The sequence below is a fragment of the Danio rerio genome, chromosome 8 (assembly GCF_052040795.2).
Source record: "Danio rerio strain M-AB ecotype USA chromosome 8, GRCz13ab, whole genome shotgun sequence".
Lineage (NCBI taxonomy): Eukaryota > Metazoa > Chordata > Actinopteri > Cypriniformes > Danionidae > Danio > Danio rerio.
The window spans coordinates 10,652,395-10,724,483 of NC_141028.1; the positions used below are offsets into that span (position 1 = coordinate 10,652,395).

The 72,089-nt window shown below is 36.8% G+C and overlaps 2 protein-coding genes across 6 annotated transcripts in view; both read left to right on the forward strand.

The window, feature by feature from the left end:
• Positions 1 to 3,474: 3,474 nt before the first annotated feature.
• On the forward strand, positions 3,475 to 57,553 carry si:ch211-180f4.1. Its single transcript, NM_001386705.1, is given in 2 exon segments — positions 3,475 to 3,739; positions 50,971 to 57,553. A coding segment is annotated over 1 exon segment (2,235 nt). The 5' UTR covers positions 3,475 to 3,739; positions 50,971 to 51,064; the 3' UTR covers positions 53,300 to 57,553.
• Positions 57,554 to 61,228: 3,675 nt separating this feature from the next.
• Positions 61,229 to 72,089, forward strand: part of otud5a (OTU deubiquitinase 5a) — a 61,028-nt gene continuing 50,167 nt past the window's right edge. For 2 of the 5 annotated variants that reach the window (XM_087263390.1, XM_087263392.1), the window contains exons 1-2: positions 61,229 to 62,030; positions 67,176 to 67,269. In XM_087263390.1, the coding sequence (XP_087119516.1) occupies positions 61,443 to 62,030; positions 67,176 to 67,269 (682 nt within the window). In that variant the 5' untranslated portion in view covers positions 61,229 to 61,442. 5 annotated transcript variants of the gene reach the window in all.

The following is a 72,089-nucleotide window of genomic DNA, read 5'->3' on the forward strand; positions in this document are numbered from 1 at the left end:
CTGTAGTTAGAAATGAAGTTTTTCTCCTCCAAGGGCTTATAACGCTTGGGTTTAGGGAAGGAGGAGGAGGAGGGTGGCTGGGTCGGCCGATTGGCCGCCCAGTCAATAGTTTAGACCAGGGGTCACCAATCTTGGTCCTGGAGGATATAGCTCCAACTTGCCTCAACATACCTGCCTGGGTGTCTCAAGTATACCTAGTTAGACCTTGATTAGCTTGTTCAGGCGCATTTAATTAGGGTTGGAGCTAAAATCTCCAGTACACCGGCCCTCTAGGAACAAGTTTTTTGACCATGGTTTAGACATTAAGTCAGTCGGACAATATATATATTCAGAAAATATGGTCAAAAGTCTGGAAAAATATATTCCGAAATAAAATAAAAATAATTATACTTTAATCTGCATTATAAGAAAACAACAGTTTGATAGTGTTTGCTGTATTTTCGATCAAATCAATAGATTAGAAAAGGCTTCCTTTAAAAAACAAAGTATTTTCTAAAACTACTATAGAAAGAAATATACTGTTGTATTTTTTTATATATACTAATAATAATAATAACAATATATAATCAATTTATTAATGCCAACACATTTTCAGGCAGTTGTTTTTTCATTGCATATAATTGAACCAACAAATTACCTCAGCGATGACATAATGCAGTATAACCAGCACTAATGACTTAACAATGACATCATCGCATGCTTTAATATGCTTTACAAGCAGTCATTTCTCAGAGAGGAAAGATGACTTTTTCTTATGTAATAATTCTAGAAACATGATCATCTGAAGCCATTAGTCACCCTTGGTTTTGTTGCGCATTTCAAGCTGTTTTGATGGCATTCGTAAAGCACTGATGAACAGCAGTGTCATAAAATGGTCAAAACTCATCCGCAGAAATGAGACCTCCTGCGAAACGTTCATTAAAACAAAAGCTGGTGGTTCTAATCTTTTATTTTGCAGTCTTATAAAGACTCAGTGGTAAAATGAGAGCATGATTGATTAAATTGTTATTGGCTGATGAAGAGACAAGACACGTCCTGAAATGCTGTATTCTATAGGGAGACTTCTGTTTTAATTATGAGAACAATATAAATAAGAACTAAAAGTTGCCTCTCAAAACTAAGATGTTTGAAACACATTTCAGCATACACTGTTAGCAGAATTGCAGTTTTAATAGGGTAAGTAGAAAGATTTTCCTTAATGTATCAAACAATCATAGTAAAATAGTCTGGAATGATTCAATATATATATATATATATATATATATATATATATATATATATATATATATATATATATATATATATATATATATATATATATATATAATATTGTTAGAAAATTTTTTGATAAAATATATAAAACTTTAGTCCCCTATACATGCCTTTTATTGGCTGTTAAAATATGAAAAAGATCAAAATGCTTGGTTTCAAAAGCCACAGAAAATAAAAACAAAATATATATATTGGTGGAAAATGTACAACTAATCTAGACTTTATAGAAAATAAAATAAAAATAATTTACAAAGATGATCAAACATAAAGTAATACAAATTTGGAGTTAAAGTTGACCATTAAAAAGCATGAAATGAATGTAAAAGCATACAGTACATTGTTAGGACTGCGTTGTTTTGTGTTTCTGTGTGTTTGATTTATTCTAGATTTGGGCGTGCCTTCAGCGCACCTGATGCTGGTCAGCGTCCTCATTTAAACCCCGGCAGAGAGTTTGTCGGGGCCGCTGTCCATTCACTTGGCAGTAGGCCAGAGCTGTGCTCCAATTTGGGCATTATGCTTTGTTTCGCATTCATACACTGACAACATTTACTACATCCATTTACTTTCTTTTTACACTGATTGAACATACTGATACTGATGTTTTTGATTATATTATTTCAGTTGTGTTAAATAAATCTTCTTTTTGATTACACTTCGCCCTGTCAAGAAAAATATGTATTTATAAAATAAAACAGATTATTATAAAGATAAAATAAAAAAAAATTGGTTATTAAAAAAAAAATGTAAAAATCTAAATAAAAATATCTAAATAAAAACTGAATATTATAAATATAATGAATATATTCATTATATAATATTATAAAAGGGAAAATAGTAACAATTGATAAAATATATAAAAAAATAAATTTATTACATAAAATATTAAATAAATCAAATAAGATATATAAATAAATACAGATTATTATAAATATTAAACAATCTATTATGTAAGTCTTAATGATATGATATTATAAAAAGGAAAATAGTAACAAGTAATTTGTTTATACATTCATTCATTCATTTTCAGCTTAGTCTCTTTTTAATCAGGGGTTGCCACAGCAGAATGAATCGCCAACTTATCCAGCATATGTTTTACGCAGCTGATGTGCTTCCTTTATATATAGTTGAAGTCAGAATTATTAGCCTCATTTGATTTTTTTCTTCTTTTTAAAAATATTTTCCAAATGATGTTTAACAGAGCAAGGAAATTTTCACAGTATGTCTGATAATATTTTTTCTTCTGCAGAAGTCTTATTTGTTTTTAAAAAATTTTAACACCATTTTAAGGTCAAAATTATTAGCTCCTTTAAGCTAATTTTTTTCAATATTCTACAAAACAAACCATCCTTAATATAATAACTTGCCTAATTACCCTAACCTGCCTAGGTAACCTAATTAACCTAGTTAAGCCTTTAAATTTCACTTTAAGCTGTATAGAAGTGTCTTGAAAAATATCTAGTAAAATATTCTGTACTGTCATCATGGCAAAGATAAAATAAATCAGTTATTAGAAATAAGTTATTAAAACTATTATGCTTACAAATGTATTGCATTTTTTTCCCTCCATTAAACAGAAAATGAAAAGAATAATAATAATAAACGGGAGGGGGGGTAATAATTCTGACTTCAAATTATATATATATTTTAAACATTTAAAAAATATTATGAAAGTCAATTTTATATTTTACAAGGCATAAAGTAACAAGTGATAAACATATAACGTAAAATAACATTAAATGAATCAGTTAAAGAAAATATATTATAATATATAAAATCTATTAGGATTTTTTTTATTATATACTATTATAAAAGGGGGAAAAGCATTACAATATAAAAACAGATCTAAATACAACGTTATTGGCTAAAGAACGTGTTCACTGCTATGATTTTCCCACAAGTCGTTAAAATCAAATGTGTTACACGCTAAGCGCTTTTTAAAAAAAGAGAAGCTGGTTTGTTTGCCTTTGCCTGGTCTGTAGAGGATAAAGGTGATTTCTGACCTCATGCTTTTGTCTTGTTCATCAGAAAAATGAGCCTGTATGAGGAGCTGCCGCAGGAGCGCTCGACCTGGACTCCACCATTACATCATCGCTGTGGGATAAAACCAAGCCCCTCCTCCTGCCTTTCGTTGGCTGAGCGACCTGGCCCGGCGTTCCTATTGGTGAATAGCGGCATGAGGGGAATCTTCTAGGGGGCGTGGTCTCAGCGTGTAAGGGCGCTTCAAATACACTGTAAAAGATGCATAAGGGAGCGATGCTGATGCTGGTGATGCGAGAATAATTTCACACCGGAGACGAGCTTTTCCAACGGACAGCACGAAGATGACAATGGACCTCATATTTAGGATTTAATTAGCTATATTATAAGCAGCAGCAATCTACCGCTGAAGCGACCGTGTGCGACGTGATAAGTAGAGAAATAGGTGAGAGGGAGATCCTGGATCGGATCCATCCGACAGTCGCTGGAGGTAAGGGCGTTTCTGAGAGCATCTCTGAGGCTTTTCTGGATCCAGTTGTGGAAGTTAAAAACTGAATTATTAGAGGGTTTATAACCGCTTTTGAATGTGCTGTGTTTGTTAAGAGTTGTAAGGCTGTGCTCCAATAAGTTTCTTTTCTTTTTTTGGCGGTTTGCTCGAGCTTCCATCGAGGTGATCATCAGTTTTGTCTTAAAGGGATAGTTCACACACAAAAATGAAACATTACTCACTATTTACTCACCCTTACGTGGTTACAAAGCTTTATCAGCTTCTTTATTCTGTTAGATGCAAAATATGGTATTTTTAAAAAGAGGTGAATGCAAGGACTTCTATAGTCGGAAAAACACTTACTATGGAAGTCAATGGTTACCCGTTTTCTTGAAATATATTTTTTTGTGTTCATCAGAATAAAGAAAGTCAAACAGGTTTGTAACTAGTGAAGGATGAGTAAATGATGGCAGAATTTTCAGTTTTGGGTTAGCTATTTTTTTAACTTGTTTTTGGAGATCTTGAGACACCATGGGACGCTTCGGGAGAGATGTAGAAACACTGCAAATAAGGTTATTATATTGTTGTTTATGATTTATTTGCTGTGATTTGACTTACTCATCCTTCACTTGTCACAAACCTGATAAGTTTCTTTCTTCTGTGGAATACAAAATGCGATTTTTTTTTTAATGGCTTAAAATCATTTACTTCCGTAGTTGGAAAAACACTTACTATGGAAGTCAATAGTTACCGGTTTTCTTTTTTCTTTGAAATATATTCTTTTGTGTTCATCAAAATAAAGAAAGTCAAACAGGTTTGTAACTAGTGAAGGATGAGTAAATGATGGCGGAATTTTCAGTTTTTAGTTAACTATACCTTTTTTGGAGACTTTAAAGAATTGTAGAAAGCTTCACGAGAAATGAACATATTTAGAAACACTAGAAATGAGGTTTGATGATTTGTATGTTGTTGTTTATGATTTATTTGCTGTCATTTGGGTCATTTTAAATGGTTTTTACATTGTACACAGCAAATACTCATTTTCTGTACATTTATGGAGCTGAGTGCATATTATTAGCATAGGAAATACATTTATTTATAGGAATATGACTAAGTAAATATGACATATTATAGTAAAAATGACCCTGGTTTAAGTATTAAGTGTAGACTATATGTTTGTTTAAAGCTCCTTAAAGGGATAGTTCACTTTAAATGAAATTCTGTCATCATTTGATTTACTCATCCGTCACTTGGCACAAACCTGATTGAGTTTCTTCATTCTGTTGAACACAAAATAAGATTTAAAAAAGAGCGGTGAAAGCAATGACGTCTATAGGAGTTTCCCCGGGTTCGTTTTGCACCATAGTAATCTGCACCATAGTAAGGCACCTTGTAAGTAGTCATCTCTTAAGAGCAATTACTATCGGTTAAGTAGCTACTATAGCAAGGGCGTTCTCGAAATCTGCCAGAGCTCAAACTCCCCTTTCGCCTTGCAAACAGGAGGGAGCCCCGGGCTCAAGGATCTTATGAGCTCAGGGCTCTCTACCAGGACAGCATGCCAAACAAGCTTCATAAACAATCATCAGCTAATTGTGAACTCTTGAATGGAGCTAAATGCATATTATTAGTATAGGAAATACAATATTTATTTATAGTAATATTTAAAATATGACACTGGTTTAAGTATTAAGTGTAGATTATATGTTTGTTTAAAGCTTTTTAAAGGGGTAGTTCACCTAAAAATGCAAATTCTGTCATCATTTGATTTACTCATCCTTTACTTGACACAAACCTGATGAGTTTTTCTTCTTCTGCTGAACACAAAATACGATATTTTGAAGGATATTGGAAACTGGTAACCACTGACTTCCTTAATGTTAGTTTTTTCTAGTGGTTACCAGTTTCTAACATTCTTCGAAATGTCTTATTTTGTGTTCAACAGAAGAAAGAAACTCTTTGGAACCACATAAGGGAAAATAAAAAGTGAGTAAGTTTATTTTGGGTTGAACTACCCCTTTAACCTTTGTGACCTTTTAAAGAACCAAGATGAAGCCATTACACAATTTTTTTATGATTTATTTGTCAATGTGTTAACAGCCTGTAACAAAACTTTAACAACATGCCAGACCTTCTCCTATATGTGCCTAGGCTGGACATAGAGAGTTTGCAAACAGATTTTTATATGGAGGAAACAGAACATTTTTTGCAAGGAAATCAAAATGATTTGACATTTACATACTCATCAGAGCTTCTGTTCTGTTCTTTGACACGTGAAACAAATGCTAGTAATATTCAGGATAATGCAGAAAAGACTGTTCTTTACTATAATGCCAATGCAAAAAAACGATATTCTTCAAAGCCAGATTTATTTTTGTCTATGGCAATGGTTTTCTAGCTGCCCTGTGACCCAAAGTTTCCCATGGTCACTGGGCCACAATCAATTACGTATATGTGTAATACACACATGTATGTATTTTTAGGAAATTCATTCATTCATTTATTTTCTTTTCAGTTTAGTCTCTTTATTTATCTAGGGTCGCCACAGCGGAATAAACCGCCAACTTATCCAACATATTCTTTTCGCAGTGGATTTTTTAGGGTTTTTTTTTTCTTTTAGAAAAATGTAATAAACCAGCTGAAAGTTCTTAGTTGCTCTTTACGATTAGACTTTAGTATAATTTTTGTTTTACTTTGTAAATAACTGATGTCACTTTTAATATTACATTGTAAAAGTGACTTTTTAAAAATATTAAACGTATATTTTGTCATTTAGGGACATAGCAAAGTTTCCATGTTTTCAGACATCCTGGTAGGTCACTAAGGTCTTCTGATCAGTTCATTCTTCGGTACCAAGGTCCCGGTGTAAGCGAAGTGGGGATCAGGCTTTTGCTGTTATCGCCCCAAAACTCCGGAACCGGCTTTCAGCCCACATCCGACACACTCCAACTCGATCTGTTTTTAAAAAGCTTTTGAAACTCTATCTTTGTTCTTTAGCATTTCAGCCTTTTTAATGTTGAGGGGTTTGCATTATGTTTTAGTTGTTATGTATGTGATGTAGGTTTTATTTTATTTAGTAAATTAGTATTGATTGTGTTCAAGGGCGAAGCAGTGACGCAGTAGGTAGTGCTGTCGCCTCACAGCAAGGAGGTCGCCGGTTCAAACCTCGGCTCAGTTTCTGTGTGGAGTTTGCATGTGCTCCCTGCGTTCGCGTGGGTTTCCTCCAGTTGCTCCTGTTTCCCCCACAGTCCAAAGACCTGCTGTACAGGTGAATTGGGTAGGCTAAATTGTCAGCAGTGTATGAATGTGTGTGTGGATGTTTCCCAGAGATGGGCTGGAAGGGCATCCGCTGCGTAAAAACGTGCTAGATAAGTTGGCGGTTTATTCTGCTGTGGTGACCCCGGATTAATAAAGGGACTAAGCCGACAAGAAAATGAATTAATGATTGTGTTCAGCACTTTGGGTAATATTGGGTTGTAAAAAATGTGCTATATAAATTAACCAAAAAAAAAAAAACATTTGATTTGCTGACCAGTTCTCATTTTCGGAAAAGAAACAGCTCTAAATGACAATATTCCTTATGTTAAATTTGAAAAAAAAAAAAAAAAAAAAAAAAAAAAAATATATATATATATATATATATATATATATATATATATATATATATATATATATATATATATATACACATAATTAAATACAATTATTTATTATTAAAGTGCGTAACCAAAACATAATTTCTTATACCTGAATACCTTTTAAATCATTTAAATAATAAAAACACACATATTTGCTAAATGTTTTGATAAACGTTGATTAGACTCCACAAATCATGAGTGTTTTGAAATGTGGCTCGTAGTCAATTACAATACCGATTGGACATTGGAGATCCTGACAATTACGGATGCCCCAAAATGATGTCCTACTATACATAAACCACATCTAGCAGGTGCATCAGTAGCTTTAGAAAACATCTAAAAAAGCTCTGCATCACAAAAAACAATCACATTCAGACTCTCTTTTATGTCGCATGTACAAAAGTGAGAGCGTTAACAAACAAAAAAAGAGCTGCAGTTCACTTATTGGCCACCGGTGTCACTAATGCCAAGTGTTTCTAAATTTAAATCATAGTTACCGCTTTTAAATAATGTTTGGCCCGAGAATGTAACAACATGTTATAATTTCATAAAAGGCACGTCTGCAATAATAATTTGGAGGCAGAATCTATGACCCCGTTTTGGCAGATGTTTTCTTGTCGAACTGCACTGATAGTTGTGTTTGCATGCGTCGAGCAAAACTGCGCTGTTTAATTATAGCTGCTCTAAATAAAAGCGCGCAGAAGAGCTCTGAAGTAGCGAATGTCCCGGGGGAGCGGGAGTGAATGTAGCAGAGACGGCGCACCAACCCTTAACACTCGTAATGGATGCTTACATCCTCAGTTCATGTGATCTCACACTCCATTTGACTACTAAGTGCGGATTCATTTCCTTGGGCTTCCTCCGCCGTTTCTTTAATGATCAAATCCTGGAGTGAGATTTTATTGCCAGGTCTTTGTTCAGCAGAGTGACAGCAGTTGGCCTGCTATGGTGGACAATTACTTTAAGTGCTTTTTTTTTATTGTGCATTTACCTTTATGATGTTTTCAATGTAAGTATAATTATCATAACATACGTTTTAAACTTTTTTTTATTGCTTACTATGCAAAAAAACCCACAGTAATGCATTATAATATTTAACTAGATCTATATTTGTAGTATTTGAGATATTACTAATAAACAGAGAGGGAAAAGTACACACATCCTTTACTTAAGTAGAAGTACAGATACTCACGTTCAAAATGACTCTGGTAAAAGTAAGTACTGACTACACTTTTGTACTTCAGTAAAAGATTTTAACAGATAAACAGATTTTAAAATGTACAAAAGTAAAAAAGTAATAAGTATTCGGTTCAATCACAGTCAAAAAACATGCGGTATAGGTGAATAATAGTTAACTAAATTAGCAATAGTGTATAAGTGTGTGTGTAAAGTTGAATGTTTATGGGTGTTTCCCAGTACTGGGTTGCAGCTGGAAGGGTATCCGCTGTGTAAAACTTATGCTGGAAAATTTGGCGGTTCATTCTAAAGCATTTAAACAACATGTTTTTGAACTGGAACGTGTCTCTCTTGTTTACCTGTGAATCGATCGAACTAAAGGTGTCTTATTACTCTGTAAACAGGGTAGCATCAGTCATGTTAAATTCGCACACTCTCTCTCACATCTGCGTAGTCATCCTAGCCATGCTAGCATGCGCAATGATAAGAAATAATATAGATCGTGCCACCAAACACATGAAAACGAATGTAACGACCATGGTTTTAAAAATGTAAGCAGTAGAAAGTACAGATATTTGTGTAAAAATGTAAGAAGTAAAAGTAAACAGTTGTCAAAAAAATAAGTACTGGAGTAAAGTACTGATACCTGAAAAATCTACTAGTATTTGTACTCCGTTACTTCCCATCTCTGCTAATAAGGCTAAATAGCATACTTATTTCTGTCATAAACACTCTTGGGAATTTTTATGGTAATAAATATGTATATGGCAATGTTGATGTATTTGGTGTTGGAGTTATAGATCTGCTACGCTGATGCTGCTTTGAATATTATGGCAGAGCAAGTACCAAGACCTGCTACTGCCAGTATATACACAGACATGCCGCCTGAGAATATGACACGCTGCTGCTGCAAGCATAATATACATGTAACCACTGTAGCAGATCTAAACACAGGTGGAGCTGGGGTTGAGGAGGGTCTCGGAAAACACATCTACAGTTTCATAGCAGAAATTTCACTTATATTTAATGTAAATGTATATTTTATATTTATATTTGATTTATAAATATAAAGAAACCTATACGTAATATATTTACATATATGTGGAAAAAACACTACACTCGCACACATATTTATATAAATATTGCTGTACAGAATAGTTTTAAATGTTTAAAAACTTTTAGAAATGTAAAAAATATAGTTTTAGAATATTTATTTTAAAGAAGGGTTTAATATTAATGATATAATGTTTAATTAGATCTATATTTGTGATATATAAGATATTGTAAACACCACTAATAACATACTTACTTATATTTCATATTGCTGTTTTCATTTTTTACACTTTTAAGTATGTTATGTTATATTATATTATATTATATTATATTATATTATATTATATTATATTATATTATATTATATTATATTATATTACATTATATTATATTATATTATATTATATTATATTATATTATATTATAGTATATTAATTATGTTATATTTTATTTTTATATTAGATTAATTATGTTATATTATATTTTTATATTATATTATATTATATTATATTATATTATATTATATTATATGATATTATATTATATTATATTATATTGTACTATATTATATTATATTATATTATTTATATTACTTATATTATTTTATATTATATTATATTATACTATATTATAATATTTTATATTATATTACATTATACTATATTATACTATATTATATTATATTATATTATATTATATTATATTATATTATATTAAATATATTAAATATATTAATTATATTATTTTATATTTTACTATATTATAATATTTTATAATATTTTATAGTATTTTATATTATATTATATTATATTATATTATATTATATTATATTATATTATATTATATTATATTATATTAATTATATTATATTAATTATATTATATTATATTATATTATATTATATTATATTATATTATATTATATTATATTATATTATATTATATTATATTATATTATATTATGGCAACGCAGTAGGTAGTGCTGTCGCCTCACAGAAAAAAAGGTCGCTAGTTCGAGCCTTGGCTGGATTAGTTAGTGTTTCTGTGTGGAGTTTGCATGTTCTCCCTGCTTTTGCGTGGGTTTCCTCCAGGTCCTCCGGTTTCCCCCACAGTCCAAAAACATGTGGTAGAGTTGAATTGGGTAGGCTAAAATGTCCGTATGGTATGAGTGTGAATGAGTGTGTATGGATGTTTCCCAAAAATGGGTTGCGGCTGGATGGGCATCCGCTGTGATGATCTCTTGATCATGTCTACATGACTAAATGCATTGAGTTGCTGCCATGTGATTAGCTGATTAGAAATTTGTGTTAACGAGCAGTTGGACAGGTGTATTTAATAAAGTGGCCGGTGAGTAGATATAGGAGGCTGTTATTGAATATGCTAATGTGCGCTGCTGAGCTGGTGTGTGTTGAATGCGTGTGTTTTAAAGTGTCCCTCCTCCTCCAGATCCTGCTGAATGTGGGCTGTGTTTCTCCAGCCTGAGTGCTGGAAGAGCTTTGCATAATGCACTGAAGAGTTTTGGGCTCACAGAAGCGCCTCTGCATTAGTTTTGGAGAGTTCACTCAGAGCCAGAGACACGTCAGGTCTTCTGTGGCCCAGAACAAATGAAACATGAAAACTCTTGGCCGTGTCCTTGAGCGAGCCCTTCTGTCCCCTGAGAGACACTTTTAGCTTTATCTCTCTCCGCTGCTGCGCATCTCTGTCCACATTTGGCTTTATCTTTGTCTCACATTCACTCTGTTCCTCTTGTCCGGTCGAGGCCTTATCTTTATCTTCTTCATGATCTGAAATCATTCTCACTTTCACAGAGCACCAAACACTCAATCACAGGAAGAGGAAGGGGAGAGAGCAGCCTGGTTTGGGGGAAATTCTGAATTGAAAAATGTTTACTTCTGATGAGGGAGAATCTGATTTTTTTTTGTATTTCAATTGTCCAACAGTTTCAAAAATGTACACACAGTTTAAGTCAGAATTATTCGCCCTTCTGTGAACTTTTCTTTTTCAAATATATCCCAAACAATGATTAACAGAGCAAGGCATTCATTCATTCATTCATTTTCTTCATTTGGTATAATATTTTTATTCCCGAGAAAGTCTTATTTGTTTTATTTTGGCTAGAATAAAAGCATTTAAAATGTTTTAAAACCATTTTAAGGTCAATATTATTAGCCCCCTTAAGCAATATTTTTTTAGATGGTCTACAGAAAAAACTATTGTTAAACAAGGGGCCAGTTTCAGAAAGGAGGATAAGTGAAAACTCAGAGTATTTTAACCCTGAAATGAGAGGAACTCTGAGTTTTCCATTTCAAAATGGCAGGTTTGTCAAACTGGAGAAAGCAGGGTATGTCGAGCCTGTTTCTGAAAGAGAGGTGACTTTAACTCAGAGTCAGTTACTGTGGTAACTTACTCTGTGAACCTAACCTGGTCAAGAGCAGGTTTTATTTTCTAAACTCTGAGTTTCAGTTGTTCTCCTCCTCTTTTTTTAAAGACGAAGTGGTATTTCTCGCCTTAGGCTTATGTTTCCACCCACCTATTTTAATGCTTATTTTGAAGATGCGCATAAAAATGATTGATGGAAACGTCATGATGCACGTAACTTTTGAAAATATATGCTTAAAAAACATGCACATAACTGAGTAGGAGAAACTTTATATTCGATAAGAAAAGATGCGCGTAAACTGTGATGGAAACACTTTTACTGAACAAATTCCAATATGTGCATTAAAAACAGCTTTGTTATAAGAGATGATGATGAAAATGTGTGTGAAACCAGCAGGCTGAGCACATTATCAATCATCCTTAATGTTGTTTTGGTCATTCTAAAACGCCTTAACTGTTTCAGTATTATTGTATATTATTAATTACTTCCAGAGTGTGAAGAGCGTCTGTTTGTGTGACGATTTTGCGATTTTGTTGTCTTTGACTCGTTGAATGGAAGCGCTGCTTTACTCACACATATTTTATACGTTATTCCAGTTTTGCACATAAATTTAATAAATAATTTTAAATGGAAATAGCTATTGCTTACATTTCAGTCACACAAAGAACAAAGTCACGTACGAGAATGGCTTGTCCTTTTTTAATAAATAATTAGTGACTTTGCTTAATTTTCCTAACTTGCCCTATTAATGTATAGTTAAGCCTATAATATAATGTAATGTAATATAATATAATATCATATCATGTCATGTCATGTCATATCATGTCATGTCATATCATATCATATCATATCATGTAATATAATATAATATAATTGTCAGGGTTCGGTGAGGGGAAAAAGGGGAAAAAGGAGCGAGGACTCAAGTGCAGGAATAATGGGAATTTATTAAATAATAAAAATAAAATAAAATGCAAAATAAACTACCCCGAGGGGGAAAACATTAACAAAACAAATACATACACAAACAAACTTCACTGGGCTGGATGGTCAGGAACAGGACTGGAAACATGACAAGGGTTCAAACAACAACAAGTGATGACGAACTGGCACAGGACAGCAAATGTGAGGGGTATATAAACTGTAGAAAATTAACACACAAACAGGTGAACACAATTAACTAATAATGAGGACATTAACAAGGAGGGTGGGACAAGACAATAGACGGGAGAGCGCATGACACAGAGAGACAACACAAGCCATGCGCTCACTTAACAGGACAAGAACATGCAGCCAATGAGAGAACTCATTAACCGCATGTTCATGACAACAAACACAACACTGAAGCACACGACAAAAGCACGTGACCACAATGTAAACACCGAGCCACGTGCTTTGACAAGAGACGCAAGACACGAGCACACGATAGATAAACACCTTACCGTGCGCTCACACATAAGCAACGCGCATGCTTCATCTCAGCGCCAACCAAAACTGAAACCAACTAGACGGAGGCGCCGAGAATAAAGCAGCGCGCTGCTGACAGAACAAACACAAACACTAGTACAAGAGCGCGTCTGAGGGACGCAGAGCGTGCGCGGCCACATGAAGCGGCAGCGCGCACACTCTGCGTACACCCATGACGGCGCGCGCGCATACAGAGACAGAAACAGGACCAGACATGGAGTAGTGTCAGAGCTCTGCCACCAAAACAAGAATTTACAAGACCAAAGTGGCAGAACCCTGACAATAATGTAATATAATATAATTAAATATAATGTAATAAAATATATAATTAAATATAATGTAATTAAATATAATGTAATAAAATATAATGTAATAAAATATAATATAATTAAATATAATGTAATATAATATAATATGATATATTTTTATTTAAATTGATCTAATTCAATGTCAAATTCTTCATTTTTATTAACTTACTGAAAACGATTATTAGCTGTACAGCTCCCTTCACATTGTTTTCGGATAATAAACTCACAGCCAACAAACAAGAATTGCGCAAATGAATAAGTCAGTCAGTCAATCAGATTTAAAAAATATAAAGCATTTTGTCAAAAATGTTCTCTAAAAATAATTAAAATGTATATTTATGAATGTAATTTATTGTGTACTTTTTTTGACAAATTTTAAAACAACTACTGAAATTGAAATAACTTGTATGCTACGTGCATGACAGTATTTGTGCCAAAAAACAAAACAAAGCATAAGCACTCCCTTCCATTTACATTCTACATTTAGATACTGAAATGATGATTCTGCCACTGAATCGGTGGACTTATTTGTTTCGTGCCTCCAGCCTGGCATTGCTTGTGTTTGTTTTATAGCCCTGAAATATCAGCAGAAATGTACTTTACTCTTTCATTACACATTTAAAGAGTGACTCATAAGTCTATTTTCTTCACTCAGCCCACTCTTCCAGCAACAGATTCACGTCCCTTTATTTTGTATGTGAGCGTGTGTATATATAGTGAGTGTGGATAAGTTACTGTCTATTTTGGGTCTTTATATTTAATGCTAAGTATTGGTTTCATCCAGCAGCCAGCTAGGGCAGTAACTCAGTGAACTCTCCAATTGCATTTATTAGCATCAAAAAAAGAGAAAGCTTTGAATTTAAAGTGTTTTTCTATCTCAAAACTGCTTACGCTGGTGTTTCTTTGATTCAGTGTGCATCCAGTTTAATCTGAGCGCTGCATTTGCTCCTGTACACATTTCTTGCTTTTATTTAGCACTCTTTAGCTTTGAATGCTATAATAATGACATGTATAGTGTCACTGTCAGTGTAAACGCATTGTTATGATGCTTGTTAAATCTTGTCTGTCTCATTTCTGTCCCATTAGCCATATTAAACTGTTTACTTCATTTACCTTTCAACATCACATCAGAGGTAGACATACATTCATTCATTCATTTTCTTGTCAGCTTAGTCCCTTTATTAATCCGGGATCGCCACAGCAGAATGAACCGCCAACTTATCCAGCAAGTTTTTACGCAGCGGATGCCCTTCCAGCCGCAACCCATCTCTGGGAAACATCCACACACACACTCATACACTACGGACAATTTAGCCTACCCAATTCACCTGTACCACATGTCTTTGGACTGTGGGGGAAACCAGAGCACCCGGAGGAAACCCACACGAAGGCAGGGAGAACATGCAAACTCCACAAAGAAATGCCAACTGAGCCAAGGTTCAAACCAGCGACCCAGCGACCTTCTTGCTGTTAGGCGACAGCACTACCTCCTGCGCCACTGCCTAGCCCATTTTTCCCCAATATTTCTCAAATCATGTTTAACAGAGAAAGGAAATTTTCACAGTATTTCCTATAATGTTTTTTTCTTCTGGAGAAAGTCTCATTAGTTTTTTTTCCGGCTAGAACAAAAGCAGTTTTTAATTTTTTAAACACCATTTTAAGGTTAATATTATTAGCCCTCTTAAGCTTTATTTTTATTTTTTTTCAATTTCATCATTATACAATGATGTGCCTAATTACCCTAACTTAACCTACACAAGTTTAGCCTTTAAATGTCACTTTAAAGGTTCACGAAACCCTTGAGTACGTCGGTTTGTCATTATTATTCACAACCCAAGCTCATTCTGGAAACGTAGCCCCGCGGACGTTTCTGGAGACCGCGATTTACGTGGCCGGAAGTACGTAAAGGCCGCATTTGGTTTTTTTCGAGCGAACGCTGCGGGGCGGTGTGGCGCCGCTCCGCCCCTCCTCTTCGGGCTCGCCGGCCGACGGCTCGCCTCCGAGTGAAGGGCTTTCCCGACGCAATCAGTTTGTCCGCCTAGCTCACAGCGTTGCGTCGGCGGAGCAGAGGCCTAGGAGGAGGAGCCGGAGCCGGCCGCGGTGGACGACGATCAGGATCGAGTCCGGGGAACAGCGGGTTCCGGAAATCAGGTAAGATTGAAAACAGAATCCGGAAAATAAGGGCGAGAACGCGGCGGGATCCGAAAACGCGGTCGAAAACGAAGACGAGGGCTTTTGCTTTTTTTTTTTCTTTTTTTTTTCCGATCCGGCGGCTTTTCGCGCGAGAACGGCGCGGGCGCGAACGTCGCGCGCTCCTGAGAGGCGCCTGCCCGAGACGCGAAAAAGCGCGCACAGCGGCCTCTCGCGGATCACCGAAAACAAAAAAACGCTCGAATACGTACCTCCCGGGACGTAAATCGCGGTCCGCAGAAACGTCCGCAGGGCTACGTTTCCACAATGAGCCCGGGTTTATTATTCATAGCGGAGTTTTCTTATCCTATGAGAAGAGCCGGCTTCTTAATTATTCATGACTGCATGTGCTTTCCTAAGACAAGGCAGACCTGCCAGTGCCAAGCTGTGAGACACGAGCCCACGGCTCACAGTGTTTAACTGTTCATGAAGGGTCGTATGTGTTTGTTTCCATGATCCACGGGATTTGTTGCATTTTTTTCCTCGCGATGCTGTCAGGGTCGATACAGCAAAGCTGTTTGTGTGCAGCAAGCATTTTTGTCGGGAGAGCAGCACGAGAATTGGAGAATGGCGGACGTTGTCTTTTAGGTTTGTCTTTTTCAGGAGTTCGTTCACATTCAGACACATCACTGTGCTGCTGTGTTTGCCTAAATCCTCTAGATTACCAACAGGGCCAATGGTTAAAATAGTCAGGGCAAGAGACCTGCTGCACTGAGTCTGCATTTAGGCCTAAGGATTGAGGGAAAAGTCCTCATTGTGTTTATATAAACACAATTATCTTTATTATGATATAAATTGGGGTTATCTGTATATTGAATTACGAATAACAAATGTAGCAGAACATTAAATTACTGTTTATTTCTTTGTATTTTAACTTTGTAAACTATAAAATCATGCATCTCCTCTCGGTTTGTGTCTCATTTTGTGAGCCGACTGACAACAGTTGTTCGCTCCCCTCCTTCTCCCCTGATGGCCACGCCCGCTCCTCCCCTTTGCTCGTGGAGCTCCACGCCCATTATGATGCATCTTTTGAAAAAATTCTGAGGTAGACCTGAACCGAAAGTTGGGGGTGTCATGACCCTTTAAACTGTATAGAAGTGTCTTGAAAAATATCAAGTCAAATATTATGTACTATCATCATGGCAAAGATAAAATAAATCAGTTATTAGGAATGAGTTATTAAAGCTATTATGTTTACAAATGTGTTGAATAAATCTTCTCTCCGTTAAACAGAAATTGGGGAAAGATAATATATGGGGGACTAATAATTCTCGATATTTAATAATTCAATGTATCTTAATGCGCAGCAATGATATCTTCGGCACTTCAAAATACAGTGAATAATTATTTATTATTTAAAAATTTATAGTGCTTTAGATTTAGATTTCCATTTAATAACAGCACCAAGTGCTTGAAGAGTTATTTATTTATTTTAATAGTTCAAACAAGAACATTTTCACATGTTAATCTGGCCGACTACATGCTGAATTATTGATTAAAAGGTCTGTGAGTATTTACTAGGCTTTTGTTCTAATAATTAACATTAGTTTATTCAACAAACATGTTATAAAATAAGCTTTTCAAATTTTGGGCAATGTTCATTTCTTAGTTAACGGCTAATAATGCAGTAAAACAACAGTCATAATCTGTTTACAAGTCATTACAGTTTATTAAGTGGAGGTGATAATTAATAAAATACTGTTGTGTTTTTAAACTAATACTATCAAATTAGGGTGGTACAGTGGCTCAGTGGTTAACACTGTCACCTCACAGCAAGAAGGTCGCTGGTTTGAGTCCCGACTGGGCCAGTTGGCATTTCTGTGTAGAGTTTGCATTTTCTCCTAGTGTTGGCGTGGGTTTCCTCCTCAGGGCCGGATTAAGAACACATTGGGACCTGGGGCTATAGCAAATCCAATGGCCCTCCTTTTAATTTTTTTACCTCATAAAAGTGTGTGTGTGTGTGTGTGTGTGTGTGTGTGTGTATGTGTGTGTGTGTGTGTGTGTGTGTGTGTGTACACACACACACACACTTTTATGAGGTAAAAAAATTGTTATTATAAATTGTTATTATAAACAATATAAATTGTTGTTATTATTATTATTTTTTATTATTCTTTATTATTATTACTATTCTTTATATTATTATTATTATTATTATTATTATTTATTATTATTCTTTTTTATTTATATCTAATTTTCCACCATTTTATTTATATTTGATTATTATATATATTTTTTTCTATTTTATTAAAATTGGCCTGCAAGTATACAAAATTAAGTAATGGCATAACATAAACTTTAAAGTTCAAACAAGCTGCAAAAATCATCAAAAAAAAAAACGACAACAACATTTGCAATACTTTCTAAATTAGTGCTTCATAATAAATACTTTAAATAGGGGTTTACCTTTAAAAAGGTTCTTTAGAAGTTTAGCTGACCTAATGATATAATATCTTTAATATCAATGCTTCTAGTATCTAAAATAGCTTATAGTGGTCTTCTGAGTTACAGAAGGCTAGCATCCTTATTTTATTTATTTATGTATTTATTTGTTTATTTATTTATATATTTTTTGCATCAGATATATTGTCGGATGACTATGGATGACCAAAAAAGGGCTTTTCTATATTCTGATTGGGCTACAGCCCCTCTGAGCCCCAGTTTTGCACCGGCGTCACGCAAAGAGGCATTTCCCACGTCATAGTGCAAATCATTTCTTCAGCCAATCAAAGGCCCACCGTGGGCCCTGGGGCTTCAGCTCTGTGGCATGGCAGAAATATATACAGTGCCCTGAGTCTTGGCTGGGCACCATGGATAGAAACCTATGTTTCTAAAATGTATGGCGCTGCGTGGCGCTATGCGTCATATTGCCGAGTGGCGCTTCTGGTGTGTGACCCCCTTAACTGACCCACCCTCCTCCTTCCCTAAACACAACCGATAGTGTTTTCAAAAGCACCAATTTACCAGTGCCCACCCACTTCCCTAAACCCAACCAACAATGTTTTCAAAAGCAATCCAGAAAATGAAAAGCCCTCGTCTGATTTTTACCAGACTCAATGTATGTGGCGAGCCACCAAACAAACTAGTAACAGACAAACAAATGAATGGCCTCATTACGCCTGTAGCGTTCATTTCAAAACGAAATGCAGCCATACGTACCTCTGGCTACATAATTTGCCATCTCCAGAAATGTATAAAGGGCTACGTATTCAGAATGAGCCTGTGTTGACAAGACAATATTTTTGCTTGTCTAGAAAATGCTTCGTGATTTAAGAGTTTTTAGATAGTTGGACTAGAAACAAAATAAAAATATAAGAAAAACATTGTTTGCAGTGTGTGAACGACCCATAACAATAACATAGATGAAACTTCCTGTCATCTCGATATGTAACGTTTTTCATGTTCAAACTACAATAGGATGCAATAGGACTACACAGGATATCACATGCAATTGAAAAGGAGAGAACAGACAAAGTGCACTCAGTGGCTTTAATCGCTGTATACAGTTGACAGATGTTGCTTGAGTCGCTGCTTTATTATTATTATTATTTGTACAAAAAGTTTCAATAAAGTGACCAAGTGAATGACTGGCTCAGATTGTAATTTAAGAGAGATTATCCAGCCAGCTGTTCACGAGTCGGCTGCGAAACTTCTACATTTTTCTGCCTCTGAGCTTTTAAAAGCGATTGTGTTTGCTGGAAACAAACGAGCGTCCTGACAATTGTGTTTACAAGCTGGCCTACATTTCACACTCTGCAATGTACACAGAATATAATAATGCTCAGCTACCACAAACCACGAATGTAATGCTATGATCAAAGCGGCGGAGAGTAAGACAGTGGTGATCTGAGATTAGGAGTGTAACCGATAACCCGCCGGGGCTCATCTCTTTAGTACACTTTCCTTCCCTTTTTATTTGCCATGCCTGAACACAACCCCTCGCATCTGCAAACGTATTGGAGCCGATGAAAAATTCATGGACGGCTTATTAATTATTGAGAGCACTGCAGGCAGGTCTTTAATTTTCATCCTTGCTTTTCACTATTGGGTAAAAAGCAGGGGGGAAGGGGGGGGGGGGAAGCAGCTGTTAATTGGTGTGAAGGAAAGATGCATCTGGGCTGTCATGATTTGTCAACACTTCGTGACCTCATTTCCTTATTCGGTTCTTCATTACATTCTCACACACTGATATATAAATATAACCCAAGTTGTTCTGTACTCAACTAATAAATCAAGTCTAGCTTAATGATGCATGAAACTTAAGACCCTCTTAAATTTGAATCTTTTAAATCTCATGCCTTGGAAAGGGTTTGCCTTGATGTGGCTTGATCATAACTCTGCACACCATTATGACATGCAGAAACCATGCAAATGAGCCTCTCACTTTGAGGTAGAGGTAGTAAATGCTACACAATGGTAAGTGATAGTATTGGATTAATTGAGTCTATTTGAAACATAATCTGATTCTAATTAACAAGAGGAAGAGCTATATTATATTTATATACAGTGCATCCGGAAAGTCTTCATAGCGCTTCACCTTTTCCGCATTTTTGTATGTCACACAGAACTATTCCAAAATGGATTAAGTTAATTGATTTCCTCAAAATTCTACACACAAAACCCCATAATGACAATGTGAAAAAAGATTTGTTGAAATTGTTGCAAATGTATTAAAAAAAAAAAAAACAAGTATTCACAGCCTTTGCTCAATACTTTGTTGATGCACCTTTGGCAGCGATTAGAGCCTCAAGTCTTTTTGAATATGATGCACCTGTCTTTGAGAATTTTTGCTTATTCCTTTTTGCAGGACCTCTCAAGCTCTTTCAGGTTGGATGGGAAGTGATGGTGTACAGCTATTTTCAGATCTCTCCAGAGATGTTCAATAAGATTTAGGTCTGGGCTCTGGCTGGGCCACTCAAAAACACTTACCGAGCTGTTGTGAAACCACTCCATTAATTTTTTGGCGGTGGGCTTTGGGTCATTGTCCTGCCCTAGTCTGAGGGTGCACAGATGGTTGTCCTTGTGTAAGGTTCTCTTCTCTCCACAGAAGAACGCTGGAGCTCAGACAGAGTGACCATCGGGTTATTGATCACCTCCCTGACTAAGGCCCTTCTCCCCCAATCACTCAGCTTAGATGACCGGCCAGCTCTAGGAAGAGTCCTGGTAGTTCCAAACATCTTCCACTTATGGATGATGGAGGCCACTGTGCTCATTGGAACTTTCAGAGCAGCAGAAATATTTGTGTAACCTTCCCCAGCCTTGTGGCTCGAGACAATCCTGTCTCGGAGGTCTACAGACAATTCCTTTATCTTCATGCTTGGTTTGTGCTTTGACATGCACTGTCAACCCTGGGACCTTATATAGACAGTTGTACGCCTTTTCAAATTAATCAACTGAATTGACCACAGGTGAACTCCAATTAAGCTGCTTCACGGCAAAGGCTGTGAATAACTATGTACGTGTCATTTTTCACATTTTTTATTTTTAATAAATTTGCACCAATTTTTAACAAATCTTTTTCACATTGTCATTATAGGGTATTGTGTGTAGAATGTTGAGGAAACAAATTAATTTAATCCATTTTAGAATAAGGCTGTAACATAAAAAAGTTTGTAAAAATTGAAGCGCTATGAATACTTTCCGGACGCGCTGTACTATAAATGCATTACCCTCTGAATGGGGATGCATGAAATGTGCTCTATAATGTCATAACAAGACATTAATTGATATGGTTGGGCTTTGGTTCGACTACATTATTATACAGCTAAAAATGTGTTGTTAGGTAACTCAGACATGTTTTGTTATCTATTATTATCTATTATTATTATTTGTTACATGATATTATATATAATTTTAATGAGAAATAATTAAACTTTATTAAATAATAGTAAATATATTTCATATTGCTTTTTATTTTTTTAAGAATTTTATTTTATTAAGACTTTTATGGTAAAACATAAAAATATCTATAATATAATTACTGTTTATATATATATATATATATATATATATATATATATATATATATATATATATATATATATATATATATATATATATATATATATATATATATATATACAGTTGAAGTCAGAATTATTAGCCCCCTGTTTATTTTTTCCCCAATTTCTGTTTAACAGAGAGATTTTTTCAACACATTTCTAAACATAACAGTTTTACTAACTCATTTCTAATAACTGATTTGTTTTATCTTTGCCATGATGTCAATAAATAATATTTAACTAGATATCTTTCAAGACACTTCTATACAGCTTAAAGTAACATTTAAAGGCTTAATTAGGTTAACTCTGCAGGTTAGGGTAATTAGGCAAGTTATTGTATAATGATGGTTTGTTCTGTAGACTATCGAAAAAAAATAGCTTAAAGGGGCTAATAATTTTGACCTTAAAATGGTTTTAAACTGCTTTTATTCTAGCTGAAATAAAACAAATAAGACTTTCACCACAAGAAAAAATATTATCAGACATACTGTGAAAATGTTCTTGCTCTGTTAAACATCATTTGGAAAATATTTAAAAAAGAAAAAGAAATTCAAAGGGGGGGGGGGGGGGGGGGGTAATAATTCAGACTTCAACTTTATATATATACATTTTGTGGGCGCAAATGCCTTGTTGATGTCAGAGGAGAATGGCCAAACCTTGAGGTGGATGGGCTACAGCAGCAGAAGACCACACCAGATGCCACTCTTGTCACCTAAGAACAGGAAACTGAGGCTACAATTGACAAAGACTCACCAAAATTGGACAATCGAAGATTGGAAAAACGTTGCCTGGTCTGAAGAATCTCGATTTCTGCTATGACATTCGGATGGTAGGGTCAGAATTTGACGTCAACAACATGTAAGCATGGATTCATTCTGCCTTGTATTAACGGTTCAGGTTGGTGGTGGTGGTGTAATAGTGTGAGGATATTTTCTTGGCACACTTTGGGTCCATTAGCACCAATTGAGCATTGTGCCAACACCACAGCCTACCTTGGTATTGATGCTGACCATGTCCATCCCTTTATGACCACAGTGTACCCATCTTATGATGGCTACTTCCAGGATAACACGTCATGTCAGAAAGCGTAAATCATCTCAGACTGGTTTCTTGAACATGAAAATGAGTTCACTGTATTTAAATGGCCTCCACAGTCACCAGAGCTCAATCCAATAGAGCACCTTTGGGATGTGGTGGAACGGGAGATTCGCATCATGGATGTGCAGCCGACAAATCTGCAGCAACTGATGCCATCATGCCAATATAGACCAAAATCACTGAGGAATATTTTCAGTATCTTGTTAAATCTTTGCCACAAAGGATTAAGACAGTTCTGAAGGCAAAAGAGGTTCCAACCCGGTATTAGTAAGGTGTACCTAATAAAGTGGCCGGTGATTTTATATATATACATTTATAACCGCTAAAGTTCTGTCTTGACCAGACAGTTTACAGCTTTTAGAGAGATTCTTTTTTTTTTTTCTCATAGCGAATGTCCTATTTTAGTCTTTTCATCGTTGTGTCCTTTAGGAACTTATTACTTCAATCTCTCAGCTGCGTGTTTGTATTCCAGATTCAGGTGTTTCCCTCAGTGTCTGTTCTTCATTCGTTCATTCATTCATTCATCTCTCTCTCTCTCTCTTTCTCTCTCTCTCTTTATCTGTATGTCCCATCAGCATCACACACATATGCACAAGGAAGCCCCCCGGGTCGGTCCTTTTTGCTTCTTCCTGTCAGGTTGCCATGGCATTAGGCAAGGTGGCCCCATTTCCTGCCGTGTAAAGGGGCCAAGGGGGGTTACGAGAGCCACCGTCCTAGTGTCTAATGTGATCAGACAGGCGTGTGGAGAAATGTCACACACTAAGACACTCTCACAGACACACACACACTCCACCTCTCTACAGCGCTGAAGGTGATTAGTTCTCCGCAGCAGCAGGATGGGCAGAAGCAAGATGGCTGCTGCTTAAGACCATCCCTCTCCAGTGTGTTAAACACTCAGCACTTCTGAGATGAGAGATAGTTAGAGTGGTTGACTAGTATTGGTAACCTAGTACCAGGCCCGGATTAAGAACTCAGGGGCCCCTGGGCACATTGTCCTGTAAGGCCCCCTACCTGGCCACACCCCTATAGTTGAATTAAAAAAATAAGAATAATATAATTTTTAAATAAAATGAATCTATAATTTGTTGCGCACATATTTAAATAAATGATATATAGTACATATGTATCTATAGTCTACAAAGATTTAACTTTTTTTTTCAAAGCATTGAATAAAAATACTAATATATATATATATATATATATATATATATATATATATATATATATATATATATATATATATATATATATATATATATATTTTTTTTTTTTTTTTTTTTTTTTTAAGGGTATTTTAATGTATTGCTTTTACAAACTTATAAAGCATATTATTGCCATGGCATATAACGCACAATGCTTCTCCAATCCAGTTCTATGAATTGAGTTCTATGAATCTGAGTCTTTCATAATACAAACACTGATTTACTGTCTCTCTCCTCCTCTCCCTATATTTTCTCTACTCTTCTCGTGATGAAGACTTGATTATAAACCTAAAAGTATCATCACAAAGTAAAATCACACACACTATACCTCTTCTCTCCCGTCTCTCTCCTCTTCTGGGCCTTTCTCTCTCCCTCTCTCTCTCCTTTTCTGTCTGTCTCTCACACGATGAATCCAGTCCGCGCTGCGCTGCCGTTAGCCTCCTCCGCCTGGTTAATGCTAGCTTCTCATCATTTAAAGTTACCATAACGTCTTCTTCTGTACCCTCATTCTCCTGATCATGGGTCTGTTTAAAGATGGTGTGTATGGAAAATGCCTAAAAAAAAAAGACTCCTCTCCTCTTTCTCTCGCGTTTGCTAAATCCACTTGTCCACTCATTTTTGATCTACGACAGATATAACGTTACACTAAAGTCCGCTCAGTTTAGTGCAGGTTATTACAAAAGTGACGTTTCCGCGCTTGACCAATTACAGCATTCTGTTAAGTTAAAGAAAGAAAGGCAATTTAAATATAATAATAATAATATCAATATGTGATCGCGATTTTTTTGCTCAGATGAAATACAGTTGTCTGAGCAATATAGTTTTTGCAGAGAGGGAGGCACCTATAATAAGACTAAACGTTATTAAATACCCACAAGACACTTGTGACTTTATATCACATTTGCATTATTTTTTAAAAAATGTTTCCTTCCTGTTAAAAATAAATATATTTCCAATCTGATCTGTAATGGAGAGAAAAAAAAGTAGCACAAGTTCAGCTGATGGTGGATTTGAACCGAGTTTATGATTAATCGCGTCAAAAGATGAGGCTGGGCGCCATACAAGGTGCGCCACTGCGCTTGTTAAGCGTTTTGGCTCTTTACTCATCTTGTGTCTATCAATCAGGCATCGATGGGCGTAAACCCTGAATAGCTTATTCCAACAAGATGCGCTATTTGCAATTAGCCAAAAATGACACTCCGAAATTGTGTTTTTTTCTCCCCCCTCGCAGGGGCCCCTAGTGCGCACGGGCCCCTGGGCCTGTGCCCATAAGGCCCATTGGTTAATCCGGCCCTGCCTAGTACCCAACAGTAAACATTGCAAGCACAATAGAATCTGCAAATACGTTTCTACTAGGGTTGGGCGATGTCGACCAATTTGGCATCGCAATTTGGCGAAGTGTCTGAAGAGCGAGGAGGGATCCGGGGGTGAGAAGGGTGCGTGACTTATTTTAGGATCGGATGGGAGACGCGTGATTTCCAGGAGATTATCATTCGTTTGCAGGCATTTTGAGTACCGCAAATGCATAGAGACTCCCGGAACTTCCGAAAGACTTGGGATGTCTGAATATCACGTTTAACAACTGTAGTGAGACACGATCCATCAGTACATCCTTAATAAACTGTCCGAAATGCTCTGCTCTCTGGAGCTCAGAGGAGCACATGACAGTGTGTGGCTGTGTTTGTGTGGCTGTGTGTGTGTGTGTGTGTGTGTGTGTGGTCACGTGATGTGCGTTTTCTGCGGACAGAGGGCTGTTCAGAAATGCTAGGTAAAACGGTGTGGATGTGGATCATTTTCGTCCTAAAATGCCATTTTAACACTAAGACGTTTTAGTATAAACGGGGCCTGTGTGTGTATTTTTTTGTGAGTGGGTTTGCGACGGGGGCAGGGCGGAGGATCGGCAATGCTGGCTTAGCATCGTGTTGTCTATTGGCCATCGGCAATGGATGATGGCATCGTCTATCGGCCCAACCTTAGTTTTTATGTCCCATTATTTGGATTAAGGAACTCAGTTTAACGTCTCATTCGAAATACGATGCTCACTGAGCAGTATAGAGGCCCCATCAATATACTGGGGCATTAGGACCCACACAGACTGCAGGTTGAGTGCCCCCTGCTGGCTTCACCAGCACCACTTCCGACAGCAACCTAGCACTCCCATGTGGTCTCCCATCCAGGCACTGACCAGGCGCAGCCCTGCTTAGTTATAATGGCTCATTTCCACTGACTGGTACAGTACGGTACAGGTCACCTTTATCACCTTTATCCACTACCAAGGGTACCCTTTTGGTGGGCGTGGTCTATGACAGAAAGTTTGAGTCAACTCAATTTTCGCTCGAGAAAATATCTACACTACAGTAAAGCTGTACGGGTGGCTTACATATCATATGAGAAGCACTTCTACAAAAACAGATGCTTTATACACATAAATACTTGTGTATAAATGTTTATTGCTAACTTTTCTATGAACATGAATTGATTATTTATTAACTACAGATCAATGAGAGTGCGAAATAGCCTACTGTAATGTCTGCAATTATATAAAATAAATAAATAAATGCAACATAAATGAACAGATACAGCCAGGGCCAGAGCAAGCTGAACTGCCGCTCTAGGCAAAGGACGGTCACTCTGCCCTCAACCCAAAAGTGAAAGCGGTATGGCAGATGCCGCCTTCTCTATTCTGCCGCCCTAGGCACGCATATAACTGAGGGCGCAGGTGGAGAGGGTAGTGTCGGGGACGGCACCCTCTTTATGCTGCCGCCCTTGGCGTGGATATAACTGAGGGCGCGGGTGGAGAGGGTAGTGTCGGGGACGCGGCCCTCTTTATGCTGCCACCCTAGGCGAGGATATAACTGAGGGCGCGGGTGGAGAGGGTAGTGTCGGGGACGCGGCCCTCTTTATGCTGCCACCCTAGGCGTGGAGATAACTGAGGGCGCGGATGGAGAGGGTAGTGTCGGGGACGCCGCCCTCTCTATTCTGCTGCCCTAGGTGGCCGCCTAGGTGGCCTCTATAGATGCGCCGACCCTGGATACAGCCCCTTACAGTCTCCGATATGATACCAACAACAGAAGAACTTCACACAGCAAACATTAAGTCCTTATTTAGGTTCAAGAACAACGCAACAGTCAGTGCAAACCTCTCATCTGTGTCTTTAATCTTCAGCAGCACATGTAGCCTCTGTTAGAGAGTAATTCCGTCATTCTGAGATCATAATAGTCCAAAAGGTGATGATAATAATAATTAAACATGGCAGTTTGTTAACGTTTGCTGAAAAAATAATGTGCTCCTTTTTTTCCGGCTTCTTCTTTGTTTTTTCGCGCTTCACTCTCGCGTTTGTCAGTGTGTGACAGAATCGGGTTTCAAAAGCACGTCAATAATCAAGCGCACGTTATTATCGTGAGCTCAAGAAGTTTGTTATTTCAGATATAGACACACGGCGAGCGTAAGCAAGAAAGCGAAACCGCTCATGCTTCAGACTGGCTAATAAAAAACTAAGGGGTACAGGGTAAATCTGCTCTTCTTTTTGGCTTTGTGGCTGATCATCAAGATGAAGACAAGGTTTGTTTGAGCCCGGGTTGACCATGGGTCCGTTCTTCGTACGTGGATTACTCAGTTAGCTGGATTTGGATATTGACGATTTGACACGATCCAGGATCGTTTCGTTCTTCAAAGCTGATCCGAGAGTTGTTGTCATGGCAACAGATCTGCTAGGTCAAACCTGATCGGGAGCAGGTTCAAATCATATAAACAGGATTAGATCGGCTCAGTTCAAGCAAAGATAATACAGAAAGTATGTACCGAGTTCTGATATTTTCTTACAGTAAAAGTTATATACACTTGGGAAAATAGTAAATATTTTTTAACTATATATATAAAAGTTATAGTCATTAATAAAATAAATAAAGTTATACATATTAATAAAACGTATGCAATCTGCACCCTCAAAATGAAATACAAAGACTGCCACCTGGTGGTGCAAAGAGAAAACTTATTGATATGAACTTTTTAGATCGCTTTAGTACAAATTGTGTATAACAGAAATGCACAATATGTGACTTTTTTAAAGCAATAATACATTTATGCAGTCATAAACATGTTTTGACAGTTAATATGCCAGTGATGCTTCACAAAAGTTGCAGACGCCTTTACCAATATCAAAATGCTTTTGGAAACAATCAGTTATTCTTTACACCGATTAAAAAACGGTTACTATAATAAAGAAAATCTTTTCTAAATGAAGAAATAAATACATTGATTTGCATTGAAATACATGATGAATACTCTTGTCTTGACAAATGAAAGTGTAAAGCCTGCAGCTCACAACAAATGTGAAGTTACTGCGTGTCATATTTAACAAGCCGTTTACTGCAAATTTGATGTAATTTTGCTCACATGGATAATTGAATATTAATCAGATGATGTCATTACGCTGCTGTGCCGTCAGCCAATCGTTGCATTGCTGATCATGATTTCGAGGATCGATAGATCTGTCCTTAACAACAAACGCAGCGATCTCAGATCAGTTCATCCAGATATTCTAATCTGATTCGCAAACTTGTTTGGAGAACCAAATTAGCGAGAGATCAGTTATCAAGATTAATAGATCCAGGATCTGCCAAATCATCTTAGATCATTTAAGCGAGGTACGAAGAACGGACCCCATGGCTCGTTATTATGTGTATATATATTTATGCTGTAAAAGATCTCTCGGCTGTGTGTTTTAAACATGGCGACACTTTTGTTGTCATTCTGTCTTGTTGCGTAAGCGAATGACGTTTCTCTGTAAACCAATAGCGTTCAGCTCAGCGTTTAGCTCCGCCTTTTTGTACCCTTTCTTGTGTTTGATACCTTTTCAAAAGGGTGGTAAAAAAGTGGTACCGTTCGGTTTGGTATGCCTTTTGACAGTGGACACGGCCATAAAAGCGCACCAAACCAAACCGTACCGTACAACTCAATGGAAACGGGTCATAAGTGCCTGGTGTATAAATGTACATCGTGTCATTTGGGACGCAGCTTAACGTTTATCCCCTTTATTATTCAGTATCATTCAAATGAGTCTGATGCTTTTTATATTCTGTGCTGACTCGTGCATATGATCCACTCTTTGATATGATGTCTCTGGACCAGAGCAGAGCGTGTATGTGCAATAACATGCAATGTAATATTAATGCGAAACTAGAATTTGCTCAACACGCTTGAAAGCATATTTTACACTTTCTGAATCATTTATTATCTATGTAGTGCACTATTTGCCATTTGCCATATAGAAAACTGTAATTGTGTTCAACAGGTTGTGTACTGTGTGCAGACCTTGTACGTGTACCAGCCCGATCTCACAAGGAATAATTATTTTCACAAGGAATTTTCTTTTTTTTTTCAGAAAAATGTGTAATTTGAATTATATGATTGCATTCAAATGAAAAGAGACTAATTTAATAGAGAACTTAAATAATCCTCGGTACAACTACTGTTTTTACATTACAGTGACGGTTGGGTTTAGGGTTTGGGTGGACGTTAATAAAATACAATAGATAGGAAATTTAATAGATAATATAAATAATTCTCGTTAACTTCCATTCAGGCGTCACGGTGGCGCAGTGGGTAGAACAATCGCCTAACAGCAAGAAGGTTGCTGGTTCGAGCCCTGGCTGTGTCAGTTGGCATTTCTGTGTGGAGTATGCATGTTCTCCCCGTGTTTGCGTGGCTTTCCTGCGGATGCTCCGGTTTTCCCGACAAGTCCAAAGACATGTGTTAGGGCTGCACAATTCGGGCTAAAATGTGAATCATGATTTTTTTTGCTTAAAATCAAGATCCCAATTTTCTCACAATTCTGTAGATGTAAGATAAAGATTAATATGAGTAGGCTATTATTATTATTGTTAATTCTCAAACATATGGTAAAACAACAAAAATAATATTTGGCCTACTGTATGTGTACAGTAGATCTACTGTTGCTGTTACGTCCCATGTGGCTCAGAGGATGAAAAAGGGCTTAACATAATTATGACAACCCAATATTTTAAGAATTCCCCTGAGATGTTAACTGCTATGAATTAACACAGACAACGACGTGGCAAAAAAGTGGTTTGTTTTTACAATAAAGATAAAGAATTGAATATTTATATCACCCAAAATATATTTACAAATATGTACAATAAACACAAATCCCTGATGGAGGGAAGGAAAATAAGCGGTGCCAAATCAAAGAAAATAACAAATTAAATTAATTTTATTTAATTAATTAAATTAATTAATTAATCCCTCCCTTACCTCTAAATAACTAAAGAGAAATATGTAAATAAGAAAATGAACATATTCTGCGTCACACGCCCCTTACTCAACTGCACTTACTGGAAAAAACAAAGATAGTAGAACCCGCCTCTAACCTAGTGGAATAACATGAAATCCGCTACATGTGTGTAAAATGTAAGTCAAGTGACATACTTCCCTTTCACTTCCCTCTAGGTACTTTTAACTTACAAACTCTCTTTAAAGCGAACCAGAGCACAAGATAGGCACAAAAGTGATACAAACAAACACAGCAGCAACAAGCAACATGCATCCCCCTCTCATCTGGGCTGAGTCGTCACTGGAGCGCTTAAATAACACCCATCCTCTTCTGATTGGTCCACTCGGGAGAACTCTGCCAACCAATCAGAACACCTAGATTTTAGAAGTACAGCAGACAGCAAATAAAAACAGAAAAGGGAGGAGGGAACAACAGAGCAACACCCCCAGGCATGTAACAGTTGCTTAAAAAAGTAACATTTTATACAGATATTATGGTGGACTTGAACAAACTTTCAATTTGTCCTGTTTGTTAATTCACAATAAAATGATGACATCAGAATATAACTATTCATAATAATAAGGTTGATTTATTATGTTGGAGACATGTGCTTGTCATTTGTCATTGACAACATTATTAGACCATTTGTTTTCACTGGTAAAATGAGACATTTGTCATTATCAGATTCCTTCTTGCATAATACTCAACAATATATAGGCTAGGGTAGTTATACTGACACAGTAAACATTTATTTACATGCACAACACTGTGTTAGCTATGAATGAATAAAAAACATACCAAATGCTAGTCGTAATCATAACTGTAAAATGCGATATGATATAATTATATGATATAATATAATCATTTATATGATGTGCGCACCAGGCTTCACTTTCACTTATGAGTGTGGCTTATGCTGCCGTCACCCCGAGAAAAAAACCCATGCAAATCATTCTTTCAGGTCGGCTGTCAAACGACAGCTCTGTGCAACAAACTGAGAGTTATTCACAACTTTATTACCTGTTATTCACAGCCTATGCAGGTTATTTTCACTAAAGTAGGCGTGTACACGCGTGTTCTCGGAAATAAACAAACAGCTTGCGGTCAGCTCAGGTGTGACATCATGACATTTAGACTGAAATGACATTTCTGGATAAACTATACCTTATAAATACAGTATGTGCCACTTTTAATGCCATTTGAAGGTATCCATGTTGCTGTGAATGAAGACTTGTGCGACTGCTTTGCTTCTGACCAAGTGGCTGAATTAAGATCGTGTGTAGGGTGGAATCGAGATTGTGATATTTTTTCGATAATCGTGCAGCCCTAACATGCGTTATAGGTGAATTGACTAAGCTAAATTGTCCTTTATGTGTGTGTGTGTGTGTTTGAATGAGGGTGTATGACATACCTGCCAACACTCCCATTTTTCCTGTGAGTCTCCAGTATTTCAGACCCATCTCCCGCCACCCTCCCGTTTTGTTATTTCTCCCGGAAAACTCCTGTAATTCACCCCCACCCCTGTTCAGACACCCCAACTCCCTTTACCGGTTTTTCAGAGACAAAGTTTGGCAGGTATGGTGCATGGGTGTTTGCCAGTGATGGGTTACAGCTGGAAGGGCATCCGCTGCGTAAAACATATGCTGGATTAGTTGGCAGTCCATCCCGAACCCAGATTAATAAAGGTACTAAGCATACCAATATTGCAACAACCCTAGCACTAACATTTAACTCTTTGAGCACTGACAGTTCCCTTGTACAATAATCAGCACTTCTTGTGTGTGTTGCCTCTTCTTGTTGAATCGCTGAATGCCTACCTCAATTGGAAGTCGCTTTGGACAAAAGCACCTGCTAAGTGACTAAATGTAAGAGGATGTAATGAGATTGTACAAATTAATACCAATTAGCCACCAAATAAAAAAAACTAATGAATTGTCATGAGATTTCATTGGGTGTACATGTGCACAGTGTGTTTCGTTGCACCCATTATTAAGAACTTTTGAGTGCAGATAACCACAGTGCTGACTACAATTTATTTTTATCAATATTCCTATATATGTAAGTTTAGGTTCTTGCTTGAACCCTTGGTTAAATGACTGATTTTTGCTGTGTCTTGTGGGGACACTTAGATGAAATTTGCGAAGCATTTGATTCATTTGCATCTATGTAATGTAATGTTATGTGTATTTATAGCACATTTATTGTGTATGGCCATACACCCAAAGCGCTTCACATTCATGAAGGGGGGTCTCTCCACACCACCACTAGTGTGCAGCATCCACTTGGCGCCAGTGCGCTCACCATACACCAACTATTGGTTAAGTGGAGAGACAGTGATAGAGCCAATTCGGTGGATGTGGATGATTGGGAGGCCATGATCGTAAGGGCCGATTGAGGGACTTTGGCCAGGACACCGGGGTTACACCCCTGCTCTTTCACGAGAAGTGCCATGGGGTTTTTAATGACCACAGAGAGTCAGGACCTCGGTTTAACGTCTCATCACAAAGACAATCTATAGTGCAATCTATAGTGATCCATCCCAGCAGGCACAGGACATCAACATGACGTCAGATTGAGATTGTACACCAACGTCATGGGCCGTTGCATTTTGTTTGGAAATGAAAATCAGGTTGACGACGTCAGAACCCAATGTCAGCCCGACATCAATGTGCATCGTGGGGCAGACATTGCATTTTAGTTACTTTCTAATGCAACCTTAAAACAACCAAATATCAACATCTGATGATGTTACGTCTTGACATTCTGTGGACGTTACCAATATGACGTCTATCAGATGTTGGATTTTAGTTGCCATACGTGACGAATATATGTCAGTATTTGACGTCAATATGACGTTTATTTAAGATAGATTTTGGGCACTTTCTAACACAACCTAAAATCAATTAATTTCATTAATGGATTTTAAAATTTTACGAGGTTGTGTTTCTGCTCGTATAGTTGCAGATAAGATAAAATTACTTTAATTATTGAATGCTTTTATCTTCTGAATGGCAATGCTGCCATTTAAATTTGGCGCACACTAGCTTAAAGTCTATATAAAATTGAAATATACAATGTTTATTTTGCTTGCGCACATTGTTATTTTGTGGTGAACAATTAATCGGTACAAGTTAATACACTGAACAAAAAAAAAGTTTGTTTTGGTAATCTTCAATCAAAATCTGAGCATTTGCTTCTGTGTTTGGATTTTCAGTCCTCTGTTGACGTCAGTTTTATGCTTCAGCCGCAGTTTTTCCTAATGTTCTTAATGTTAGATTGCTAAGAAAGAGTGATATGAAAAATGAAAGCCCCATCCCCTACTCAATATTTCCTTTCAGTTGGAAGTACATCAACATACTGAAATAAAAGTCTCAGTTCCTTCTGGTTAACGCAGACTTTAAGACTAACATATTTATACTAACACCCACACAACTTCAATGTAGATTTCAGGCGGGCTTAAAAATTAATCTGCTTCTCTGAATCAAATGTGGAGGGAAAAAAATCTGATCTCAGAATGAGCTCAAATATTGCGATTTGAAAAGATCTAATTATTTGAGTTGCTATACAGTAGCTGAGTGTCTACAGTTGTCTTTTTCTTACATTTTTTTCCTCCCAGTTGCTTTTTAAAATGCAAGAGTTGGCAGAATGAGAGTTTGCGCACAGAGAATAGAGAAACACTTTAGCCTTAGGCAAGAAATATACACATATATGCTAATACACATGTAAATGCTTGGCCAACGCATTTCTGGCATAAAACGGGTCTTTTCTGAAAGAAGACTCACTTGTTATTCCCTGCAGTGTTGCTGGAAGTTTAACTAAGATTAAAATGAGTAGCTATTAAACATGAAAAAATGAAAACCAAAATAGTTTTTACTTAGTGCGAAAAAAGGTGAAATAAAACATAACAACTATATACAGTATATAAATATTTTTTTTGATTGATTTAAAGATTCTGAAGTTTTTATGGTCACGTCATACACAAAAGAAAACCATCATCATTGAAAAAATCTACAAAATAAATGTAATATAACTTTTGTTATAAATTGTTTGTCTTATTTTAAGCAAAAAAATAGGACTTGCATACATTTTCAGTATGACTTAATAAAAAACACCCACATAAATGTCATTCAGTTTTTCAGTTACTTGACAGATTTGAAGTACACACTTGCATTGAAGAATAAGATTCATTCTAATATATTCCAATATATTTATCTAATATCTATTTATGACTGTAATTTGTAGTAAACCATAATTCTTGTACATTTTCATTTTTTAAATTGTACAATTTCATTTTTTAAAACATATATAGATGAAGTCAAAATGATTAACCCGTCTGAATGATGTTTAACAGAGCAAGAAATTTTTCACAGTATTTCCGATAATATTTTTTCTTCTGGACATTTTTTTTCATTGTTTCATATCGGCTAGATTAAAAGCAGTTTTTAATTTTTTGAAACCATTTTAAGGTTAATATTATTAGCCCCATTAAACAATATATTTTTTCGATTGTCTACAGAACAAACCACTGTTATATAATGACTTCCCTAATTACCCTAACCTGCCCAATTAGCCTAGTTGAGCCTTTAAATGTCACTTTAAGCTGAATACTAGTATCTTGAAAAATATCTAGTCAAATATTATTTACTGTCATCATGGCAAAGATAAAAGAAATCAGTTATTAGAAATGAGTTATTAAAACTATTATGTTTATAAATGTGTTGAAAAAACCTTTCTGTTTTATTGTTAATATATACCCAGTCAAGTATACAGGAGCATTAGTTGCATGACTGAAAAAGCCAAGTCAACTTTCTGCTTCGGTATGCTTCTCAGATCGTAGAATAGTGGAAATGTATATAAATTGATATTTTAAAAGAATTCTGAACATTTAATTTGAAAAATACCTAAGCAGAGCAGGTACAAGCTTCTATAATACATCGTAAAATTAAGGACTCAGAGAAACTTGCTCATGCTTTTATGAGCAGCAGGGTGGATTACTGTAATAGACTCCTTATCCAGAACGCTGCTGCCAGGATTCTAACCAGAACAAGATTATCAGAGCATGTTACACCTGTTCTCAGGTCTTTAAACTGGCTCCCAGTTACATTCAGAATAGATTTTAAAGTATTATTACTGGTATATTAATCACTAAATGGCCTAGGACCTCAATACATTACAGATATGCTCACTGATTACAAACCTAACAGATCTTTAGCATCAAGTAAATTGTAAATTCAGGGGGAACCACCTTCAGCTATTACGCACCCCGCTACTGGAATCAGCTTCCAGAAATGATCAGATGTGCTCCAACATTAGACACATTCAAATCAAGACTGAAAACCCATCTGTTTAGCTGTGCCTTTACTGCATAGATATATACATTAGATGTCGTCTGGCCTATTGTTGTCTATTGGACGGAATGCGTCAATAGCGCCGCCATCTTGCTACAGGGTAGCGCTCCTTTGAAATGAATGCGGGACCAAGGTACAGTGGAGGACTGTGGCCATCCAAAGCCAGAGATATACACATATATCTATGATCGGGAGTTTTCCTGGATGTTAGTATGTATTTTTTTTTCTCATTACGAAAATTATAATTTTACATCACTTTTCTACATTGATGGATCAGTAACCGCACGGGCATTCCTGACAAAAAGCTTGTGTTTGTGTGTACAGAAATGTACTATTCACCCTCCCTGTTAAATTTGATCTAATCATGTCCTGAAAGACACCTCCTCTCCTGCTTTCACTTCTCATACTGACGGAGGGAGCGATTCGTTTGTGAATGAATCCCCCGAACGACTCTTTCACTAGCCGACAATAATACAAGTTTCTGGCAGCGCAGCATCTCGTTGTCATATTTCTTTTGCATTGTTTGCTGTTTTTATTCAACTAAACTAGCATAAGCCGAGTGTTTAGTGTGAGTTGGAGCTGCTTTGCCTTATGGTGAATGCAGTAAGTTACTGTTATCATCAATAACGTTACCTGATTAGAACAAAAGTTCAGAACATACAAAAACAGAAAAAAACTTAATATTACCTATGAAATGTTCTGCCTTTGTGCTGTTTTCTTTGTTTGCTCGTTACTACACCCGTAGACAGCGCTAAAGTCCAGCATCTTCACATAATAACACTGTCTTGACTAGTGCAGTTGAATGACATTTGTCCGCACTGTCACCAATGTGGCGGCGCTATTGATGCATGCTCAGGGTACCTATGCGACATCTAGTGTATATATCTATGCCTTTACTGTATGAGCACTGTGCTACTTATGACAGATTGCAGTATTATGTCTGTCTTTTCTTTTTCATTCCTTCAAAACGTGTTTTAAACACATTTTAATTATTATTTTTAAATAGTTTTAAATCTCTATAGTTTTTATTTTCTCATACTTGTTTTTTTTATTCATGTTTATGTAAAAGCACTTTGAGTTACCATTGTATATGAAATGTGCTATATGCAGTAAATACACTTGAATTGCCTACAACTAAATTTAGTTTTATTATGTTATAGCATAAATAATAAATGTAAGTGATTAAATAAAAGTAAAGAGCATATGTTACTGTGTTTATATTAAAAAACTCAAGGGAGTGAGGGAGTTCTCTGTGTCTGAAATGACACATTATACAGTACATCATGCACTTGGGCATGCACTTTTTTTTTTTTTTTTGTCCAGTATCAGAGTCTGATAATCTCCCTAATATGTGATTAAAGCTGCATGTGGTGTCCAATATTCTGTGCCTTTTTGTTAGTTAAAGTGCACTTTTTTGTTATGTTCAGTGTACTTTATTCTAAAAAAATGCCATAGAACTAATATAGTGCATTTGTATGCACATTGAAATGTGTTTATTGGCCATATACAGCTACTATAAACATCTTCATTTGATTGAACTTACTCAGCACGATTCTCCTGTGAGTAGTTGACCTGAAAGAGAAAACAGCTTACGCTAAAGTCAGCTACAGCACTCCTCACTAAAGTTGCACACTCGCATTGTATTATGAATTCAGATCGTGCTCATATATTTGGCTTTCAGACTTTACTCTCAATGTCATTAGTCATTTTAAGATCTCAAACACCATCCTACATTCCCAGCAGCATTGTTTTCAAAGAAAAGAGCAAGTTGTAGGTGTATAGAGGCGGCGCTGGTGTTGTTCAAATCTGATCTTTAAAGGTGCTGTAAGTACGTTTTTGACTCTTCCAAATCATATTCATTCATTTTTATTCAGCTTATTCATCAGGGGTCGCCACAGCGGAATGTACTGTCAACTATTCCGGAACATGCTTTACAGAGCGGATGCTCTTCCACTTGCAACCCAGTACTTGGAAACACCCATTCACTCTCACATTCACACACACTCGTACATACGGCCAGTTTAGTCTATTAAATTCACCCGGAGCAATTCAACTGGAGCACCCGGAGGAAACCCACGCCAACATTGGGAGAACATGCAAACTCTACACGGCAGGCACGTGCACACATAGGGCTCAACCTGTGCAGTGCACATGCCCTTTTTAGTGTTGGATAGAAAGTGCCCTTCCAAAATGATCAAAAGTGCCCCCGCGACACCTGCCCCCTACTGCCCTTCAGTAGACACGCGACAACACCGCTCTTGAGTACGCGCGACAACAACAACAGCCCCCCCTTCAAATAATTTATCCTGCACATGGCCTTTGGACAGTTTCTGCACGGGCCTGCTACACAGCACAGTAACACCAACTGACCCAGCCGGGACTCAAACCAGTGACCTTCTTGCTAACCACTGATCCACCTTGCCTCCTCTTCTAAATCATAAAAATAGCATAATATGTGTGCAAATGTTTTTAGAAACCATGAACATACTTGTTTAGCTAAAAAACAATGCTAAAGTCAGTCATTCTCCTGTAAGCATTTGTGTTGGTATGTCTGTCTTTGTTTGGGTCTCTATAACCCACCCACTGCCAGTTTACCCAATTATATTTTGACAACCGAGTTTCCTTGGCAGAAAACATAAGCATATTTAGGGTGCTTTCACACTAGTACTTTTGGTCTCCCACGAACCGTACCCAAGTCTGCCTGATGGTGCTTTCTCACATGGTTCATTTGCCTGGACCGTACCCACGTTTGATTGTCTCCCCCTGCCACCTCCTTGGTTGGTTTGTGTTCATACTGTCTTTTTTCCTTCTGAACCCCGGTACGCTTGCATCATCGAGCTGCTGTTTTCTTTACAGCGGTTGCTAGGTGATAGTCACGAAAGCAAGCGCCGAAATGGAAAGACGTCCTCTCATCGTGGTCATTCTGCTTTAACTGAAGCTTTTGGTTTTAGACATAAAGAAGGCGACTCGCGTCCATCTGCTGCAAAAATATTATAAACATTCAGAACATCACAGTGTCTGCAGAAGCTGTTTTTGGAGGAGACAAGCAGACATCACTGTGTATCACTGTGTTTGCCCTGGCTTAGTCCCGTGCGTGTCACCAAGGTACGAAACGTGACACAGACACACACACACACACATGAACGAACGTTATGAAAACGCTAGATTGTTGAACAGTTGGCAGTTCACACGATTGCATTCACATCAGAAGTGAACCGTACCAGAGTTCGCATGAACCATACCCCAGACCACCTCTCTTAGGCGAACTCGGGTACGGTTCACGGGTGCGCACCCGAGTTCAGAAGACACGTTCACACTTGCTAAATGTACCATACTATGACGTCAAACGAACCCGGGTGCGGACCAAAAGTGCTAGTGTGAAAGCACCCTCAGGTGGTCTAGGGTACGGTTCACATGAACATTGGTCCGGTTCACTTCTGGTATGAATGCAATCGCACCAAATAACGAGAGTGAACCGCCAACTGTACAACAAACTTTAGTTTTCATAATGTTCATTCACTTGTGTGTGTGGGTGTGGGTGTGTGAAACTAGAGCAGAGGTGGCCAAAGTAGGGCTCGTGGGCTAAAGTTAATAGTAACCTTTGGTTTGGCCCACTATCCCATCTAAAAAGGGGGAAAATGATGAGGAGTTGGTTGGAGCGAATGCCTTTGACAGAGACCCTCATTTTGAATTGCATATAACCTTTTGTTTCTTTGTTTAAATGAGGAGCTTCAACAAAACAGCAACAAAAATGAAATGTTTTATTGAATGTTGTAAATGAATCAGACTTTTAAAATGTAAATATTGTCAGCGAGCAAATCAAGGCAAAGGCAGGAGCAGCTCGACTAGTGTATTCAGCATTGAACTCCATTGTGTTATAAATGGGATTGTTTATGTTTTTACTATAATAAGTTTATTATAGAACATTATTCTGCATCATTATTTAATATGTTTTAAAGCAACGGTTTCTAGATATTTTTAAATATTAGCAAATAAATTAGAAATTACCCTTGGCAAATTTAATGTAATACAGTTTGGTATATTAAACTTCGACCCACAACCCTCAATCAAGTTTGGTTTTTGGCCCTTTATAAGAAAAGGTTTGGGCAGCCCTCCACTAGAGTTTGAGCATGCAACATTCTGTTGTACGATGCTGCAAAAAAAGGCAGAATAAAAGAAAGAAAATTATTAGACATTAATAAAACAAGTGTCACGTTTTGATCTTCTATTGGTCTCACACAATCACAGAATGCGGTTTCGCAGGTCAAACTTTACAATGCAGCAACATGTGAAACTTGTCGCATTAGCTTGAGATTCAAGTCTGCCACATTCGCAGACATACAGATGAAGTCAGAATTATTAGCCCCCTTTGATTTTTTTTTTTAATATATCCCAAATGATGTTTAACAGATCAAAGAAATGTTCATTGTATGTCTGATAATAATGTTTCTTCTGGAGAAAGTCTTATTTGTTTTATTTCAACTAGAACAGTGGTTCTCAAACTGTGGTACGTGTACCATTAGTGGTGCGCGGGCTTCCTTCTGGTGGTACGCAGAGATATCAAATATGTCATATGTACATGCTACATATATTTCAAAATTTATAAAAAAAGATTTATATATGAATAAGACATTTAATATTATTTATTGTTATTATTATTTAATATTATTATAACATATAAGCTATATTTTGAAGATCTAGGCTACATTTCTAGGTGTTGATGAATTGGCTACTATATGTTAATACTTTACATTTAAGTACAGCAAATTTTCTTTTTACTTTTTAAGAACAATAACCTACCATTTTTAACTTTTAAAAGAGTATTTTAATTTAAATGTTGACGTTTTTGTTTTTTTGTTTTTTGTTTTTTATTTTTTTACATATAAGCACAGTACAGTGTTAACGTTCAGACTATTTATAATTTTTAAAAAAGCTGACAATAATAAATATTCTGAAATTAATCTGCCAAGTTTTAGAACTGTGCAGAGCTGTAGCTGCTTTACTGGGCTTACTAATCTACTGTATTTCAATACTGCTCATTATTGTGGTACTTGGAGAAACATTTTTTTTTTCTGAGGTGGTACTTGATGAAAACAATTTGAGAACCACTGAGCCTGAAAAAGGCAGTTTTTTTTTTTAATACACATTTTAAGGTTAAAATTATTAGCCCCTTTCAAGCTGTATAGAAATATCTTAAAAATATCTAGTCAAATATTATTTACTGTCATCATGGCAAAGATAAAAGAAATCAGTTATTAGAAATGAGTTATTAAAACTTGTTGGAAAAATCTCTCCCTTAATCAGAAATTGGAGGAAAAAATAAATAGGCGTGCTAATAATTCTGACTTCAACAGTACAAATGGAAGTCTATGGGGTGAAAATTGTAGTGGGACCATGGCTTAAGGCTTGATCAGTTGGTGTCATCAATCTGGCAACTTGCTTGTGCATCATGCTGAAGGAGGATGGGCTGCGGGAAAAAACCCCAATGAACATAAAGGGCTCTATTTTGATGGTCCATGCGCAAAACGCAAAGTGCAGGGCGCAAACGATTTCAGGGCGTGTCAGAGTCCATACTTGATAATTTAAAGACGGGAAAATCCATTTTGCACCATGGCGCATGGTCTAAAAGGGTTGAGATTATTTTCTTAATGAGTTATAGGTGTGTTTTGAGAATAAACCAATCAGAGTGTCATCTCCCATTCCCTTTAACAGCCAGTTGCGTCGCGTCATGAGCGCATTCGCTATTTACATGATGTAAAGTAAGTTCACTTTCGATTTTGCTCTCGTGGATAGGGAAACCTTTATGCACAAACATCAATAATTAATTAATAATAATAATAATTAATTATAATTAATAAATAATTAATAATAATTAATTTCGTTTGTTAAGCACAAAGATTTGTTTCAAAATTATTTCTAAATTCAGTTCTAATTTCCAGCAAACGAATAAATTAACATTGATAACCAAGTGTGTTCAAAATACTGAGTTATTTCCAAATACACCTGCTGTGCCCCATATGGTCTAAAACCTGCAGGTGGGCAAATCTAAGCTTGTTTTAATAAAACAAATATAAATATGGATATAATAAATAATACTGCTAATAATAATAACATTATACAAAAGCAAATTGAATGAACTGAAAAAGCCTCCCGAGATGAAGAAAGTATGACGGCAGTGGTTTTTAAATTAATGTAGGCTAGAAATTAATAATGTTTTGTAATATTTTAATCATTTATATTTATATCCTATATATATCCTTATTATATATATCCTTAATATATTATATTTTTTTCATATGTAAAGATGTTTGCGTATTGCTCTGCATCTTGTTTGTAGTGTGTAAGCCAGGCGCACTTTGCGCCAGACAAATAGACCGACTTTGTTCTGGTCTAAAGATCAGACTATTTACAGTTTCTCAAAATAGCAACGCGCCAAAACACGCCTGCTTTTTTAGACCAGAACGCCTATAGGCGCACATACGAGCGTAAATGCATTTGCTATTTAAACAGTGTTGCGCAACACCTCAAAATGACTCTTGCGCCGAGGTGAAAGTTGCAAATAGCAATTGCGTTGCGTCTTGCGCCACATTGCGCGGGTGTATGATAGGGCCCATACTCTTCAATATTTTGAATTTGGATTGCAATACCCAGTTTAACCACTAGGCCATTAGTCAATCCTAAATACTGCATCTTTAAATGTTTGAATTGCCTAGGAACCTCGACAACAACCCAATGCATGAGATTACATGCTCAAAATTTAATGTTTTGGATTTTTATGCACTGATATGCAAGCCTTTGAGGTACATCAGACGTTTGAGGCTCTTTGCAGCAAAGCGGGACACACCCCATCCGTCTGGCTGTCCCTCCCCGTCTCCAGCACACCTCTCAGGGGAGATAATTTGTGTTCAGTGCATGCAAAGATCACAGTGTGGATATGGATGGGGGGGAGTTTATTTCCAGAGCCAGTGCCGTCTTGTCCGCGTTTTGTCTTTGTTCTGAGAATTTTGAGCAGGCCGATGACTGAACGCGAGAGCACTTTCCACAGGCTGAGCAGATTAAAAGACTCCAGGACTCAGCGGAATAAGCAGCCCGTGTCTCAGTGTGAAAAGCGTTGGATTGGCTTGTTTCACCGTCGCCACACGTGGGCTTGTCTGCCACGGCGTGCTGTTGAAAGCACACAGTCTGAAGCCAGATCATGACATTTAGCTCTTTCGTTTTATGAAATGTACCATGCTTTTTTTACCATGGTGCTTTCTGAAGCTCTTGGAGTGCAAATAGCATGGCATATGAACGTGGGATGGTATTTATAACAATGGATGGCATTTAACACACAAGTGTAACACACTATGGTATTATGATTTTGGTTTATACCATGGTACTATAAAAATACTCTCTTTAATCATGAATATTTTATTTCTTTTATGATGTTGAAAGAGGTGGTTTCACTGTTGCCTCACAGCAAGATGGTCACTGATTCAAATCCCGGCTGGGAAAGTTGGCATTTCTATGTGGAGCTTGCATGTTCTCCCTGTGTTGGCGTGGGTTTCCTTTGGGTGCTCCGGTTTCCCCCACAGTCCAAACACATGCAGTATAGGTGAATTGAATGAACTAAATTGACCATTGTGTGTGTGTGTGTGTGTGTGTGTGTGTGTGTGTGTGTGCGTGCGTGTGTGTGTGTGTGTGTGTGTGTGTGTGTGTGAATGAGTGTATATTGGTGTTTCCCAATACTGGGTTTGGGCTGGAAGGGCATCCGTGGCGTAAAACATATGCTGGAATAGTTGATGGTTCGTTCCACTAAGGCAACCTCTGAAATAGAGTCTAAGCCAAAGAAAAATTAAATAATTGCTATACACTCACCGGCCACTTTATTAGGTACACCTGTTCAACTGCTCGTTAACGCAAGTTTCTAATCAGCCAATCACATGGCAGCAATTCAATAGGTTTAGGCATGTAGACATGGTAAAGAGGATCTACTGCAGTTCAAACTGAGCATCAGAATGGGGAAGAAAGGTGATTTAAGTGACTTTGAATGTGGTTGTTGGTGCCAGATGGGCTGCTCGCTGTATTTCAGAAACTGCTTATCTACTGGGATTTTCATGCACAACCTTCTCTAGGCTTTATGACCACAGTATACACATCTTTTGATGGCAACTTCCAGCAGGATAGCGGGCCATGTCATAAAGCGCAAATCATCTCAGACTGGTTTCTTGAACATGACAATGAGTTCACAGTACTCAAATGGCCTCCACAGTCACCAGAGCTTAATCCAATAGAGCACCTTTGGGATGTGGTGAAACAGGTGATTCACATCATGAATGTGCAGCCGACAAATCTGCAGCAACTGCGTCATGCTATCATGCCAATATGGACCAAAATCTCTGAGGATTATTTCCAGTACCTTGTTGAATCTATGCCACAAAGGATTAAGGCAATTCTAAAGGCAAAAGTGGGTCCAACTTGGTACTAGTAAGCATACCTAATAAAGTGGCCAGTGAGTGTATTTGTCATGCATCATGAGTTATGGGATTGTAGTTATTTCCGTCTATACAATTTTAGTTGTACGATACAATTTTAGTTGAGCTCTGTCTATACAAAAGACATATTCAGTCTTGTCTTTTTCTTATATTTTTCTTTTTTCTTTATTTTCTTCTAATCAAAGTTAATAATGTTCGCCCCCTAGAGGTTTTTATTAGTTCATTGCTTATAATGATTGTAAAAAAAAAACTTTTTTATACATAAATTAATGGTAAAAATATTGAAACTAGCACTGCTGAAAAGTGAGTAGGCATTCAAGCACTGTACAAAACACCCTGACATTAGATTTGGTTTCACACAGTATGTTTTTATAAAGGTCAGAAAACAGATGTTTATTATTGAGTCCTGTAGAAGAAGCTCATGAAACCCCATGCCCTCCTAGTTAGGAACTTTTTTTGCGTATGATATAACAGTAAGAGACGTTGCGCTTTATTGCATCACTGGGTTTATTTTAATGTGCAACCAGGATGTGTAGTTTGTGAGAGACAAACTTTTTTTTCCTTTCTGTGAAGTGCTTTGAACTAAACCGATGTTACATTTGGCGCACAATATAAATGTCACTTTTAATCTGCTCGGTACTCCATCATTTATCAGTTCTCATTTCAAATGTGTCCTATATGAGTGGTTCAGCTCTGTTTTTTTTTTTTTCTTCAGAACCCAGATATTAGATTTGATAAAAAGTGGCGACCCCACAAAGAAAACACAACTGTTATTTGTTGTAAAATGTGAACATAGTAAGCCAGTAATTCACCACAAAACACAGATTGTGGTGCCTTACTCTATTATTTTCTTATAGTCATTTAAAAAGGCCTGTTAAATGGATCGTTCACCCCCCAAAAAAGACGATTCTGTCATCATTTATTCACCCTTGATTTTTCAGTTCACAAAAGAAGATGTTTCTAAGAATGTTAGCCACTGAAATCCCTAGTAGAAAAAAACTAAAGAAATATAGAAGTCAATGTTTGCCAGTTTTCAACATTTTCCAAATATCTTCTTTTGTGTTGAAAAAAAACTTAAACTGGGTGAGTAAATGATGACATCATTTTTTTTTGGGAGAACTATCTCTAGTTTTTAAGATTGAGAGAGTCACATAACCTGTCCATGTGGCTATCTGAATGATTTAAGTAGCTTCTCCTTATAAATTCATGAAATTACATTTATGCCTTCAAACTGCATGAATTTTATTGAGTCATTTTATGGATTCCTGGAATCAAACTCATGACTAATTATTTTAGACAAACACAGAACACCCAAACACTGCAGCGCTTTGTAATGGTACACGCTACAATTAACCGTTGACCAGTCCGCAGTTATATAAGGTTGTGGACCACTACTTTTTAGGTGCTAATATGTACCTTTAAGCACCTGTTAGGAACAAAAATGTACCTTTTGAAAATATACAGCGCCAGTGATCGATTTTGGACCTTTCTTTCTGAGGGTGAAGAGATAGCTTCCCTAGTAGCAAAGAATTCTGGCCCAGATTTGGCATAAAGCTGGGACAGCAGGCATTCATCCGGCACTGGCATACAGCATGTGGGCCAACCATGGCCTGAGTTTGGCACCGTCTATAATGCGGCACACAAGATTTGGGCCAGATGTAAAACGTAGTATTTGGCCCAGATTTTAAAAATTTATTGTGGGCCACGTGAGTTTGGCCAATCTTGACCCACATTTAAAATACATTAAATTAATTTTTGATTAAATAAATCAATTTTACCAATTAGGTAGCTGAGAAAAAACAAGGCCCATATTGTGCCTAAAGCGCAACGCTTCATAGGTTTATCAATTTCATTGCAATCGTGACACACCAACCTTACTGGCCCAGTTCAGGCCCAGTTATGAGTTATTAACTTGGCTGAGACTTGGCCCAGATATGGTCTGTGTTTGGCCCTTGTCTAGAAGCCAGATTTGGTCCAGTCATGTACCGTTATTCACTGCGGCATGTGGGCCAAGCAAAACCTGATTGTGTGGGCCAGAGCTGGGCCAGAGAAATTTTGCTATGTGGGTTGATCAGACTTTGGTATAAACAAACTTCATTCATTTTGCTATTTTCACTACGCCCAATTATACAGTGGGATGCAGTTTAGTTTGTGCATTAGCATTGTTCCCTAACAGCACAAACCTTTGACCTACTGATTGACAACACGACTCTTTCTGAAGCCAGGGATTCAGTTTGTTTCAATTATTGCTGCTGTTCTTCGACTACAGTTTCAGATCTGAGACAACATATGGTAGCGTTGTTTGATTTTTTTTGTAGTTTCGTGTCTTTGTGAGTCATGCTGTACAACCTATTAACAGCTCACAGTCTTGGGTTCTTCTCTCGCACCTCCTGCCAGTTAAATTCAGCTCATTAGCACTGAGCAGCAATCAGGGGAGCGATGCATCACAGGCCCTGGCATAGTGGGAGATCAAACGATAGTCCATCACCAAAACCGTTTGAACTCTGGGCATATCTCTTTCTCTTCGTGACACTGAAAAATAGATACAAACGTCACCATGCATTGAACTATGTATGGTTTTATCATTCTAGATGTTTAGCAGATGATGAACTGTGTGTGGTAAGCGGATTGAAAAAAAAAACTAGCCAAAATGCTTGAGGCTAAAATATGCTCTTGAGATCTCGAACGCCTCTGGCTTGAAGATATTTTGTCCGTCGGATGTTTAGAGTGTGATGAAGTGCTCGCTATCTGTTTTTATTGCATTGGTGTTCATTTTGCATTTCCTCCCGTACAGTTACAGCCCCTCTGAGAGCTGTTACACTCAATGGTTTACAAGATCGTGCAATTCTTTCAGACGCACTTGCATTTGCGGAAAGATGGTATTGAGATGGAGCACACTCGGGGCCTTTGATGTGTGACTCCTTTCATGTGTTTGTCAGAGCCCCGTGCTTGGCAGGTGTATTTTTGCATGCAGGCCGGAACAATGGTGCTCGCTTGCTAACAGTTTGACGAGAATGAGAGATGACTGTATAATCAATTAGTAGAGGGATCTCTGAGCAGTGGCAGGGGGAACAAAGTGTTAAATAATCAAAATGTCAATTCTTGACATGTATTCATTGCAAACAAACCTTTTGATTTATTTGTGTAATCTTAAGGAAAGCATGGATTGCAGGATGGTTGTTTAAATCGTACATATCCCAAATAATGCTTGTGTACATTTGAAGGCAAAATTAGTGGCCCTCATTTGAAATTATAACACTTCAAATATTTCCCAAGTGTTGTTTAATGAAGCAAGGATATTTCAAAATATATATATTTTTATTTCTTTATAAGTTTCAATATAGGCCTGGGTGATATTGGGATATTGCAAAAAAACTTTAACATGTTTACTATCATTCGATATGGATAATTATTGAATAGTTTTTAACAATCCATTTAAAAATATTGGGATTTCTTTTTTTTTTATTTTGACCACTTTATTTTAATTTACCAACATTATTAAGGCAAATAGTTTTAATAGTCAAGAACAAAAATATTTAAACACTACCTGATCTCTTTATAGTAAAATAAACACAAGTGTTAAATAGACTCTTAAACTTTAAAGCGTAAATACTGAACAATCAAAACAAACTTTAAGGTATGAATAGTAATCATACAGTAATCCTCAAACTGTAAACAAAACAAATTATGATAATCAAGTCTGAGCTTTCAAGTAAAGGAATGAGCCTTCATTATTCAAGTACATAGTTGAATGACTACATTACTCCATTGCTAAAAACCCTTTCAGATAGGGTGCTAGTGGCTGGGATGCACAAGAAAAGAAACCAAAAAGCCACTCTGGTGACATCCTTGCATCCTTTTTTATTTACAATCTCCTCACTGCTGCTAGTAGGGCTATAAAATTTGGGGAAAATATTTAATTCAGATTTTTTTTTTTTTACAAATATTGCATTTCGATGTGATTTGCGATTTAATTTGTAGCTTCAGCTTAATAATCTGTATTGTAGCTTCTTATTGTTAAAATGCTGTGAGTGTTAATTAAAATAAAGAAAAGATATCAACTTATATTAGCAAACAACTCTGAAAATGTGCATTGCTTGCTACTAGATTGAGTGTCGCTGGCAAGACTCGCTTGCACAACATGTGCATGTCGCTCCCATATGCGTGTCGTGCAAGTCACGCGCCTCCATTTGAAATTACAATCTTACACCCTAAGCATATAGGCATCGCTTTCAAGGCACGCTCAGCTGCCACATTTTAACCATAGCGGCTTCATACCGAAACTTTTTTTTATCGATATTGACAATGGTGTTCGGTCAAAAGATACCGATACCGATTTTATCGCCCAGCCCCATTTCAATACCAATTTTATTAAGGTCGAAATTATAAACGCCCTTAAGTAATTAATATTTTCAGTTGGCTGCAGAACAAAGCACTGTCATGAAATGACCAAATTAACTTAATTTGCCTATAGTTAACCTAATTAATCTAGTTCATTCATTCATTCATTTTCTTTTCGGCTTAGTTCCTTTATTAATTTGGGGTTGCCACAGCAGAATCAACCGCCATCTTATCCAGCATATATTTCACGCAGCAGATGCCCTTCCAGCCGCAATCCAACACTGGAAAAAACACCCATACACTCTTACATTCACACAATTTAGTTTAGCATGTCTTTGGACTGTGGGGGAAACCGGAGCACCCAGAAGAAACCCATGCGAACACGGGGAGAACAAATAGGGCCCTATCATACACCTGGCGCAATGTGACGCAAGGTGTGGCGCAATGTGACGCAAGGCGTGGCGCAATAGTCTTTTGCTAGTTTCAGCTTGGCGCAAGAGTCGTTTTGAGGGGTTGCGTCACGCTATTTAAATAGCAAATGCATTTGCGCTCATATGTGTGCTCATAGGTGTTCTGGTCTAAGAAGGAAGGCGTTCTGAGGTGTATTGCTGGCGCGTTGCTATTTTGAGAAACTAAAATAGATTTTTCATTAGACCAAAACAAAACCGGTCTAAACTCCAGCGCAGAGTTGCGCCTCGCTTACACACTGCTTTATACACACAAGAGAGCAATAGGAAAAAAGGCCTATCTTTACATATGAAAAAAAAAGTAAATATTAAGGATATATATGGGATATAATAAGAATAGATATAGGATATAAATATAAAGGATTAAAATATTACAAAACATCTTATTTTCTAGCCTACATAAATATGAAAAATCACCGCTTTTTGAGCACATTTTGTTATTATTATTCATTTATTCGTTTGCTGGAAATTAGAACAGAATTTAGAAATAGTTTTAAAACAAATATTTGCGCTTAACAAACGCAATTAATTATTTATAGACTAATTGATAGTCTGTGCGTAAAGGTTTCCCTATCCAAGAGCGAAAGTGATCCATTATCTCTCATTCTCACTGTAAATAGCGAATGCGCTTATGGCGCAATGCAGCTGGCTCTTACAGGAAATGGGAGATGAGACTCTGATTGGTTTATTCTCAAAACACACCTATAACTCATTAAGAAAATAAACTCAACCCTTTTAGACCATGCGCCACGGCGCAAAGCGGATTATCCCGTCCTTAAATTAGCAAACATGCGTTCTGACACGCCCTGAAAGCGTTTGCGCCCTGCGTTTTGCGCTCTGCGCATGGACCGTCAAAATAGAGCCAGCAAACTCCACATAGAAATGCAAACTGACCCAGCTGAGGCTCAAACCAGCTACCTTCTTGCTGTGAGGCGATTGTGCTACCCACTGTGCCACCGTGATGCCCCTAATTAGCCTTGTTAAATTTTAAAATGTCACTTTAAGTTGAATCCTTGTATCTTACAAAATAACTAGGGAAATATTATGTAGTGTTATCATGGCGAAGACAAAAGAAATAAGCTCTCATATTTCATGTCCGCGGAGTCGCAAAAAGGTCTAAAATGTTTTAAATTTCCAAAACACTCATTTAGGCATTAAAAAGTCTTAAATTCACTCAAATATTGTCTTGTAGGTCCTAAATAATTTTTAAAGGATCTTAATTTTCCTTTTTTAATCCATCCAACACAAATCCAATCATTAACGATACATCTCAAACTTTATTTATAAGGAATATTATAACATTTTGTTGTGCATACATTAGTTTATTAAAGTTTTTAACAGTTTTTTTTAAATTCCATATATACAACTGGGGTCTGCTTGGCACAATATTTAAAATATGTGGCTAAAATAATTAATTAGAATTTGTTTCTTAATGCGGAAAGAAAAAATATATAATTTTTCTGCTGTGACATTAATAAAATCATTAGTGTTTAGCCTTATATAAGTCAGAAATTACATTCTTGTTGTTCTTAAAAAGGTCTTAAAAAGTCTACATTTGACTTGGTGAAACCTGCAGAAACCCTGTATTAAACAATGAAAAGAAAAAAATGTGTTGAGAAAAACTCTTCTCTCCTTTAAACAGCACTAGAGAAATATTTTTAAAAGAATTCAAATTTCACAGGAAAGCTAATAGTTTTGACTTCAACTGTATACCACATCTGAAGTTGCTATTATTGTAATTTGTACTTAGTTGACATCATACAATCTGCATGATTTATATATCTTCTTTCTTTTTCATTTTGCAGGGCTGGATGAGAAGATTTCTGTCTTCCATTTCATAGGAATCTTCCCTCATACTGTCAACCACCTACTGGTCGCAGCGCTCTAGAGATACTCAATATGGAGAGAACTGCCATTTCCACTTCACTGCTCACAGTCTGTTTGGTTTTGGCTGTGTGTCGCTGTTCCCTTGCGGTTCCCTTCTGCCCTGCGCAGTGTGTCTGCGAAACCCGTCCATGGTACACTCCTCAGTCGGTCTACCATCAAGCCAAGACTGTTGACTGCAACGAACTCCATTTGAGCAGGATCCCGTGGAATATCTCAGTTGATACTCAGGTGCTCCTTCTTCAGAGCAACAATATCTCCAGGGGAACCTCACAACTCCAGAGCTTGGTCAACCTCACAGAACTGGATCTCTCCCAAAACCACTTCACACAAATCCATGATGTTGGTTTGAACAACCTAACGCAGCTGGTCACACTTTACCTTGAGGAAAACCAAATTAAAGAGCTGCCTGATATGTGTCTAAAGGATCTAGTCAGCTTAGAGGAGCTATATATTAATCACAATCAGATCTCTTCTATTGGTCCTAATGCCTTCTCAGGCTTGGGAAACCTGTTGAGGCTTCACCTTAACTCCAACAAGCTTGTTGCAATAGACAGCCATTGGTTTGAATCCCTGCCTAACCTTGAGATCCTAATGATAGGAGAAAACCCAATTCTTGGGCTTCAAGACATGAATTTTCACCCCCTCACTAAATTGCACAGTTTGGTTCTCGCTGGAATGGGGCTCAGGGAAATACCTGAGGGAGCTTTCCAGGGATTAGAGTATCTCGAAAGCCTCTCGTTCTTTGATAATAAGCTCACAGCTGTGCCAAAGAAAGCTTTACGTGTTCTACCAAGCCTCAAGTTTCTTGACCTTAACAAGAATCCCATCGTTCGTATACAGGAAGGTGATTTCCAAGACTTTCCCCATTTGGAGGAACTCAGTCTGAACAACATGGAGGAACTTGTGGCAGTGGAGAGGGGCTCATTCTCAAACTTACCGCAAATGGCCAAACTGGAACTATACAATAACCCTCACCTGTTTTTCATAGACCGAGCCGCTTTTCTAAAAATGCGTGGCTTGCGCACCTTACTGATCCACAATAACGACCTCACGCTTTTGCCCCATGAGATTGTATCTGCATTCCCCAATCTTGATGAAATCAGCCTTCATAGCAACCCACTCAGGTGTGATTGCCTCAACAACTGGGGGCCCGTCCTTGGCAACCAATCAAGCCTCAAAGTTCTGGAGCCCCAAATAACTCTTTGTGCCTCCCCACAGCATCTTGTTGGCCAGGCTCTTCAGGATGTGGTGTCTGCAAGTTGGAATGGAGCAAGCAATACCTGCCTGCCTCTGATTTCTCAGCATGCCTTTCCTCCGCAGCTCAACGTCACCTTAGGACAGCTTCTAACACTCGATTGCTGGGCCGTGGCAGATCCAGCACCTCAGTTTTACTGGGTGACCCCCACAGGTGACAAAGTCACATCTGAAGCTGTTTCCCCATCCTCAAACGAGGGTGGAGGAACACCGAAGAAGCACCGGATGCAAGACCAGGGTGCGCTAGAGATCCCGCACATCGAGCCTGAAGATACTGGTCTCTACACGTGTGTGGCTTGGAATGCAGAGGGAGCCGATACTCGGAGTGTCTCTGTGTACGTGGATAAGAGAAGCTGGAATGGTGCACACCATTTTGGAGGACATCATGGAGTGGTGAACACCACAGGATCATTGGTAATCCTTGCAAAAACTGTTCATGCCCAGTCTGTCGTGCTCGAATGGAAGATGCACCCATATGCTATTCCTTTCAACCATGAGGCGGCACAACCAAAGTGGCTTAGTGCTACCGTAAAGATTGACAATCCACAGATCAGCTACACCGCGATGGTCCCTGTAGATGTCCAAGAGTACAACCTCACCCACCTTCTACCTTCCACAGAGTACCAGGTTTGCCTGACTATGGCCGGCACTGAGCAAACCCAGCACTCCTGCATCAACGTGACCACCAAAGAAGCCAGCTTCGCTGTAGAGATGGTGGCACAGCCGACCAACGTAGCCCTGGCCGCAGTCATGGGCTCAATGTTCGCCATCTGCATCATGGCTCTGTTGGTGTTCTACATGGGACGACGCATGAAGCAGAAATCTTGCCATCACTCACTTAAAAAATACATGCAGCACACCACTTCCATTCCTCTGAATGAACTCTACCCGCCCCTTATTAACCTCTGGGAGAATGAGACGGAAAAAGAGAAAGAAGGTGCCGTTGATCCTCAAAACTCACAGATAGACACTTCAAAAACATATATGTGGTAGCTGCACAACACAAAGTAGACAGAAGAGACATTTCAACAGTATTTATACTGTGTTGTACATACATGACAAGTATGTATTATTGATTTGTCATTGTGAAAGATACATGTATTTTTAGATTGTACCCTTCAATGCCAAGCACACTTGGTTGCAGTTGTGATTGTTAGACGACCAACAGACGTGGGGAACAAAACACATCCTATGCTTTCGCATTGCATTGTATTTTCTGAGACGGTTTAATTCAACGTTGAGCATGCAGATGTGTTAAAAACTATAATTTATTCATTCTATATCAGCACTAAGCAAGCTAATCCACACATCGCACTATTTATATCGCCTCACGTATCAAGCGCAGTCACACGATATCAGTTTTTGCATGTACTTTTGCATGATGTTTTGGTGCTAACAGGGTGAGGTTTTTCCTAGTTTTCTCACTTCTAAAAATACACAGGTGTGAGAAGGTGACATAAGCGCGCTCTCGTTCGTCTTCAGCTCGTCACATTTTATCACCTGCATTGTAATGGTAATAAAACCTAAACCAAACATGCCAGGTGCTATGAAGATGCTGTTTCTGCAAACTAATTAGCTGTCATATGTAATTAATTTCGGGAACACAACTGCGCAGCTGTGCTTATTTATTCCTGCAGTGTTAAATACTACTGAAGAGTGTGCGAAAATGGCTCTGTTTATTAGCACTGACTGGAAATGTATTTCAGATTTGATGGGAAAAAATAATCATTAGCCTATAATGATCACGCCTGACATTTACTAGCAGACACTCGCTATTGCTAACAATGATGGGGGCCATTTTATGCTTTGCACCTCATCATGTGCTTGGCGTTTTGATTACCGAAAGATTGCTTCAGTTCTCAGTTAGACATGTTGCCAAACTCAATATTCACACAATTCAGTCTGTCTGTATAGCGGTGTATAGTGTGTGTGGAGAATGAGAAAAAAATAAAAAATTGTTTTTCTCCTGACGTAGGTTAATTAATCTTTGAAATACACATAACACCCTGAAAATTCAGTTTTGTAAAGGTTTTGATGTTTAATATGTGCATTATATTTATCAATACAAATGTTATGCAAGACACATACTCATATGTCATACAAAGATCTAGATATTGATCAAATTTAACCAAATTATTTTTGATTAAAAAGAAAAAAAGTGTTCTTTGAAGTGCACTCTGTAATTTTCATTAAGACTTTGCAGCCCTAACCATTAAAATTAGATTAAAAGCTTAACAAAACTGCTTTATTATAGATGCATATCACTTATTGCAGATCATGGGTCTCAATCTCAATTCCTGGAGGGCCGCAGCTCTGCATAGTTTTACTCCAACCTTTCTCAAACACAGCTGATCCAACTAATCAAGGTGTTCAAGACTACCAGACACCAATAGTCTTGAACACATCTTGATTAGTTGAATCAGCTGTGTTTGATTAGGGTTCGAGTAAAACTGTGCAGAGCTGCGGCCCTTCAAGAATTGAGATTGAGACCTATGCAGATCATTTCATGCAAATTGTAGTCTCTCATGCACATAATTCATTTATGTCAAGTAATTTTTTTGCAAGTAAACACTGGCGTGATGCTGCCCAGCAGACACCGGACGTCACACAGACATAAAAATGACGCTGGATTCCAACCTCAGACTAGCTTTGAATTTTGGTTGTATATGAAAATCGGCTTGACGTCAGAACCCAAAGTCAAGATGTTGGAATTAGAATAATATCAAAACCTAATATTAATCAAATATCAACATCTACTGATATTACATTTTAACAGGGGCACCGCTGCCCGCAAAAAAAATGAAAGCATTTCTTGGGTGTTGTGGACAAAATTGTAAAGCAAGGGGATTTGGGGGGGGGGGGGGGGGGGGGTGATGTCGGTGGGGGGGTGTGGTGTCGCAGATGATGGAGTGATTGTGGTGTCGCGGATGAAGAGTGGGGTTGGGAGGGGTGCCAGGGTTGTGTGGGGGGCCAAAATGGCATGAGCCCTTGAAATCGTCCTAACTTTCCCCCCCTAGCAGCACCCCTGGACTTTAACCAACATAGTCTTATTTTGAAAACGTAGCCCTATATACATTTCTGGAGATCACGAAATATGTATCCAGAGGTACATATGGCTGCATCTTGTCTTTAAAACGTGGGGGCGGGGTGCGGGGGCCAAGAATAGTATCTCTGGGGGTTCCAAAACAGCATGTCTATAATCGTCCTAAGCTTACACAGCCGCCTTCGGTGGATTTGCAAAAAACAAAAACAGCAAAAAACTTTGCTCCTGGGGTGTATTTCGCAATATCCAGAAAGGTATACTGCTGTACATTATCAGAATGAGCCTGGGTTGACTTTGACATTGTATAGACGTCACATTAAAATGATGTTGAATTTTAGTTAGGTAATTACACAACATAAAACCAACCAAAGATAAACGTCTACTGATGTTAGACTTTGAAATTGTATGGATGTCATATCATAACGTAAAAATGATGGTGGATTTTAGTTAGTTAATGCCACAGCCTAAAACCAACTAAAAATCAATGCCAGCTGACGTCGGTATTAGCAAATTGACATTAAATATTGATCATCTGATGTCGCAACCAAAACAGAATTAAAGATCAACGTCGTATGTAGGCATGGGACGATAACCGTTTTCAAGGTATACCGCGGTTTGGGAAAGTAAAGGTTTTAAAACCGCCAAAATCTTCTGCTATACCATTGCTAAGATATGTGTAAAAAAAAAATTTATATACAACAGTATCTCCAGTGGAAAAGATATCCAAAGATGCCATTTTAAATTGTAAAGAAATCTGTTTTTGAAGCGAATGAAGACAGCAGAAGTCTGTGATTTATTTTAATTATTATGTTTACTGCTCCAAAATATTTTAAATGTTTCTAAAAATAAAATACGTCCGAAATCAGACTTATTAAATTACAAGCGTCAATTATTCAAATTAGGGGTAACAAAGTGGTGCAATAGGTAGTGCTGTCGCCTCAAACCAAGAAGGTCCCTGGTTCGAACCTCTGTTGGATCAGTTGGCATTTCTGTGTGGAGTTTGCATGTTCTCCCTGCGTTCGCATGGGTTTCCTCCAGGTGCTCCGGTTTCCCCCACAGCCCCAAGACATGCGTTACATGGAATTAAATAGGCTAAGTTGCCCGTAGTGTATAAGTGTGAATGAGTGTGTGTGGACGTTTCCCAGAGATGGGTTGCAACTAGAAGGACATCTGCTGCGTAGAACATATGCTGGATGAGTTGGTGGTTCATTCCGCTGTGGCGACCCCGGATTAATAAAGGGACTAAGCCAAAAAGAAAATTAATGAATTATTGAAATTAACATAATTCAATTTCAGATTGTTTTGGCATATTATTAGCTCCATATTTACCCAGACATTTAAAAAGAATACATTTTAAAGCAAAGTAATCACAATACCGTGAAACCGTGATATTTTTATCCAAGTTTATCATAGCGTTAGAATCTTATACCGGCCCATGCCTCAACATATATAATATTGTGTGCCTGCTGGGTGCATTTGCATTGATAATTGTAATAAATCCACTGCAAGAGCAACGTAATTGATTAAAATTACTGAGTGCACTTTTGTTATATATTGTTTGACCAAAGATATGACACATATTCAATAGTTCTTTCATCACCGTCATCGGTCAATGAGATGTCATGGTATGTTTAGCTCTGAAGGATAGCGAAGTAAAATATATTTGAGCATCTCTTGATATTCCTTACCCCTTTGCTCAATTTCTGAGCTGTTTATTACGATTGTTTTTTGTATTATATGCTGAACTTTACTGTAGTGTAGATTATTATTCCTGAATCTAGAAAATGCACTCAACACATGCACATGCAGACAATGTCTAGAGCTGACGCTAGCAGTCGGTTCTTGTGTGAAATGTCGTTCGTACTCACGTCACATGTTTTTAAGGAGTACTTTCATCACCGACTGTAAATCACATTGGGTGTTATTACTGGCAGAAGAGCCGAGAAGATGTCACCTCAGATTAAGCATTAAATGTATCACTCTACCTCCGCCCTCTAGCGGCGGAGGACACTAATGACGTCTCACACGATTTGCTGTATCTCAGTCAATAGCAGGGTATTTTGTAATAGAGGAATATTATTGTTATATATCAAATAAGTCGACGGTTTTACACTGTTAAGACGTGTTGTGACGTCCATGCGCGGTAGTTGAGGAGCAATGACTGTCTGAAGAAACATTTGAGAGAAATAAACACAATAACACCACAGCTGTTGTTGAGCCTCTCCTTGTTCCTTTTTTTTATTTGTGTGTGTGTGTGTGTGTGTGTGCGTGCGTGCGTGCGTGCGTGCGTGCGTGTGTGTGTGTGCGTGTGCGTGCGTGCATGTTTTTGTGACATATCAGGACACAAATCTGTATAGTGACATGGGTATGACACAGGTATTACAAAAAGGAGGTGAAGTATGAGGACCTCATTTTATTTCTCAAAAAGCTTATAAATCCCACAGGATGAGTTTAATCAGTGAGTGAAGCTGGACACTGTCTCCTGTGATGGTTGGGTTTAGGGGTAGGGTGGGGTGAGGGCAATTACAATTTACGATTTGAACAGTATCAAATGAATGGAGACCTATGTAATGTACCCACTTTTCACAAAAACAAACATGTGTGTGTGTGTGTGTGTGTGTACAATGATGTCTATGATAAGATAAATTGACAAAAGTACTTGAAATAGTGCTTATTAACTCAAAGAAAGAACTGTAATGTTTTAATTAATTACATGAAAATAAGATGTCAATTTCATTTATATAGTACTATTAGACACAACCAATGTGCTGAACAATACAAATCACAACTGAGAAAAAATTTAAAAATTATAGCTAAAACAATCAATTCTCACTGATAATTATTATAGATAAAACAAACAATTCTCACTGATAAAATGCCAAATCAAAAAGGTAAGTTTTCAACCTACTTTTAAAAACAGACAGAGATGATATAGACCTAATACAGAGGGGCAGAGCATTCCACAAGCTACTGCGAAAGCACGGTCACCCCTGCATTTCAGCCTCGACTTTGGGATGCATAACAGTCTCTGGTTAGATGACCGACCACAGGGGTGCGTTTCCCAAAACCATTGTTTATTTTTTATTTATTTACGTTCAATTTATTTATTTTAAATGTGTGTATGTGTAAAACAATATCATCTGCACAAAGAAATGATGGGGTTTTTCTCTAAAGAAGTTGTTACTCCACCCTGTTTAGAGCATCATTATGGGCATTTTATGTTATGACTAACGTGGTTCAAACGATGGATCTGCGACAGAAACTAGGTTTTGGGAACACTCGTCACTACATCATTGTTTTTCCAACTACGGTCGCAAGTTATAATTTGTTTATCAAATCTCAAGCCATCGTCAAAGAGAACAGCCAGATTTTTTTTACCCAAGGCTTTACAGAAAACCTTGATTTACCAAGATTTACTGGTGGTGTCCTAGAAGAATTTGACGGGCAGAAGAAAATTATGTCAGTTTTACTCTCATTAAAATCTAGAAAGTTCAAAGACAACCAGGCTTTCACATCCGACAGGCAAGACATGAGTCTCCAACCCACTTGAAGTAGGGACAATAAAAGGACAACTGTTAAGAAGTATATCTATGCAATATATATAGTTGAAGTCAGAATGATTAGCCCCCCTGTTTATTTTTTCCCCAATTTCTGTTTAATAGAGGGAAGGTTTTTTTTTTCAACACATTTCAAATCGTAATAGTTTTAATAACTCATTTCTAATAACTGATTTATTTTATCTTCGTCATGATGACAGTAAATAATATTTTACTTTAATTTAACTGCTTTTATTCTAGCCGAAATAAAACAAATAAGGAAAATATTTAAAAAACAAAAAAAATTCAAAAGGGGGCTAATAATTCTGACATCAACTGTGTGTGTGTGTACACACACACACACACACACACACACACACACACACACACACACACACACACACACACACACACACACACACACATATATATATATATATATATATATATATATATATATATATATATATATATATATATATATATATATATATGCAATGTTAGAAATAATGGTGTAAATTAATAAGATTTTGTTTAAATGTGCATACTTTCACCTGACAATGAAAAAACTTTAGTGAGCAAATGAATTGTTTAGGATTGTTTTAGTTTTATTGCAATAAGTTATTATTTAAAAAGTTATACTGCATTAGATAAATTGAACATAATGTTTTCTATTCATTTTAAAATATTGATAAATTATGAAATTACCCTATAACTTTACCTTCGGCCCACAGATCTCGATGTTTGGCTTTTGGGGCCCTTCATACAAAAAGGTTTGTGCACCCCTGATTTAGAGCATTGGTGATCAAAAAAAGTGTCATGTTTTCAGACGTTTTTCATGTCCATAGTTCTAATTATGTCCATAATTTCAGTCCTTAATTTTAATAATGGCTTATATTGATGCAGGAATTGTGAAATCCTATTTACTATTTTTTATTTAGGCTATTCTTTGGTCTATTGTGTTTTCATTATGACTCCAGTGATACTACAAGTTACTTATCAGCACCACCACAATTAAAATAATAATAAAAGAATAAATGTATGTTTGAATAGGATAAATAAATGATATATATATGTGTGTGTGTGTGTTCCTTAAAGTTACAGTAGGTCTATTGTAAATTATTTAAAAGCATGTGACAATTAGAGATACATAGCCTATGTTCATATATAAAGTAAAACATTATTTTATTAATTCATTAATTTTCTTTTCGGCTTATTCCCTTTATTAATTAGGGGTTGCCACAGCGGAATGAACCGCCAACTTATCCAGCATATGTTTTACACAGCGGATGCCCTTCCAGCTGCAACCCAGTACCGGGAAACATATATGCACACTCATTCACTCATTCATTCTATCACGCTTGTCTTTAGACTGTGGGGGAAACCGGAGCACCTGGAGGAAACCCACATGAACACGGGAGAACATGCAAACTCCACACAGAAATGCCAACTGGCCCAACCGGGACTCAAACCAGCGAGCTTCTTGCTGTGAGGCGAAAGCGCTACTCATTGAGCCACCGTGTCACCCCACTCTTGTTCATTTCGATTTAACAGTGATGAAAAAATTTGTAATTATTGTTTAGATGAAATCTGTTGTTTACTCTGTTTAAAACGAATAATTGAATGTGTTAAGAAAGTTTTAAAATAGGCGTCACGGTGGCTCAGTGGGTAGCCTTGTCGCCTCACAGCAAAAGGTCGCTGGTTCGAGTCTGAGTCAGTTGGCATTTCTGTGTGGAGTTTGCATGTTCTGTGTTGGCTTGGTTTTCCTCTGGGTGCTCCGGTTTCCCCCACAGTCCAAACACGTAATAAGTTGGCGGTTCATTCCACTGTGGCGACTCTGATTATTAAAGGGACTAAGCTGAAGGAAAATAAGTGAATGAATGAATGAATGAATGAATGAATGAATGAATGAATGAGATTTAGAATAAACTATACGGGAAGTCAGAATCATCATTTGTAGCTTCTAATCATAATAAAAATAAATAAAAATGACTTGGTACTCTAATAAGGCAACATATCCTGGAATAGACAACTCATAAGACTAAATAAATAAAATATTTTTAAATGTCCTTTGCATATGTTTTCTATGTCCAGATATATAAAAAATGAAATTATTTGTTGCTTGTAATTTCCCACTCTTGCCTGTTTACGTTCATCCATAAATAGACAAATATATTAAACAAATAAATAGGTTATATTCTATTAATGCAGCACCATTAAATACTGACCAGCAAACAAAACACACATTTATGAAAGAATGAATGAACAATTCATCTGACAGCTTCAGAAGCCGAAAGGCGGAACAAGCAGCGAGACGGAAATGACGTGATGGCGTCGTCAGCTGTATGTTGATGTTGTGTGGCAACAGCAGGACCGAGGGACGGAAGACGGTTTGTTTTTGTTCTGTTATCCGCCGTTTTTACCCTCAAAATCACCTCGAGTTGAATCAAATTCGCTCCGGGGTGAAAGGGGCGAACATTACAACACACAAGACGCTCAAGTTTAAATGTTAAACCGCGTTCGGAGGCGTTAAAACGGACACCCTTCCTGAACGGTCATGACGATCCTGCCGAAGAAGAAGCCGAACTCGTCGGTCGGTGTGTCCGATCACCCTGACGACCCCGACCGACGGACCGGCTCCGACTCGCACCAGCATCAGCACCAACACTCCCACGGGGTCCGGCCGGGTGCGAGGCCCCGCGCTTCCCCGCCACCCTGGTCCTATCAAGCCGCTCCGCCGGCGTCCAGAGAGGACAGGCGAACTGAATCCAGCTCCCGGCCGCAGCAGGCCTCTCCTCCGCCGGTGGGTGCCGGGTCCTCGGGTGGCCCCGGGGACGCGACAGGGATGGCGTGCGTGTCAGGCAATCGGGCTGAGCTGTCAGGTGGGGTGGGGTGTGGAGGTGGCATGGGAGGTTGCTGCTCGGGGCCTGGGCTCAGTAAGAGGAGACGACAAGCGACTTGCTCCGGTGGGGTGGCCGGTGGAGGCACCGGACCCGGGGCTGCGGGGGGTGGAGGCGGCGGTGGTGGAGGAGGTGGAGTAGGGGGTCCCAGTCCCGAGCAGGAGGAAGGAGCCGGGTATAACAGTGAGGATGAGTATGAGAATGCTTCCAGACTACAGTCAGAGGACCCAGCGACTGTTGAACAGGTATGTGGATGGATGATGTCACCTAATGCTGAGAGTCATAAACAACTGTTTAATGTGTGACACGTGGTCTGACACTGTTCAGATACATACATAGATAGATAGATAGATAGATAGATAGATAGATAGATAGATAGATAGATAGATAGATAAGACAGACACCAGTTGAATGGATAAATATACAGACAAGATAAGATAAACTGAATGATTTGACAGATTGATGTTGACAGCTACTGTTAGTCTTTATAAATGCAAGGAATACACCAGGTTTACTATTGTATTTATATTATTATTAATTATTGCGTTTACATTGCCTATTACTGTGAGAATCAAACAAATAAACAGAACAAATATGTGACACCTGATGACAAGATCAGTCTGTTGCTGCAAGGCGGGTATATTATTATTAATACATTTTACAACTCAAAATGATTTTTTATGCCAAAAATCATTAAACTTGCAAGTAAAGATTGTGTTTAATACATTATATTATATTATATTATATTATATACTGTCAATATATCTAAACCAGAGATTCTCAAAGTAGGGCCTGCGGGACAAAGTTGGCACTTTGTTACCATTGATTTGGCCCACCATCCTATCTGAGAGGAGCGTGAGTGATAGAGAGGGTTGGGGGGATTTTATTGCTAAGCAAAAAAAAAAAAAAAGCTAACTGAAACAAATGTTTCAATTGAATGTTGTAAATGAATCCGCGTTCTTAAAATGTAAATACTGTTGCTCGATGAAGACATCGGCGAGCAAATCAAGGCAAAAAACTAGTGTAACTCCATTCTGTTATAAATAAGATAGTTTTGTTTGTACTGTAATAAGTTCATTATAAAATGTAAACAAAAATTATACTGCATCAGTTAATGTAAAGCAGTGTTTTCTAGTTATTATTAAATAAATTACGAAATTAACCATGACAGCTATAAATCGCCTTCGGCCCACTAGCCTTAATCAAGTTTGGTTTTTGGTCCTGATCCCCTGATCCAACACAGTACCATGGAAATTTGTAACTTTTTGATTTAGTGGCTAATTTGTATGAGTTTGTACGATATAATTCGTACAATTTGCTCATCCCCCAATGACGGTTGTGTTTAGGGGTGAGGTTAGGTACCACGGGTCCTTTTTAAAATCATACAATTTCGTACAACTGAACTCGTATGAATTTGTTTCCTCGTGAAATCAGGCTGCCTGATCTGAACTTTTGATTAGTAATGTGCATTGTGAAGCACTTTATTTTAAAGAAATTAAAGGTGGTTTTTTAATTTTTTTTTTACTCTCAGATTTCAAATGTTCTTATTTAAGCCAAATACAGTCCTATCTTAACAAAGTATACATCAGTGGAAAGTTTCTATATTCAACTTACAGATGTCCTAAGAATCCTAATGTAAAAAAAAACAGATACTTGCGTTTTTTTTTTTTTTTTGGTCCAGGGTAATATATTCATTTGCCAGAAAACATTTGTATAAGCCTGCAAAACAATGAAGCTACAGCAAAACACTATGCATATTCTATTCTCTGCTTAATAAAGAGACAACGTGAAACTGAACATAACAGCAGGCAACAAGTTAAAACTAAACTGTCCAATATGTGAGTCACTGAAATCAAAAGTTTTTTTTCCCCTAAGCATTTGGAGAAATGGTGTTGTGACAATGACAAATGACTTTGCATTGATTTTTAAAATATGTATATTTTATTTTATAAAATGCATAGTTCTGGTCTTTGATTGTGATTGGTTAGGCTGTATTTAAAGCTGTTGTAAATTAATCTACAAGCACACACCTATCGCTTTCTTGAGTGAAAGAAACTGTTAAACTAAATTTGTTGTATTTTGTAAAACTTTGATACATGATACATATGGAATAACTCTTTTCAAAAAGTTTTAAACTAAAGAAGCTGTAGTTTAATGTGAATTTACACCCAACAACACCCCTTAGCTGTTGTAAATTCACTAAACCATGGCTTGGGTGTGTTGCTTTAATATAGTGCATAATAAAACAAAATATGACAGTGTTTATCATGTGACTTGATTAACTGTTAATTATTATTTAATTAATATATAAATTAAAACTGTAATGTTATAGGTAAATTAAACATCTTTTGGATTAAATATTTGAACTTTTGACACTTTGTTTTAATTAAAGATCGTCAGAATTTTTCTAAGGTAAGTGCATATTCGTAATTTTTTTAACAAAGCTGTTAAGCAAATTGGGTTTCTTACACAAGCACATACTTAGGCACTGAATCATAATAAACATTAGCATTGTAAGAATACGCATTTTAGAAAAAATATTTACATTTTAAAAATGGAAATTTTTCTTCATTTTTGATTATTTCCTAAGTGATGTTTAACACCAAATAATTTTCCCATAGTATTTATTATTAAATATTTTTCTTTTGGACAAAGTCTTTTTTATTTATTTAATTATTAATTATTTATTTTCTAAATAGAAGTAATAATTTTACGGTCTGTATGGTGTATATATATATATATATATATATATATATATATATATATATATATATATATATATATATATATATATATATTCATATTTTACTCTAAACCTAAAAATGTTTTTGTTTCTATATGCAACCAAAATCTTTATTTCTTCACTGTTTTAAAAGCCCTTGTATCATTTTGCAATGCTTCATGGGATTGTAGTTTTTTCCCTGATAAAATGATGCACCACCGTCTATTTGTCAGATTTTCATATACTTTTTTTTCTTAAAAACTAATGTTTAAAACGTCAGTCTCCTCATAGCTGCTCTGTTAAACAGGTTAAACAGAGAGTTGTACAAAAATCCCAATGGGAAAAATGAATGGGAAAATACTTAATGAACCAGCGCTGGGTACACAGAGAAAACACACCAACCCATGACGCTATAGTCTAGCTCAAGATATGCAGAAACTCCTGTTATAGTGACTGAAGCTGCAATAAAGAATTCAGTCAGTAAGCATTCAACAAATCTCTAAGTGCAAGCATTCTGCACTTTTATTCATGACTAATATAAATGGCACTGATTGTTTACTACATTAATAACTTCAATAACAAAAAGCATGTAATTGGTATACATGTTCAGTGCTGCAAAGAAATGTTTGAAAATAACCTTAACAGAAGTGCAAAGATCTAATACGATGCTTCAATCTAACACTTTTCATTCATTTTTTACTTCCTCATTGAATTTGTGGGATATTTGTGTTCACTTTGATGTTTTCTCAAGCTCTATTAATATTTGACCATAGCAGATATGCAGCTAATTAATCAAAGCATCTCTATTAGACCAATAATTTGATAAATAGATAGACAAACAGATTGATGTTCATTGATTCTCCAAGTAAAGATGCATTAGTCAGTGGCCTCAGATGACATAGATTCTGAAAAACTTGCTCTATGTTGAACTTTTTTTCAAGGTTTTTCTTGTCTGGAAGCAGATGTTTGTAAAAAAATGAGCTTTGCCTTTGCAAATGTAGTCCTTATTGTTAGTCATAAAAGCATGGTGTTGTAGAAAAAAAATAAATGAAGCAAATTGTGAAGCCATTTTTAGTTCTGACTGCATTCTGGTATGTAAAGTCTATGTTTTTTTTATCTCAGACATTCAAAGTAGAAACAGTTATATTCAGAAATTCTTTTTTTCTTATTCAGAGAATGTTGAGATACTAACATGACATCACCTAAACTAATAGTTGAATTGTTTAATAGTTAAATTTCTTAAAATTAAAAATAAGCTGCTATATGTATGTATGTGTGTATGTATATACAGTTGAAGTCAGAATTATAAGCCCCCTTTTGATTTTTTTTTCTTTTTGTAAGTATATCCCAAATTATGTTAAACAGAGCAAGGAAATTTTCACAGTATGTCTGATAATATTTTTTCTTCTGGAGGAAGTCTTATTTGTTTTATTTCAGCTAGAATAAAATCAGTTTTAAATAAAAAAAAAACTATTTTGGGACAAAATTATTAGCCCCTTTAAGCTAATTTTTTTTTTCCGATAGTCAACAAACCATCGTTATACAATTACTTGCCTAGTTACCCTAACCTGCCTAGTTCACCTTATTAACCTAGTTAAGCATTTAAATGTCACTTTAAACTGTACAGAAGTGTCTTGAAAAATATCAAGTAAAATATTATTTACTGTCATCATGGCAAAGATAAAATAAATCAGTTATTAGAGATAGGTTTCTAAAACTATTATGCTTAGAAATGTGCTGAAACAATCTTCCCTCCATTAAACAGAAATTTGGGGGGAAAAAAATAAACAGGGGTGCTGATAAGTCAGGGGGGCTACTAATTCTGACTTCAACTGTATGTATGTAAATATGTATGTACATCTATCTATCTATCTAGATCCGGGGTGCTTAACCCTGTTCCTGGAGATCGACCTTCCTAAAGAGTTCAGCTCAAACCTTTATCAAACACACCTAAATGAATTAATTAGGACCTGAACAGCACTTAATAATTACAGGCAGGTGTGTTTAATATGGGTTGCAACTGAAAGCTGCAGGAAGGTCGATCTCCAGGAACAGGGTTGGTCTCCCATGATCTAGATAGATAGATAGATAGATAGATAGATAGATAGATTGATAGATAGATAGATAGATAGATAGATAGATAGATAGATAGATAGATAGATAGATAGATAGATAGATAGATAGATAGATAGATAGATAGATAGATACATAGATACATAGATAGAGAGCTTAAAGGATTAAAAAAAAACTATTTGGTCATTTTTGAGATGCTAATGGTCTAATCCGATTCAATGTTCTATGCTAAGCTAAGCTAAAAGTCCTCCCCTAGACCCAGGGATCTGCTTAATGGGTTAAAAAGTATGGATTAAAAAGTGTGTTAAACTAGGTGTTTTTTTAAATGTGGTGTTTACTTCTAATCATGGTATAATAGTATATAATGATGAGCAAAAGAGACATTAATAAATAGTTTTATTTGCAATACACAATTATTGAAAGTAGATATAAGGATTTAGACTCTGCTGGTTTATAAAATGTGATCTTATTTGTGATGCTTTGTTGACAATGAGAAATTCATACTATGGCAATAACTTCAGAGGTCTGTGTGTTTAATAGACACATAATAATAGACTGCTGCTGTGCTTGTTCTGAAGTTCTTCCTCTGTTACAGCAGGAACACTGGTTTGAAAAAGCACTCCAGGAAAAGAAAGGATTTGTCATCAAAAAAATGAAGGAAGATGGTGCCTGCCTCTTCAGAGCTGTTGGTGGGTACAATATTAATAACTTTATTTTCTGTTTTCATGTTATTAACTAGAACCTATGAACTCTAGAACCATTGTATTTTCAATTTAGCAGAATACTATTTTAGATTTCATAAGGGATGTCCAGATCAGATCACGTGATTGGAAATTGGGCACAATCACACGGTTTAAGATTCGATCAGAATTGGACGTTACCTCCCGATCAGGATATATATATATATATATTAAGGATGCAACAATACAGTTAGCCCACAGTTCAATACATACCATGGTTTTTTAACATGGTTTTTGGTTCGGTTCTCATGGCTTGAGACGTGTTTTTTTATTTTATTTTATAGGCAATAGGAACAGTAAGAGGTTAAGGAGAAAAAAATAAAAACAATTTATTGCAATACTCATTTTGTTTTACTTAAAAGCCAAGAAAAGTACAGTAGTTCCTAGTGTATTGTATAAAAAAAATAACACTGAATCTTACAGCTGCTGGTAGCCCATTTACAAACTGCTGAACACATAAAATCCTACACTTTGAAAATAAACATAAATTTGAAGTTAATAAAAATAAATTGGCCTTTTCAAATAAACATATTTGTACATAAGTAAACATAAATAAACCATCTTAATTATCTCGGTGCTGAAAAAATGCGAGACTGTAGTCTGTAACGCGGATCGAGTGCTTTTATAAAATGACAAAAGTCTGCATCTCCAATCGCTGAAAACGGCTGGAAATCTTTAGCAATAAACACCCGCATTGCCTTTGTTATTTTATGTGTCTCTCATAATCAGTTGGGTATGTTTGCTTGAAAGATTCAGCGAGGGATTGTTGCTGTTTCGAAGACTTTTTTACTTTCTCTGCTATCCTGCCTTCAGACAGTGATATTGCTGGGTGATGGTGCTGCAGATGTGCCCACAGTTATTTTTTGTTTGCTGTTTTTTTTCTTTTTTTGGCATTATACTTACCGGCAAAATCGTCCTCACACCGCAGATTTGAAAGACGCTGGTGCTTCCTCGTACTGTTGCCTCACTTCGCCGGCGCTTCCTTGTACTTTTTCATCATAAATGTGAAAATATTAAATTAAATTAAATAAAAAAGTATGTTCTATATAGAGCCAAATCTTCTCCTTTTGATTATCATTGTTTCTTTTAGGTTTTGCAGTTTAATTTCAAGAATTTCTACAAAGTATGTTGTATACTGTAAACCCGCAGACTTTTTTTTTGTCACTTTTTTTGTCCATAACGCATGTTTAATATTTTCCTCATTTAAAGTACAAAACATGTTTACAGACTGGTTTACTGGTCCCATAACTCTGTTCAAAAATTTTTATATAATGTTAAAATATGTTTTTTATACACACAATTGAAATTGTCAGAATTATTTGGCCCTTTTTAAATTTTTCTTCTTCTTTTTAAAATATTTCCCAAATGAAGTTTAACAGAGCAAGAAAATTTTCACAGTATGTCTGATAATAGTTTTTCTTTTGGAGAAAATGTACTGTCATTATGGCAAAGAAAAAATAACTGTTATTAGAAATGAGTTATTAAAACTATTATGTTAAGAAATGTGTTGAAAAAAAAATCTTTCCATAAAACAGAAATTGGGTAAAAAATAAACAGGGTGGCTAATAATTCTGACTTCAGCTTTATATATATACTGCTCAGCAAATACAAGTACACTCCCCACAAATTTTCCTTTTGAATTCATATTTTTTTAAATAGAAGCTTTACAATATTATCTTTGTGCATATACAGTAGATTAGTCCAGGTGTGTCCAAACTCAGTCCTGGAGGGCCAGTGTCCAGCTGAGTTTACCTCGAACTTGCTTCAACACATCTGCCAGGATATTTGTAGTATATCTAGTAAGAGCTTGATTAGCTGGTTCAGGTGTGTTTGATTAGGGTTGGAGCTAAACTCTCCTGGACACCGGCCCTCCAGGGCTGAGTGTGGGCACCCCTGGATTAGTCTGTACTGAAGCCAAATCTGGAGCTAATCTAAATAACTTGCGATAACGGTCCAAAAACTAGCACAGCCAAATATATATTCACAGCATGTCTTTGGATTGTGAAACCGGAGCACCCGGAGGAAGTCCATGCGAACGCAGGAAGAACATGCAAACTCCATACAGAAACACCAACTGACCCAGCCGAGGCTCGAACTAGCGACCTTCTTGCTGTGAAGCGACAGCACTACCTACTGTGCCAGTGCTTCGCCCCAAATTTTTATGTTATAGAAAAATATTAAACACAAATTTTAAAAAAGAGGAAAAACAAGAGAAGCAAAAAATGCGAAAAATTTAATTGAAATTTTGTAGGTTGTAATTTTTTTTTTGCTATAATTTGCTTGAGTTTAATTGTATTGTCTTTTAATTTCTAGTTATGTTTGTTGACTAAAATATATTTTTAATAAATATATCTGTTTAAGAAGTCTGCTATATTCAACTGCACCAAGATACATTGCCTATAATCACTGAGAAATGGATAAAAATATTCATTTTCAAAATGGGGTGTAGGGCTGCGGTATAGCACGTTCGCTTCACAGCAAGAACATCCTAAATCATCAAAATCATTCTTCTTCTCATTTCTGTGATCTATTTATGAAGATGCTTTTGAAAAACACATCCCAGATTAGGTCGAACATGACTACGACACATAAAGACCTACTTTTTCCTGAAATAAGGATTTCTATTTATAAAGAACACTCCACTTTAAAAAAATATATAGGTTCATTTTACAGCTTCTCTATTTTTAAAACAGTTGAGTTTTACCATGGCGGCACAGTGGGTAGTGCTGTCGCCCCACAGCAAGAAGGTCACTGGTTCAAGCTTCGGCTGGGTCAGTTGCCATTTCTGTGTGCAGTTTGCATGTTCTCACCATCTTTCCGTGGGTTTCCTCCGGGTGCTCCGGTTTTCCCCAGAACTCCAAACACATGTGGTATAGGTGAATTGGGTAAGATAATTTGTCCGTATAAGAGTATATGTATGTCAAAATAGCAACTTTTCATTTACATCGGTCTTACAACACAATGTTACTACAGAAGAGCTTTAAAAAGGATTTTTTAAATTATTTGTTCAATTTTGAGATGCTAACAGTGTAATCCGTTTCAATTATCTATGCTAAGCTAAGCTGAAAATGTTCCCATCAGACCCAGATATAGGCTAAACGGATTTTAAAAAAATCATAAAACTTGTGTTTAACTATGGAACTAGTCTAATTTGTCATATGACACACATAAAAAATTAAGCTGAATCATTGTTTTTCTTTTCACTCATGAGTTTAATCTCCTCGATTACACAGTAAAGTATTCAGGAAAGCATACTTTTATTTTTAAAGGCATGTTGATTTTAAATACTGTGCTACAAGCATTTGAATAAATATGGCAAAAAACCTTAGGCAAAAATCTACATAACAGTTTAAGCATGTTCCTTTATTGTTGTTGTTTTTTTGAGCAACTACCAGAACATTCCTCAAGGTGGCGCTGCTCATCTTTATAAGTGAAGTCAGACACTTGCGTTTAAAACATAACCTGCTATCTGCTTGCAGCATAACTGTTCTATTACACTGCACTTTCAGCTAGTAAAACTCTACTTTAGTTTTATATTTACCCCAAATACAGAGTTTATTTGGATCTTGCATATCCAATGACTACCAAAAAACCCTCTGAGGGTGTGATGGAAAACTTAAGCTACTAAAATGGGGCTCACTTTTGACTCACTCCCATAATCCTACATCACCTTTTTCTTTATATATTATATACTATTTTGATTTGAGACACCATACATTATACCATAGTTTAGATACCAAATATAATAAGCAAATGTCTTATAAATAGCATACATTTAATTTTTCAATATGGGTGATTTTTTTTATCATAACAAAGCAATCTGTTTAGTCTAGTGGACACAATATATGTTAATTAGTAAATTTGTCTACCAGAGGTTATGTCTCTGCAACCACCATTGAGTGACATCTCACCCAATTTTCATTCTCTCTTTCATCTCTCTGTTTCCTTTTCAGATCTCTCTCTCTTTCTCTCTCTCTCTCTCTCTCTCTCTCTCTCTCTCTCTCTCTCTCTCTCTCTCTCTCTCTCTCATGCATGCATACATTTATTTCATCAATTTCCCTCCCATTCTTTAATTCCTGTGTGAGTTTAATGTAGGATTTGATAGACAGGCATGTGATGCGCTGACCTACATGAAGCGTTCCCATCAGGGACACCGTGCCACAGTTCTTGCACCGCAGGTGTGAAACTATCCATCTCCAAACAATCACTCCAGTCAAACAATACAGGTTATATAACTGGCCCGATGGTAATAAGGTTCTCACAGTCAGTGGGATCATGATAACCCGGGGACAGGAGAGTTTCTTACAGGACGCTGTGGATTTAAAGTAATAGATATGGATAGGGATTAGATTAGTATTATTATTGCGACGCTCTGAAGAAACCCTGTTATGACAGTTCTTGTTCCTGAAATGCTTTACCTTTTTATGCCCTCATGTTTTTATAGTTTTTTTGTAAGCCTGAAGTAATAATATATTTGATTTATATAGAAATGAACATCATCTGAATTGCTGCTTATAACAGGGGTCAAGATGAGACTGTTTATTTTCGGGGTTTTTTTTTTTTTTTGCAGCAGCAGCAGCATTTATTTCCCTGAACTGGCACAGTGATTTCTTAAATTATCTGTGTAGCTTTTTATATTAAAAAACATCCCGTTTTTCATGATTTGCCTGTTTATAAATGACTTATTACACTTCAATATTGTGCGCTGTCAGGTTGTTTACGAATTTAAGATTGTTCTCATCATTTAATCAGTCCTGTCAACAAGGCAG